Raw genomic sequence first — 65,584 nt, forward strand, 5'->3', positions numbered from 1 at the left:
CCTGGGTGCCTATCAGCAGATGAGTGGATTAAAAAACTGTGGCAAGCTGAAACCAGTTTGGCTCAGTGGATAGAGCGTCAGCCTGCAGACTGAAGGGTCTCTGGTTTGATTCCGGTCAAGGGCATATATATTAGTTGCCGGCACATCCCCAGTGGGGGAGGTGCTGGTCGATGTTTCTCTCTCATCGGTGTTTCTAGCTCTCTATCCCTCTTCCTTCCTCTCTGTGGAAAATCAATAAATTTTTTAAAAAAAAAACACAAAACGGTGGCACATATACACAATGGAATAGTATGCTGCTACCATTTGGAACAGCATGGATGGACCTGGAGAGCATTATGCTAAGTGAAATAAGCCAATCAGAGAAAGATAAATATCACATGATCTCACTCATTTGTGGGATATAATGAACAATATAAACTGATGAACAAAAACAGATCCAGAGACAGAGAAGCATCGATCAGACTGTCAAACCTCAGAGGGAAGTTAGGGGAGGGTGGGGGTAAGGGGAAGAAATCAACCAAAGGAATTCTATGCATGCATATGAGCATAACCAATGGACACAGACACCAGGGGAGTGAGGGCATGAGGGGGGGTGAGGGGAGGAGGGGAGGCTAAGGACACATATATAATACTTTAATCAATAAAGAAAAAATAACAGAATCTACTCTAGCCATTTGGGTGTTTTATAATTACTGATTTAAGAGACCTGTCTCTTACATGAATTGAAATAACACAATTTAAAGGGAAAAGAGAAAATAGGATTTGATTTACAGCATTTAGCATACAGTGGCAGGAATTTAGACAAGATGTAACAGAACCTAAAATCAGATGCTCCCTCCGTGTTCCCCATTCCTGAGAGTCCTGTGCCCCCGAATCCCATCCCTCTTTTCTCTCTCTAAATGGCTACTTTGATCTCGGGGAAGGTCAGCATATTAAACCAGATAGTGCTCTGTGTGATTCTGTGGGTGAGCTGCCTTGGGAGTGTTAAAAAAGAAGAGATAAAGCTGACTCTAGTCCTTTGTGTGGGAGCTCTAAGATAGGTTTGGGGTAAAGCCCTGAAACGTCTATTTCTTGAAAGCATCCGTTGGAGATTCTGAGGTACAGCCAGGCTTACCTCTGCTAAATAAACCATCGGAGTGGGCCACTTGATAAAGCTGAGGGCTTCCTGTCATTGGAGGCATTCCAGGGAAAGCCTGTCCATCACTGAGAGCAGCTTTGTGTGTTTGGTGGTGGCCTTGGGGACAGGGATGAGCTGGGTTCCTTCTGAGGTACTTTTTTCAAGTCCCGGTTCCTGAGCTTGTAGTATAATTCATACGAAAGTATAAAGAAAGGAGTCTGAGGTACTCTTTACCATGATCCTTTTAATGGAGGCCTTTCCTTCACCAAAAATATATCTGCTGCAGGGGATGCTAATTTCAGGCACTGTGACTAAGTGAAATGAAGGGTTCCAAACAATGTAGGCATGGAGATCTTCCAGTTGTTCCTTAAATCAAACTTGGCTGATCTTCAGAGTCATCTGGGAAGCACTTTAAAAAGACAGATTTTGGGGCACTACTCCAGAATTACTGAAGCTGATTCCTGGGGTAAGCATGGTACCCTGAAATGGGTGGTTTTTTAAAAAAACTGGATTTATTTTGCCACCTGGAAAAAACAACAACACACATACACACACAAAAAAAGACAATAACACTAGCTTCACAAGTTCTTGTGAAGGCAATAGGTATGAAAGTAAATTGTCAGTTATAAATTATTATGCAGGTGATCATTATTTTTTAAAATATATTTTTACTTATTTCAGAGAGGAAGGGAGAGGGAAAAGGAGAGAGAGAATCATTGATTGGCTGCCTCCTGCACACTGCACGCCCCCTACTGGCGATCGAACCTGCAATGTGCCCTAAACTGGTAATGGAACTGTGACCTCCTGGTTTATAGGTCACTGCTTAACCACTGTGCCATGCTAGCTGGTCAGTGATAATTACTATTAAAATTATTATTGTGAGTCGGGTCAGTGTGGCTCAGTGGCTGAGCATAGACCCATGAACCAATTCCCATTCAGGGCACCAGGCTCAATCCCCAGTAGGGGGTGTGCATGAGGCAGCTGAACAATGATGTTTCTCTCTCATAAATGTTTTTCTCTATTCCTCTCCTTTCCTCTCTCTCTGAAAAAAAAAATTAATAAAAATATATTTGTAAAAATTACTATTGAATAAGATGACAACAAGGATTCAAGAGGAAAGCCTGGGAGGAAAGAGAACTGAGATCTGTAAAAGAGAGAAATGGGACTATAAAAAACAAAACAACAAAAAAAACAAAATAGAGGGAAACAGAAGTGTAGGCAGAGAGCAGATAGAGTATTAGTACTTTCAGCACTTTCTGAACTTCTGCAGCCATTTGCACCATGATGGTCAGAATTGATTCAATGTAGGGAACAAGCAGGAATCAGAAGACAGTAGATTGGGGATGAGGTGAGGTAAAGGGCCTCCTGGAGTTTCCAAATTTAGGGACTTTGGTCTGACAAGACAGAGGGGAAGGTGGGGATGGGATTGTCATCTTATTCATAGTGTCCAGGGCATGGGTCTGGGCCACCTGGTATGTGGACATGGCTTGCCCCTCCTACTGGATGGTCTCCACATCACATTGCCCCCAGCAATCCAGCAATGTGCTCAGCACCTGCTTTGTCCAAGTCCTAGGTCAGTGGGCTGACTTCTCTGTGATTGGCGGAACTACGGCATACCCAGACAACTAGAGGGAAGAGAGCACAAGGATATAGACAGGAAGCCAAAGCCTCATTCATGACTACTGAACTGGAGGTAGGAGGCAGAGCAGGAATGTTGTTTATGCACACACACACACACACACACACACACACACACACCCCACACCACGGACTTAGCCTGCACTTGGTACTCTGAGCCTCTTAGTGAAAGAAGATCAGGAAGGAAGATAGGAAGGAGGAGGAAAAAAACAGACACCCAAGGTGGAAGGAAGTCCAGATGAGAAATGGTTTAGGAATCAGTGCAGAAGGCCAACATGAAGAAGGGTCTCACCTCCCATTTGTGGGCTCTCGGGCCACAAACACAAGTTGAAACCGTTTGTGCCTGATGTGGTCCCATGTTGTGGACACACCGTCCTGTCTGCCTCTGCATCCACACAAGCTCTTCTGTCCCACTGCCTCTGCTTCCAGCTGTCAGGGCCTTATCCAAACCACAGTGACGAGTAACCCAAGCACCCTGACTCCTTTACCAAGCCCTCTACCTGTACGCTTTCCTGGTCTCAAGATCATTTGGTAACCCCAGGGGAGCTTCTGAAGTCCCTCTTTGCAAGCACCTAGACTGCCCAGCCCTTGCTTAGCCCCTGAAGAGGAAGACCCAAAGTTCCTTACTCTTGCCCTTTGGTACATTGACCTCTTTCTGGGTGGCCTGGATCCTGGAAGTGCACAACCACACCCAGTCCCAGTCCCAGAGCAGCAAGAGTCCCTAGGCAAGAGTGTTCTAGGGCCCTAATTGGTTTGGCTCAGTGGATAGAGCGTTGGCCTTCGGACTCAAGGGTCCCAGTTTCGATTCTGGTCAAGGGCATGTACCTTGTTTGCAGGCACATTCCCAGTAGGGAGTGTGCAGGAGGCAGCTGATTGATGTTTCTCTCTCATTGATGTTCCTAGCTCTCTATCCTCCCTTTCTCTCTGTAAAAGATTATATATATATATATATATATATATATATATATATATATATATATATATGTGTGTGTGTGTGTGTGTGTGTGTGTGTGTGTGTGTATACATATATATATATGATTTTTTTTTTTAAAGAGTGCTCTAGGACCAGGAATGAATCAGGAGGCCAAAGGGTCAGCAGAGGTCAGAGGGCTGGGGCCATGGCTTGATCACATGTTCAATGCACAGAGCCATCCAGTCATCTGTGCCCCAATTCTTCTCCTCCCAGAAAGAAGAACACAGAAGCTTCAGAGCCCCAGGGGTGTGCACACTGAGCCAGATATTATAGGGGAGAGTGCCACATAAATAGAAATGCTGCAGAAAGAATTAAAAACCAAAGTACTGTCCTAAATATGGCAGCCAATGTTTATTTACAGTGAGCAATGCACTTTCCAGATACGATATCTCCCCTGATACATTAACACTAAGAGGACAATACTAACAACCTCCTTTTTCAGATGATGACATGGAAGCTCAGAAGTTGTCAGTGGAAGATCACACACACCCAGGTTCTGACTCCAAATCCTATGCTCAGCCAAAGCATGAAAATATGTGAGGATTTATCAGATGATTATCGAATGAGTGAAGTAACTAACAAATTGGTGCAAATCCATAACCTCTCCTGCACACAGTGCCGTAAGATTTGTAAAGATCATTCCCCAACTTTGTCTCATTCGACCCTCACTGCAGCCCTGTCATGGACTCTGGTTTACAGGTGGGAAACCTGAGACCTGGGTTAATCAGTGCTCCCAAGGCCACGCAGTAAGTTGGAAAGGTCAGACCAGCCAGGTAAGTCGTTGCTCTTTATTTACTTTTTAAAATATTTTTTTTATGATTACTACATGATTTTGGCATGTAGTTTATTTATTTATTTATTTATTATTTAAAAAAAACATTTTATTGATTTTTTACAGAGAGGGATAGAGAGTTAGAAACATCGATGAGAGAGAAACATCACCAGTTGCCTCCTGCACACCCCCTACTGGGGATGTGCCCGCAACCAAGGTACATGCAGACCGATGCTCTATCCACTGAGCCAAACCGGTTTTAGCAAGTTGTTGCTCTTTAAATCCCCCCCCCCCCCCGCAAAAAAAACCCAGGACTCTTAATAATCACTGTACCATTCCAGGTACACAGGAGACCCTCAATAAATATTTGCTTCATCAATGAAAGAATGAGAGACAGAAGGGATAAATACCCCACTGTGCATGGAGAAAAGACTTCAAAGCTGACGCAGTCTACAAGTAGGAGAGTCTTGAAACAATCGTCTCCATCACTCTGTCCCCTCCCGCACTCCTGGCGGATTCCATCCGAGGAGGGGGAAGGAGCAGCCCCGGGCGCTAGAGACCCTCGCCCAGTGCCTCTCCCATCGCCCCAGTGCGGGCTCCTAGCACCCAGCCTGGGATCTGAAGGGATGGGGCCTGGGGGGCCGCCAAGGGCAGGGTCGGGGGAGGAGCTCGGAGAACGGAGGGTAGGTGCGGGAGGGGCGGGGAGAGGGGGTGCGGGGAATGACGGCAGCAGGCACCCCGGCGGAGCGGGGCGGGGGCCGGGACGTCTGGCCAGGCTGCGGCGGAGCGCGCGGCCAGCGCTGCGGAAGGCGGCGGCTCGCTCGCTGGAACGGGCACATCCCGCTGCAGGCGCCGGCGGGGACGGCCGCGCCGCCTCCCGCACCCGCACCCGGGCCCGGTCAGCCCTGCACCGCCCCGCGCTCCCGGACCCACCGCGCCGCCCGCCCGGCGCTGGGGGCCCTGCAGCCCGCGCCCGCTCCGCCTCCGCGCTCCGCCCGCAGCCCGGCCCCGTGCCACCCGCCTCGACGGGCCCGGGCCGGGATGGGGTAGCGGCAGCGCCACCAACTCGGGCGATGGGTCGCCCACTAGGCACCCCCCTCCGAGACCTGACCGACCGCGAGCACCGGCGGAGGTGGGTGTGGGCAGGGCAGAGCCACGCTCTGGGGGCGCCTGGGCGATGCGGGGGCGAGGATAGGGTGGGGAAAGGGGGCGCTCTGGAGCCGCTGTGGGCCGTGGGGCGTCCGGGAGAGTTGTTGCCCACACGGGCATTCTGGACAGTCCTTGACTCCCCTCCCCACCCCCAACTCCTGCCACCTCCAGGAGCCCCGCTTGGATGTCTAGCGGATGCCTCAGTGCCTCCTAGCGGACTCGGCGGGGACCATGGCTGCGCTGATGCCCCTCTCCCCTTATCTGAGTCCCACGGTCCTCCTGCTGGTCAGCTGTGACCTGGGCTTTGTGCGAGCAGGTGAGCAGAGGAGGCGGAGGAGGGAGTTAACTAGAGCAAGTCTGCGGGCGGAACCTGTTAACCTGTTCCCATCCTGGACCCTCACAGACCGGCCTCCGTCTCCTGTGAATGTGACAGTCACTCACCTCAGAGCCAACTCGGCCACTGTGTCCTGGGACGTCCCAGAAGGCAACATCGTCATCGGCTACTCCATATCCCAGCAAGTATGCATCACCCTTCTGCTCCCCTAACTTGTGTCCTTGGATCTCTGAATATCCTGCCCCCCTACCCCCACCCCCAGCTCCCTGCCGGCAGCCGGAGAAGCTGGGAGCTGGTGTGCCCTGGCTCCAGCTGCCCTTTCCACCACACTCCCTCGGCTTTGGGTGTTCAGGAGTGCTGGGTGAGCCTGTGGCCTGCGAGTGAGGTGAGGCTGCCCTTCCCTCCCTCTCTCTCTCTCTCTCTCTCTCTCTCTCTCTCTCTCTCTCTCTCTCTCTCTCTCTCATTGTCTTTCTGAAGCGACAGAACGGCCCGGGACAGCGGGTGATCCGGGAGGTGAACACCACCACTCGGGCCTGCGCCCTCTGGGGCCTGGCTGAAGACAGCGACTACACGGTGCAGGTCAGGAGCATCGGCCTTCGAGGGGAGAGCCCCCCGGGGCCCCGGGTGCACTTCCGAACTCTCAAGGGTTCAGACCGGCTGCCTTCCAACAGCTCGAGCCCAGGTGAGAGTCTGTTGCCCCCCACTCCCTAAAGCTTTGCATTCTCCGGCTTTGTATCCAGACTTAGGCCTCTTGTTTGTTTCTCCAAAGCAAGCAACAGTCTAGCTTAGATGAAGAGAAGGATGATTTAATGGGTTGTGCTGCCAGGAAAGGAAGGAAGACAGGCTGGCAGGCGATTGGGCGTACACAGGCTGTTAATGAATCCTTTGGAGGAAGGGCTTTTAAGCTCCCTTTTTACCCAACCTCAGTTCACAGCGGCTGCAGCTTGCATGCGCAAGTGCCTGACCTGTAGCCTTCCTGCTTGTTGGACCTGTGACCCCTTGTCCATCAAGAGCTTCCCAGCGAGAGGCTACCAGGGGCAATGCTGGGATGGGCCTGCCCTGGCTCTAATCCTCAGTATCTCCATCCTTGACTGTCTGAGTAGACATACCTCTCTAGCTACCTCCACGCCCAGAGGCTGTGTCCTTCCTTCTCAGGTGACATCACAGTGGAAGGTCTGGATGGAGAGCGACCACTGCAGACAGGGGAAGTGGTCATCATTGTGGTGGTGCTGCTCATGTGGGCTGGTGAGTACCGTATTTTTCGGACCATAAGATGCTCCAGACCATAAGACGCACCAGTTTTTAGAGAAGGGAAATGAAGAAAAAAAGATTCTGAAACAAATAGTGTCCTAAAATATTTTATGTGCATTAAAACCCAACATCACAGTCATAAACACATGTAATCAACCCTGTAAAGTAAACAGCAGCATTTAGAACCATTTTAGAGCCGGGCAAGCACACAGACCACACAGAGCTGGGCAAGTAAAAAAACTTTTTTTTAAAAGTATATGAGTAGGCTATATTTGGACCATAAGACGCAGGGACTTTCCCCCCCCCCCACTTCTGGGGGCGAAAAAGTGCGTCTTATGGTCCGAAAAATACGGTAAGCAGCTGCTGGACAGGGGACCAATGATTGAGGGAATGGAGCTCAGTGAAGGTGGGAGGTGGCGAAGGTTGCTGGGAGAAAAGGGGGTGAGAGAAATGGAGTCGGAAGATGCTCAGTTGAGAGGGGTTAGCAGAAATTTGAAGAGAGGGAGAGCAGGCTATGGGGAGCCCAGAGAGGAAGACTAAGAGGGGTGGGGGTGCTTGTGCATGGGCACCAGGAACTCAAAGATTTTCTTCTCCGATTCTCCATCCGCTGTGGGCATCTCACTGCCCTTTGAGGGTGTGAGTGGGGAGGTTGGGATCAAGGCTCAGAGTGTATTGTTCTGTTTCAGCTGTAATCGGGCTGTTCTGCCGTCAGTACGATATCATCAAGGACAACGACTCCAATAACAACCCCAAGGAGAAGGGGAAGGGGCCAGAGCAGAGTCCTCAGGGAAGGCCAGTGGGGACAAGACAGGTGAGGTGGGGCCCGTGAGGGAGGGAAGGGCGATATTTTTGCCTCTGGGAGCAGTCAGGGAAAAGGGAGAAAGGCAAGGAGGGACAGGAAAAATCCCAGTGGGAATTTGGGATGGAGGTGGTATTTCCTTCCAGAAATGTAGAGACTCAAGTCATTTTCATTCACAGAAAAAGTCACCATCTATCAACACCATAGACGTATGAGTGAAGAACCAGAACCAGAAGAGAGACGTACTAACAACCTGGGCATGGGGCTGGGGTCAGGGAGAGCCTAAGATGGTGGTCAGCCCAGGACTGAAGGATCCCACAGTATCCCAGAAGATAATGACACTCCCAAAATCTCAGGCCTGGTACCCATCCTCTTTCCACTGTGAACAGGGCCAGAAGGTAGGTCTGTGAGGGTCTGTGCCCCTGGACTTGGGGAGAGGATATCAGGTGGGGTATGTCTTTCCATCCCCCAGGTCCAGGGGAGAATCACTTGTTCAACTCTATCCCATTAGGTCCCAAATGGAGCCCCCAAGTCCCTTATATCAGGACTCTCAGCATTCCCTGCTGCCCCCACATCTTGCCTCTGGGTCTCAGAGAGGGGTTTCTGTAGGTACTCCCCCTCTCCCAGCAAATAAATAATGACAGACACTGCACTGCACTACTCCAATGTCTTCCATGGAGCCTCAGGTGCTCCCCCTCTCACTTGGTAGCACCCCCAGCTGCTGGTGATCCCACTCCTTGGACATTTTTCCAATAAAGGTTCTTGGACAAAATGGAACTGACTGTATAGTATGCTGAAGACGTTTCCCCATCTTCTCTCCTCTGACTACAAGGGCCCTTCACACTACCACCAACTCTCATTTTAAAGTGTTTTCTTTGATTCTCCAGCCTGGGATGGGTGGAGAGAGGCCAGGAAGAGGTATAGGAAGCTAGAGCTCCTTTTGCTTTATTGGGCAAGGAAGGGGAGAAGGAAAGAAGAGGATATAAATTCTTCCTGTACCAGTGGAAACTAAAGTTATATCACACAAGAGGGCCAGTAGCCTTGTTATCTTCACATCAGCAGCTCAGCTCCTCACCATTTATTCCTGTGACTCCCCCATCAAACCTGAGCTAGTTTGCAGAAAAGGACTGAACAGTGTCTTGGGACAAACGGAAGAGCAGCTACACTGATGGATCCCTCCGTGCTCCATGCTCCTCCTGTGCATTCCTGTGCCTGTTCTTCCCTGTCCTTGCTTTCCCTTATGTCTCTGTCTCTGTTGACTGAGTCAAGTTCAATTAATAACTGTAAAGCACAAATGACGTCATGTTCATTCGCTGCCACCATATCCAGAGGAGGATTCTGGAAATAAAGTTGAAGGGATCAAACTCCCCTGTCAAAAGAATTCTAATTTGGGCTCTAGCACCCATTTGTTTCCTATGAAAACAGGGACTCTTTCCTAAGTTCCAATTGGTTGGCACCAGTGAAATCCAAGTTGACATTTGTAACCACTGTGGGGGAAAGGCTTAGAACCCAGAATCTGTCTGAGAAGCATATGCTACGAGAAGGCAGGTTACAGGTCTTCTCAACTCCAGATCTTTCCAGGGAAGGCTTATGAATAACTCTCCTTTTCTGAATCTTGATCTCTCCCTGGGATGTTACAAGAAAATAAACCAACAATTCTGAAAGAGACCCTGATCCAAATAAAGATCAAGAAGTCAATATATTTTCTACTAAACCAATCTCCAACCCCAGGGATGGAAAGACAACCTTAGCCTATGAGATGAGCCCATTTCTGGTTTGCTCTCCACCCTGAACCAGGAAAGCATCCTGATCTAATCAGAAGTCTTCACTCCACCACTACTCAGTTTGGAAGCAGGTCACCTCACCTCTCCCTGGCCACCGGTTCCAAAACATTCATCTCTCAGACTGGACACATCATTTCTTGGATGGGAGAGCCATGGGGTATAGTGGCATGGAGATAGGGAATCAGGAGTTGATAAGGAATAGAAAGGGTGCTCCAATGTGCCAGGTCTAGGTCGAATCCCAGTTCCATCCTTAACTGACTGTGCTGTAAAATAGGACTAATAATGCTATTCCCTCAAAAGGTGGCTTTGAGCTTAAATGAGATAATGCATGTACAACCCCTTTGCTCTGTAAGCCCGGCAAACACACACTGAGTATTCCCTGTTAGCTATCGTTATGAGCCTTGTGGTCCCGTGCAAGTCACATAATGCATTTGGATTCAATTCCGTCAACTGTAAAAGGTCTAGAAGAGCAACTGCCCTGCTTTCCTTCAGGGCTGCGAGGATTAAAAGAAAGCATTCAGCCCGGTTTACGTACATCAGAGAGCGAGAGAGGCTGCGATTACATAGACCTCGGTTTGCAGCAGGCTCGGGAGCTCGGCTGGAGCTTGAATGCAGGCAGCGACGGGATTGGTGACGGAGAGGATTCATCCAGTTCTCACCGGGTCCCGCCCTAAAGCTCACTGCGCCTGCGCACGTTCTGTCCGCTTCGCCCCGAACCTACGTGGTGACTTTGCGACGTGCGGTGCGCCCCGGGCGCGTTTGCGTCAGCGGCGTCGCTGAGGCTGCGTGACGGGTTGTCCAGGTAACCGCCGGAGTTGTCGCCGTCCGGTGGCATCTGAGAGAGAGAGACAGGTGTTCGTCATGCAGCTGAAGCACCTGAGAACCCTGCTGAGCCCTCAGGTGAGGAGTTGCGTGCTTCGTCCCTCCCCCGCCCGTCTTAACACCCCAGGAGAAGCGGGGGACTGACGTTTAATCGTGCCGAGTGCCTACTGTGTGCAGAAGACCGACGGCAGTTCGCGACTCGGCTGCGTCCATGCTGTCCATCCAGTCCAGTAGGCGAGATGGAGCGCTAGCCACTGCGGCTTGCATTGCGTGTCGCTGAGCATCCGTTTTGTACCAGGCCCCGTGCTGGGGCTCCGAGGGATCCAGAACTAGCTGCCATTGCATTCCTGCCTTCAAAAGGCTCCTGCGCCTGTAAACAATGAACATAAACCCACACGGAATTAAATAAGCGCTCTCAGTGCAAGCCCCCGCCTGAGAGGGAGTGCAGCAGTCCGCGCCGTGCGTTCTCATGGTGCGGGTAGATCTCTGATCCACAAGAGGCTGGGTACTGGGGGAGGAACCCTGAAGGCTGGGTTTAGGGGTTAGAAAACCAGAATTCAAGTCCTAGCGACACCACTTCTTTATTATTTATTTATTTACTTATTTATTTATCTATTTTAAAGTATATTTTATTGATTTTTTTACAGAGAGAAAGGGAGAGGAATAGAGAGTTAGGAACATCGATGAGAGAGAAACATCAATCAGCTGCCTTCTGCACACCCCCTATTGGGGATGTGCCCACAACCAAGGTACAAGTGCTTGACCGGAATCAAACCAGGGCCCCTTCAGTTCCCAGGCCAACGCTCTATCCACTGAGCCAAAAAACGGTTTGAGCTACCACCACTACTTTACTTTAAATAAATGTCTACCTCAGACTTTAGCCCTTATCACACAGTCTCTCTCAGCATTCCTTCTAATAGCAACCTTAGGAGATCTGGGAAGAGGTAAAGGAGGTAATAGACACAAAAGAGCATTGTAAACTGAAAAGCAGTGTAAAAAAAATGGATAGACAGGAGAGAAGGACGTTCAAAATTCAAAGAAGAAAATACAAAACTAATAAGAACAATATCTGTCGTAACTTAATGTTTAATAAGCATAAGTAAAGAAGTTGGGATTGTGGCTTATGAAGTCATACATACATGGATTTACATCTTGGTTCTGTCACTTACCAATTGTCTATGTAATGGTGAGCAAATTACTTAACCTCCTCGTGTCTCAGTTTCCCCTGTAAAAGACGCATGATAATGGCATCTACCTCAGTGTTCTGAGGTAAAACAAGATAATGAAAATCAAGCACTTATCAAAATGCCCAGTCTATGGTAAGCACTTGTTAAAGGTTAGCTATTATTGTTCTATCTCCTCATAACAACCCTGTCAAGTACATATTACAGAGAAAAGAGGATTAATTATTGAAACCAGGAAGGCTTAACAGAGGACTGACATTAGGAGAATAGAAGCAAATTAGAACAAAAGAAAGATGTGCCTAGCCCTGGCCAGGGTGGCTCAGTTGGTTGGAGTGTCATCCTACACACCAAGAGATGGCGGGTTCAATTCCCCGTCAGGGCACATACCCAGGTTATGGGTTCAATCTCTAATTGGGGGTACATGCAGGAGGCAGCCAATCAATGTTTCTCTCTCACATTGATGTTTCTCCTTTCAAATCAAATCAATAAAGTCAAATTAAAGAGAGAGAGACAGATGTGCCCTTTGCTCAGTAAACTGGCCCCTGAGTCAGTAATTTAAATTTTTCTTTACCTTAATGGAATAATTGGAAGTAAAATCTTCCTTCAATTTTACAAAGTAAAATGATGTCACACTGCAGGAGAGGGCTGAATGCCCAGGTTTGGAAAAAATGACAAAGGAAGATGATAGACAACAATTGTTGAGGAGCCCTCAGCCCTTCTAACATAATTTAATCAAGAGATGGAGGGCCCTGACCAGTTTGGCTCAGTGGATAGAGTGATGGCCTGCAGACTCAAGGGTTCCAGGTTCAATTCCAGTCAAGGGCATGTACCATGGCTATGTCCCTGTACCCCGTGGGAGAGTGCAGAAGGCAACCGATCAATGATTCTCTCCCATCACTGATGTTTCTCCTTTCCTCTCTGAAATCAGTAAAAACGTAATTTTTTAAAATAAAGTTTTTGAAAAAGAGTTGGAGGATGATACTAGTGGTGGTGTGGCTATTTTCTGACTGGTGTGAGGATTTTGATGGGGGGAAAAAACATCTGACTTTGGAGGTAACTGGACTAGAAATGAAAAGTAACTGTTTTAAGGCAGCACTGTATACAGCTCAAGTAATTAATCAATTGAAGCAGAAACTAAGTTTTTTATTTCAAGAAGGAAAATCCTTAGTGCAGCATTGTAGAGGACCAGGCTGGTGGCGGGAGGGACAGATCTGACAAGAATAACTCACTGGGAGATGAGCACTTCTAATATGGGCTTCGGTGAAGTAGATAGTTAAGGGAAAACAAAAAACAAGGTGGCATTGCGCATCCCAAGTCTCAACTCTGATTCTTTTACTCCCTATTCCAGAAGTTTTATTATCTCCCCCTTTCCTACCAAAAATTCTGGTTTTGAAGATCCTTCTTTAACTGGCCTCAGTCTGTTTCTCCTCAATTTTGCTATTTACAAGACAGTTTTGGCTCAATTAAATTACCATTACTTGACCATGCTTGCCTTTGCTCATGCCATTTCTCCTACCTAAGATAATTTGTCCACTCAGCTGCATCCATTCTTCAAAGCGTAGTGTTGATCGTATAAACAAATTATCTCAGGCTTCTACAAACTATTATAGTGATTTGTACATACCTCAGTTATGGGACTTTTCCCTTCTTGTCTTTTCACATCTTTTTAGATCCTGGGCCAGAGACCATGTTTTGGTCATTGGCTCCCTCTCAGCCTCTGGCCAGGTGCCTTTCTCAGTGAGATATTCAGAAAATATTAATTGAATAAATGGCTGAAGACCAAAACTTAGGTCAACTGAATTTATTTCAAAGGGGACAAGACCATTGCAAGGACATGGGTACAGTTGACTAAGCATATCACTTCTTATATGGGTTTCTAGAAGCACCTTGTTCCCACAGTCTAGGGTTTTATGGCCTTGGAGACCAGATGGGTCAAGTGCGTCTCTTTGCTTTAAGGAAAATTGATAAGCGCCACACTCGAAGTAATGGAATTAGAAATGCTTTTGGCATTCTAGATCAGCACTTAAATTTATTTTTGCCTCTGCAGGATGGAGCTGCAAAGGTGACCTGCATGGCTTGGTCCCAGAACAATGCCAAATTTGCTGTCTGCACAGTGGACCGAGTGGTATTGCTATATGATGAACACGGGGAGAGGAGAGATAAATTCTCCACCAAACCAGCTGACATGAAGGTGAAGCGTACTCATGTGTACCTTAACCTGTTGATGGGCCTTAGGAACCCACTTCCTGGCCATTGGCAGAGAAATGGGCCTGCCCTTTCATTTCTCAGTATAAATCCCTCAAGTTCATTCCAGTCACACATGCACCCCTCCCTCTCTTTTCCCTTTCACATATTCTCATTACTTTTTTCTTTTTAACTCTTAGTATGGCAGAAAGAGCTATATGGTGAAGGGCATGGCGTTTTCTCCTGATTCCACTAAAATTGCCGTAGGACAGACAGACAACATCATCTATGTGTACAAAATTGGAGAAGATTGGTAAGGATAGCGATTGGGAGAAGGGAGTGACTCAGAGAAGATGGGAAAGGCAGGAGGAACTGCCTCACTGGGGAGGGAGAATAGAGAGGATGAAGGCCGAACTGTGGCATGGAAGGCAGAGTCTGTTTTTGCTTCTCTGACTTTGCCGGCCCCCTGTGTCCTTTGGTCCCATCCCTGGAGGAATCAGTCTAAGTCAATGGTTGGCAAACTCATTAGTCAACAGAGCCAAATATCAGCAGTATAATGATTGAAATTTCTTTCGAGAGCCAGATTTTTAAAACTTAAACTATATAAGTAGGTACATTGTTATTAACTTAATTAGGGTACTTCTAAGCTGGCCTTTGCTAAATATTCAAGGGGCCAAAGAACCACATGTGGCTCGTGAGCCATAGTTTGCCAACCACTGGTCTAAGTCAACAAGGAGGCCCTGTAAGGTCCTGGGGAGCCCTGGATGATTGTTCCAGAGCTACTCACGCTCCCTCTTATGCCTCTTTTCAAGGCACCTGTGGAGTGGCAGGAACATATCTGCTCCCTCTTCCCTTCCCCTAGCATTATTTGTACCAATATATCTATGGAAATGGTTTTTAATATGCTTTTCTTCCTTCTATTTGGCAGGGGTGACAAGAAAGTCATCTGTAACAAGTTCATCCAGACGGTAAAGTTCTGACCAGTCCCTGGGAGATGAGGATGAACAAACATGTATCAGTATACCTGCTTACAAATACAACCAGGAGTTGCTTTTTTTTTTTTTTTTTTTTTTTTTTAACATCTATATCTGACTTTTCCTACTGCATGGATGGTGCTACCTGGCTGTTCATCCTCATCTGCTTTCCTCCTCAGAGCCCAGTTGTGTCTCCTCTTCTCCTTCCCATAGGCGATTGTGGTGGTGGCATTAGCCAAGGTGTCCAGGCAGTTCAGATTTATGCTATGGTAAATGTGCTAACCCTCATAGAAGTGATTATCCTTTCATCCTTTCTTTCTTACAGAGTGCTGTTACTTGTCTGCAGTGGCCAATGGAGTACATCATTGTCTTTGGATTGGCTGAAGGGAAGGTAAAGGAGAGAAGAGAACCACAGGAAAGGTTGGGGGTGGGGATAATTGTTATGAAGAAAGAAATATGGTTAATCTCCTTTAGGGTTGAGTTGTGTGCTGGGGGAAAATGCAAAGGGACCAGTTTTTTTCTTTTTCTTTCCTTAGGACGTGGGCGAAATTGAAAGTACCCTAACCAGACTTGTGTCCATTCTTCCAATTTCAGGTTCGTTTAGCAAACACTAAAACTAATAAGTCATCTACCATCTATGGGACAGATTCCTACGTGGTGTCACTTACAACAAAGTGAGTAAGGCGAGTGGTATCCCAAGGGTTTGGAAATGGTAGGAAAAAGCTGTGGCGAAGTCTGGACTGGGAGACCAGAGGATGAAAGATGGGGAAGATTGGGTGCAGGAACCACAGGCAGGGCAGTGTTTGACAAAGAAAGGGGGATTTCTTGATAAGACAGAGTATTCTAATCTTTTCCTGTATTTCTCTCCTTTTTTTTTCTTTTCCCCTTTTTCAGTTGCTCTGGGAAAGGAATTCTCTCTGGTCATGCCGATGGCACTATTGTTAGGTATTTCTTGGAAGACGTAGGGTCTGGAGAGTCACAGGTATGAATAAAGGATGCTCTGGGGAAGGGAAGGAAGTCCCAAGAGCCCTCCTAGAGGAGGCTGGACATTCAGGGATTTGGGTGGAGGTGCCAGGGAAGGAGGTTAGAGAAATAAGACCTCAGCGGGAGAGACAGTTGGATGTGGCCACAGGAGGATTTATGTTTAGGAGGCCAGAGCTTAATATTTATGGGAAAAGGTGAGTCAGGTGGAAGGGACTTGGAGACGAAAGGAAATAAAGACTCTGGGAGTAATGAAAAGTGAAAATTATTCTCATTATATAAAAAATATGTAATGTATATAAACTTATAGAAGAAAGACTTATTTACTTTCAAGAGGGAAAAGGTAAAAAGAATGTTTATGTTTTACTCTAGTTCTCTTTGGTTTGAATCATTTACATTAAGAATTACTTATGTAATAATTCAATGTTTCCATCCTAAAATAAATAATAAAAAAGGAGCCATAGCTCCCTGTGGTTGGTTAATGCGTAGGACATCTCCCTTTGGGGACCTTATTAGGTACACAGTAAACATCTCCAACATGTAAGTGTTTTGAGGGTTCTTCTTCACAAGGTCAATAGGTGTGTACATATGTGTCATATATATGTATGTGTGCATATAAGACAGAAAGACAATATGTGAAGTCTCAGGGTTAGGATGTGCTGGGAGAAAGATTTCTGCAGAGTAAGATGATCAGAGTGAGTGTGTCCGGTGCTCTGAATGAGATATTTCTGGTGGAGTCCCCAGAGTCAGAGTGTTGGAACTCTCTCCTTCTATCTTAGGGGAAGTTGATTAACCATCCGTGCCCACCCTATGCCTTGGCTTGGGCTACCAACAGCATCGTGGCTGCAGGCTGTGACCGGAGGATTGTGGCCTACGGAAAGGAAGGCCATGTGCTCCAAACGTTTGACTATAGCCGGGATCCTCAGGAGCGAGAGTTTACCACCGCTGCTACAAGTCCCGGGGGCCAGTCTGTTGTGCTGGGAAGCTATGACAGGTGGGTCCCCCTTCCAGCTGCACCTTCTGCCTACCTCCCCTGTGTATCTTTGCCGTAGTCCAGTTTTCCTCAACCAGAGTGGCAGACTGGATCACAGTCAAATGCATGTTGAAAGAGACTCTCAGGTTTTAATTTACACATTTCCTCTTCTGCTCCATCCAAAATGCACATGCTCTGTTGTGTCTCTCTGCTTCCCTTAGCATTCCACAGTGGAATGTATTTCCACTTGTCTTCCCATCACCTCTTTTTAGACCACTGGCTTAGTGTTTATCACATTGTATTATACTTTAGAGTTTGTATCTTTCTGGCTAAATTGAAGAGCCCTTATTCTTTTTTTCTTTCTTTCTTTCTTTTTTTCTTTAATCTCCAGTGACTAGGTTAACATCTAGCACATAATATATGCTCAAATTGTTTTATGAATGAATGATGCAACAGTAGATAAACAAGAAGAGTCTGGGTCCCATCACTTTCTTATAGTGCTTTTAACCCCAGCTTTGTCAGTCCTGTCTTTCTATACCCTTCAATTTTGTGACTCTTCCTGTTCCTTTTTTTCTTCCCTAACTATTATCATTTCTCCCGCACCCCATATTTCTCTACTGCTAACAGCTTATTTTTCTCACCAGCTATAATCTCCTTTTGTTTTCCCCCGTCCCATCACTCTTATTCCATTTTACTTTTATCTGATTTTCCCAACTTACTTCCTTTGAACCTTTTCTCCTACTAGCTTGTCTGTTCTTTTTCGTGTCTTCTCTGATTTAGCAAGACCAATTTCCTTCAGATACCAGCCACTTCCACTCCTTTTCTCATCCCCCATCTCTTCTAAAAGCCACATACTTTATTTCAGACTTCGGGTGCTCAACTGGAGCCCTCGGAGAAGCATCTGGGAAGAGGCAAAGCCCAAGGAGATTGCCAACTTATACACCGTCACTGCCTTGGCCTGGAAGCGGGATGGCTCACGACTCTGTGCAGTATGCTACTCAGTCAGCCCTTTCTGTACTGGCGATGTTCTCCAAACTGTGGAAAAGCCTGCCTTGTCCTAAAGCGCTCTCCTGACAGTAGAGAACCTCCTCTTCCCTTCTGACCCCAGCCCCAAAATCCGACGTCACAGACAGGAAAGAGAAATGCATACTTTATTGGAGGCCAAAAGAGCTGTATAGACAGAGCAGAATTCTCCCTTACCTCCCATCACTATGCCCTTGAGTTCGAGTTTGCCAACTCTTTTCTAGCTGGGACATCCCAAACCTACCCACTTCCCTAGGTTTTATTTTATTTTTTTTGTTTTAAAATGTACTTTATTGAATTTTTATAGAGAGGAAGAGAGAGGGAGAGTTAGAAACATTGATGAGAGAGAAATATCAATCAGCTGCCTCCTGCACACCTCCCACTGGGAATGTGCTTGCAACCAAGGTACATGCCCTTGACCGGAATTGAACCCGGGACCCTTGAATCCTCAGGCCAACGCTCTATCCACTGAGCCAAACCAGTTAGGGCTTCCCTAGGTTTTAGAACCTAAGTTGTGAAGGTGTCTCTAGATACCTTCCCATGCCTGGGTCCATGTGTGCTCTTTATGCTGTCACTTTCCTTCCTAGGGCACACTGTGTGGGGGAGTGGAACAGTTTGACTGCTGCCTCCGGAGGAGCATCTATAAGAACAAGTTTGAATTGACGTATGTGGGACCTAGCCAGGTAAGCTGCTGAAAGCCTGCCACTCCAAGATCTTGCCATGGCTCACTCATCCTTGGATTACTTCCCTGCCTTCTGGCCACAGCCACAGTATCAAATTTATCCTCCAGCAGAGTTTTTCTGGGAATAGAATATGTTGGGACAGCTCTCTGGCAACTTTACTGAAATAGTTCTTTCAGTTTATTATAAGAAAAGGTTTAAACATCAGGCTTACGGGGTATGGAGATTGCCACCTACACCTTCCTCGTTTAGCCGGGACCGGTTTAGCTCAATGGATAGAGCGTCGGCTTGGGGACTGAAGGGTCCCGGGTTCGATTCCAGTCAAGGGCATGTACCTTGGTTGCGGGCACATCCCCAGTAGGGGGTGTGCAAGAGGCAGCTGATCAATGACTCTCATCGATGTTTCTAACTCTCTATCTCTCTCCCTTCCTCTCTGTAAACAAAATCAATAAAAATATATTAAAAAAAAAACAAAAAACTTCACTACCTAGCTGATGTCAACTGGTGAAGTTGATAAGTAGGAGTATAAGGGTACATTCTGATGTTTTAGAGCACATGTGTCAAACACAAGGCCCGCGGGCCAAATCCGTCCCACCAGGCCTTGCAATGTGGCCCGCACCGCGCTGTCTTCACTGCACTCCGCTGCATTTCCATCACAATGACAGTTTATGACTGTTCAGTAAACCATTTGGCCCACGATTTAGGCTGGATTTTAGATTTTGGCCCCTTCTCAGATTGAGTTCGACACCCCTATTTTAGAGCCTCTGAGCTCACTGTGTATGATGTTGCAAGTTAATTTCTTAGTTCCCTAGCCTGCTTTTTTCTTTTCTCTACCTTAATCTTCCTTTTTTCTTTTAAATGTATTTTTATTGATTCAGAGAGGAAGGGAGAAGAAGAGAGAGAGAAATATCAATGATGAGAGAGAATCATTGGCTGTCTTTTGCACTCCCCCTGCTGGGGATTGAGCCTGCAACCAGGCATATGCCCCTGACTAGAATCCAACCTAGAACCCTTCAGTCCTCAGGCTGACACTTTATCCAATGAGCCAAACCAGCTAGGGCACTTCCTTTTTTCTTTCATTGATTCCTTCACTATTTTATTTTCTCCAGAAACATCCATTCTCTGTGTGTCAGCACTGTTAGTCATTGCAAATGCAAAATAATTATCTGTAACACCCTGTACCCTAATTGAAAAGATCATTCCAGCAACGGCACAGACATATTAAAAATAATATAGTAACAGTAGTAAAAGTTATCATAAAGATTTCTACAAAGAGCTGCGGGAACATAGGGAGAGTGATTGGTTTTGTCCAGTGGAACTTTCAGAATCATATGTATTATAAGCATCGAAAGAGGTAGCATATGAAAGCATTTCGTAAGTGGCAAAGCACCATGTAAATGTGCGTGTTCTTATTACCCAGGTGTCTAAGGCCAGATGAGGAAATAAGATATTAGCTTAGGGCAAAGGGTTCACCCTCAGGTTCTCAGCAGGTTCACCCTCCTTTTGGGTCTGGGGATCCTAGGGAGCTCAGACGTGTCCCCTACCCAGGTGATTGTGAAGAACCTATCATCTGGGACCCGAGTGGTACTCAAGTCACACTATGGCTATGAGGTGGAAGAAGTGAAAATCCTGGGGAAGGAACGCTACCTGGTGGCCCACACGTCAGATACACTGTTGCTGGGGGACCTGAACACGAATCGCCTTAGTGAGGTGGGAACCAAGATGCGGAGTGGGGGGAGGGCTGGGAAGGGACTTCTTTATTTATTTATTTATTTATTTATTTATAATTTTTAATTATTGTTGAAAGTACTATATATGCCCCCCCTTTAATCCCCCCCTCCCAGCCACCCCTGCCCTTCACCCCAGGCCCTCTGTGCCCCACTGTCTGTGTCCATGGGCCATACATATATGCATACACGGTCCTTGGTTGATTACCTCCCACCCACCCACCCTCCCCTGCCTTGGGAAGGGACTTGTTGAGTTGCTACTTCAGAGGAGCCAGGGTTCCCAGGGGGAAGATCTCCACAGGAAGCTCTGACATTCTGATATTGTGGATCTGGTTTCAGGGAATGAGGCCCAGGAGCTTTGGAGTTCTGGAATACGGATCACCACTATAAACTGTTTTTATGGCATCTCTCAGAAATATAGCGACCAGGGCTGAATCTGACAATGCACCTCTTTTGTGCAACATCACAACTTCCCCAGACTCCGTTTCTCTGCCTCCCACTCTTTCATTCTTTCAGCACCACCTTGGATAGTTACCCACACTGTTCCCTATGACTTCCTTTTACAGGTAGCTTGGCAGGGATCTGGTGGCAATGAGAAGTATTTCTTTGAAAATGAAAATGTGAGTAGAGCTTTTTCACCATCTCCATCTTCATAAGCCTCCTTCCGGCTCCTGTGTCAGAAGGATGGCAAGTGGCAATAGGTTGAGAAGACAGCAGATAAAGAAAGGCAGAGGGTGAAATGGGCAGAGGGACAGAACAGAGAGAAAAGTAGGAGTCCTTTTGAACTGACAATCACCTCCCTCTACATTTTTCTCTTTCTTCATGCAACCTTTCCATCATATAACAATTCCATTCACCCCCAGGTATGCATGATCTTCAATGCTGGGGAGCTAACCCTGGTGGAATATGGGAATAATGATACCCTGGGCTCTGTACGTACGGAATTCATGAACCCCCACCTCATCAGGTAACCCCACAAGGTTCTCTACAATTTGAAACTCTAAAGAATTCCTTTTTGACTTCTGACTCCTACGTCCTCATATTCACCTTAAAACTTCATCCCATATGGTGCTTGAGCTCTTGATAAACACCCCAACTTCCTTCTTTTGCCTTACCTCACCTTCATGTTTCAGTGTCCGTATTAATGAGAGGTGTCAGCAGGGAACGGAAGAGAATAAGAAGTTGGCTTACCTTATTGATATTAAGACTATTGCTATAGGTAAGTAAGACTCTCTCATAACTTTTAAAAAAGATGTTTATAGTGCACTTCCAATCACAGGGTTGTGTATGGTGGAGGATCCAGAAATCAGATGTAAATGTGTGACCCCACACTACAGTGGATATGTGAAATGTTCAACTCCATATGTCCCTACGTTGGTACATATATAGGCCTGCCCATATAATTACTCATGTTCTCTAGACATATACATTAGGTGTGAAAAATTGTGAACTGTAGAGAAGAACCATTAGCAAATTTATAAAGTTAGAGTTTCCGTTCTTCCACATCCTTTCCAATACTTGACATTGCCTTACTTCACAATTTGACTTATCCTGATGTATATGAAATAGTATCTAATTGTATATTTTTGTGGTTTACTTATTTATTGGCTTTTGCTTTCTTCTGTGAATTGCTAGATCATATCCCTGGCCTATTTAAATCAGGTCTTTTTTTTTTTTTTTAATATATTTTTATTGATTTTTTGCAGAGAGGAAGGGAGAGAGATAGAGAGCTAGAAACATCGATGAGAGAGAAACATCGACCAGTTGCCACTTGCACACCCCTTACCAGGGATGTGCCCGCAACCAAGGTACATGCCCTTGATCGGAATCGAACCTGGGACCCTTCAGTCCGCAGACCGACGCTCTACCACTGAGCCAAACTGGTTTCGGCTGGGTCTTCTTTTTTTTATTTGACTTGAAGGGGTTCTGTATGTGTGCATTTATAGCCTTCGGTGGTTATTCTCGTTTGCATATATTTTATATCAGCCTATGGCTTGCCTTTTCTATGCTTTCAGTGTCTTTTATGTTTAGACTTTAAAAAAAAATATATATATATATATATATTTTTTTTTTACTGATTTCAGAGAGGAGAGGAGATTTGGAAATATCAATGATGAGAGAGAATCACTAATCGCCTGCCTTCTGCATGCCCCCTACTGGGGATCGAGCCCACAACCCAGGCATGTGCCCTGACTGGGAATCGAACCAGCGACCTCTTGGTTCATGGATTGACACCCAATCACTGAGCAACATTGGCCAGGCTCACCTCACTCTTTAGGTCTCAGTTTCAGTGTATGTAAAATATAGAGTCCCCATAGCTCTAGCATTCTATGACTCTACTTATAATTAGGGTATTAAAATATGGCTTTAGCCGAGACCAGTTTGGCTCAGTGGATAGAGCGTCGGCCTGTGGACTGAGGGGTCCCAGGTTCGATTCCGGTCAAGGGCATGTACCTTGGTTGCGGGCACATCCCCCGTGGGGGGTGTGCAGGAGGCTGCTGATAGATGTTTCTCTCTCATCGATGTTTCTGCCTCTCTATCCCTCTCTCTTCCTCTCTGTAAAAAAATCAATAAAATATAAAAAAATTTTAAAAATAAAAAAAATTATTATTTTTGCTCCCTAATTAAAGGAAAATACATTTTTATTTTTTTTTATTTTTTTTAAAATATATTTTATTGATTTTGTACAGAGAGGAAGGGAGAGAGATAGAGAGTTAGAAACATCAATGAGAGAGAGTCATCGATCAGCTGCCTCTTGCACACCTCCTACTGGGGATATGCCCGCAACCAAGGTACATGCCCTTGACCGGAATTGAACCTGGGACCCTTCAGCCCCCAAGCCGACGCTCTATCCACTGAGCCAAACCAGTTAGGGCGGAAAATTCATTTTTAAATTGGAAGTTGGTCTTCCCAGTTGTGCACATTAACTGGCAATTGGTCTTTAGCTTCAGCATATATAACAAAGGCAGGCACATTTGCTTGTTAATAATGTATATCAATAAGAGTTGTGAATGTGCTTTGTTCTAGAGACTCCCTGAAAGCATCCTAGGAATCCCTGAATGATCTGTTCCTTTTTTTTTTTTTTTTTTTTATTCTCAGCTGAGGATATTTTTTCACTCATTTTTAGAGATGGGGGGAGGGGGTGGAAAGATAGAGAAACATTGATGTGAAAGAGACACACCAATTGGTTGCCTCCCATATGTTCCCCAACCAGGGCCATGGTCAAGCCTGCAACCGAGGTATGTCCTCTTGACTGGAACTGAACCCAGGACTCTTCAGTCCACAGGCCAGAGCTCTATCCACTGAGCAAAACTGGCTAGGGCAAGTCCTCTGTTCTTTTTTTTTTTTTTTTTTTTGCAAGTGGTCTGTTCTAAGTGTGATCATTTCTTATATTGTTTACAAGATTCAGACCAAACAAAATATTCATCCTCTGTCCTAACCAGCCTAGCTTTACTCAGAGCCTCCCCCGATTCTGTGTGTGCCTTCACTACTGTTTGCCCCTTAGTGCTCTTACATCACAGACACTCTCACATGCAGGTAACTCCATGGAGTCAATCTGGTTATCAAGGTCATTTTGCTCATCAGCCTTCTCTCGGGTGTGCTGTAACTGGGGCACATCCTGAAAGTGCTTAGTGCTATATTCCAGAGGATTTCGTGAGTAATAGAAGCCAGTTGCTCCATAGTTCTGGTCTACTATGGGACATCTCCAAAAGTGCCAGAGAGGAAACGCATTCTTTGAGTTAACTACAGAGTTAAACAAAACCTCAACAATTTTTTTTTAAACCCAGCATCTTAAGCATCTTAGCAAACTTATGTTGAATTGGCCATTGGCATTCCTCAGGACATATTCTAGATTGATGTAACATTCTTGAAACCCAACCTGTAACTATAAGGCCAGACTTTTTCAGAGTGCCTCATGCCCTGTGTATGATTGTGTGGAATGTCTTCTTAATCCTGTCTCCTTTACTCTCTAGTGGACCTAGTTGGTGGCTACAACATTGGCACTATCAGCCACGAGAGCCGTGTGGATTGGCTGGAACTTAATGAGACTGGGCACAAGCTTCTCTTCAGGGACCGGAAACTTCGCGTGAGCAGGGTTACTAAGGCCTTAGCCATTGACTGGTCCATGGTGGAGGTGGTATTGCTGCTCCCAGGGAGTGTGGGGAGCAGGATGCGATCCAATTTCTTGGTGCTATGCCATTACCATAGCACAGGGTCCAGAAGAATCCACATTCTTTGTATCTGATATCACAACCCGTACTCTCTTACCCTTAAGGAGGCTGTATCACGATGGCACCAGGATCAATAGAGGAGTTTGAGAGTTGGTTTCTCTCTTACTATTCACAAGTCTGTCCTTGTGAAACTTCCTTCCCCCAGCATTTCTCTTCCTTGTGCCTCACTGACCTTTCCCCAGACCTGCTGTTGTGTGCTCTTCAGCTACACAAGTCTGACAGCATTGCAGCTGGCCTGAGGACAGTCTCCCCCTAGCCCCTTGTTAATTATGGTATCACCAGAGTTCAACCTCAGAGGCAAAGAGACTATCTGGTGATTTTTTATTTTATGTAAAAAGCCACATCACAAATTCCAGATGATGTAATTTGTCTGCTGGCCTGCCTTTTTTTTTTTTTTTTTTTTTTTTTTTTTTTTTTACATTGATTTCAGAGAGGAAGGCACAGAGAGAGAAAAAAAACAATAGAACCATTGATTGGCTGCCTCCATACTGAGGATCGAGCCCACAACCATGTGCCCTAACCGTGACATCCTGGTTCACAAATCAACGTCCAACCACGGAGCCATGCAGGCTGAGCTGGTGGCCTTCATTTTGTAATCCAGGCTGGTAACTCTGGCCCAGTTATTCTAAGAATGAAGGTTTGACCTTCACCTAACTTAAACTTGTAGGTCATCTCTTTGCTCTACAGGTCATCTCTTATTTAGCCAGTCAGAATATGCCAACTCAACATAAACTTCAAGGGTTGCCAGTCAGTAAGCTTTGAAGTTCAGCATGTACCTGAACTCAGCACATTTCACCATTAGGGAAATGGTCAAGATCCCAAAACACCACCTATCCCCATGTAATTGTGCTCTCTGCTCCTTCCTTCTTCAGTTGCATCTATACGATATTGAAAGCTGCTCAAAGACAATGATCCTCAACTTCTGCTCCTACGTGCAGTGGGTCCCAGGAAGTGACGTGCTGGTAGCTCAGAACCGAAATAGCTTATGTGTGTGGTACAACATTGAGGCACCTGAGAGGGTCACCATGACCTCTATAAAGGTATGTTGACACTGGGGCACCTCAGGCATAATGTCAGGCCGATAATTAGAGCACTGAAGAGGCCTTGAAGGTTACTTGGTTTTCTCTGCCCATCACCCATATCTCCGTGTTGGAGGTGATAATAAAAAAAAAGCTTAGACTCTTTCCTCACAGTGGACTATGCCCTCGAACCATTCTTGTTCAGATTCTTGAGAGCTTGTTTGGAGGTTCTAGCAGGGGAGCACAGCTACTCGTATACCCTTGACCGAAGACCGGTCCTCTCCTCTTGGGGGAAAGTCGTCCTCTTCGATCGAGCGTGCAGCTTCGGGAGGGACGCACATGGATCGGTGAGGGAGGAGGGGGACACCCGCCTAGCCAGCCAGATCAGCCGAATCAACCCTGGCGATCAATGGGGTGACAGATGTCGCAGCCAGATCGCCCTCACATCCCTTGTTCAGATTCTTGACATTATATTAGACCCTTGGAGTATGATGGCCCTGGGAATTAACCCAGTCCTACCAAGGCATTCCCTCAGGCTGGAAGGTCCCCCCTGGAAGGGCAGCTCTCATGTCACGTCCTTGTTTGCTGATTCTCTGTGATAAGCCATTCAGACTTCCAGTTCCTTTTTTCTCAGACTGCAGATCAGACCTTCTCTTCTGTCTTACCACATTACACACACGCACCTATCTTCCAAAACCTGGGAGGAGCCTATGGCAACAGAAGAGAGGCCCCTGTGCCAGCCCAGGGTGGCTGTGTGTGTGTGGATAGAGTACTTAATATTTTTTGTTCTTTTTCTATATCTCTTTTTTTTTTCTCTCTCTCTCTCTCTCTTTTTTTTTTTTTTTTTTTTTTTTTTTGCCTCATTTTAGACTGATTAATGTTGGGCAGTTTTTTGGGTGTGTTTGTTTTGTCCTTTTTGAATACCATTTTTCACTCCCCCGACCTTTCCAACTTGGAGGTTTACATTGTATTTCTATAGTGATCACTCTGGAAAATTTACCATGTACTTAAATTAACAAAGTCTAAAGGTAATCAGCATCTAACCCCACCCCTGCAAAAAATACAAAGACATTAAAAGAACCTTTGTTAACTTCAATTACTTCCCCTTTGCCATTGTTGTTCCTTATTTTAGTTCTCTTTTATTATCCCCAAAGTTAGATATTATTTTATACAGACAATTTGTTTAGATTCATCACCATGGTGCCAGTTTCTTTGTTCTGTATAGGTGATCTGTCATTTCTCTCAAGTTGCTTTTAAAAATCTTTTTCTGCCCTGACTGGTTTGGCTCAGTGGATAGAGCCTTGGCCTGTGGGCTGAAAGGTCCCAGGTTTGATTCCAGTCAAGGGCATGTACTTTGGTTGCAGGCACATCCCCGGTAGGAGGTGTGCAAGAGGCAGCTGATCCATGTTTCTCTCTATCTCTCCTCTCTCCTTTCCTCTCTGTAAAAAATCAATGAAATATATATATTTAAAAATAAAAAATAAAAAATAAATAAAAATATTTTTCTTAGGTATTTTTAAGTTTCATTACAATGTGTATCAATATAAATTTCCTTTATTTATCCTGCTTATTATATATTGTGCTTCCTGTATTTGTGAGTACACATTTTTTCACCAGTTTTGGAAATTCCTCAGCCATTATCCTTCACACATTGCTGCTTGCATTCTCTAGTCTCTCCATCAGAATTCTATTAATAATTAGGCATTTTAGATTTCTTGTCCTGTCTCTTATACTTGTTTAACTTCTCTTTTGTATTTCCTTTCTCCTTCTTACTCCAGACTACAATTTGGATCATTTCTTTATTAGGTACAACTTTCAGGTCATTACTTCATTTCCATCATTGTCTAATCTGCTATTAAAAATCATACATTTTATTTTTTATTAAAATTTAAATTTTTCATAATGCTTTGTTTTTTTCCTCCCACTCTGATGACCATTTTTAATTTAATTTTATTTATTTATTTTAATATATTTTATTGATTTTGTACAGAGAGGAAGGGAGAGAGGTAGCAAGTTAGAAACATCAATGAGAGAGAGTCATCGATCAGCTGTCTCTTGCACACCCCTTACTGGGGATGTGCCCGCAACCAAGGTACATGCCCTTGATCGGAATCGAACCCGGGACCCTTTAGTCCCCAAACCGACGCTCTATCCACTGAGCCAAACCGGTTTCAGCTGATGACCATTTTTTAATAATCTCTTGTTCCTTGCTTAATTTTTTTTTTAAAGATATATTTTATTGATTTTTTACAGAGAGGAAGGGAAAGAGATAGAGAGCTGGAAACTTCAATGAGAGAGAAACATCCACCAGCTGCCTCTTGCACCCCCCCCCACCGGGGATGTACCCACAACCAATGTACTTGCCCCTGACCGGAATGAACCCGGGACCTTTCAGTCCTCAGGCTGAGGCTCTACCACTGAGCCAAACCGGTTTCGGCTCCTTGCTTAATTTTTTATTTCATCTTTTGGGTCTTTATATGTTTCAGACATAATCATTTTATATTCTATAACTTTTTTTCATAACTGATATTTTTACTATCTGAAATCCTTGCAAGTTCAAAACTGTTGTTCATAGTTATTTTTTATCCTTTAACTTGCATTTTGGTATTTTTAAAATTATGAGCTCATATCAGATTGAATATTTTGGAATCCCAAGGATCTAAAATGTTTTCCTCCCAGGGGATTTGTGTCTGCTTCTGCAGGAATCAGGCATATCAGTGACCTGTGCCACTTTTGTTCCCATTACTGAGGAGATGATCCTGAGGTTTAATGAGGAATTCTCAGATTTGGCCTCCCTGTTGTATTAGACGAGATACTGTGTTTGCCTTCAGAGCAAATGTACTCTCCATACTTGCTCACCTTTCATAGTGTCCTGCTCAGGTTTTAGCTTGCTGACCTTTTCTCTTCTTTTTTCTTTCCTTCTCTTCTCTTCTCTTCTCTTCTCTTCTCTTCTCTTCTCTTCTCTCGCTCTCTCCCTCTCCTCCACCACCTTCTCTCTTTCTGTCTCAAGGGGAAAGGATGGAAGAGGGAGTAGGAAGCATTCCTAGTGATTTCCCTTGTTCAACTCAGCAATGCATTAAAAAGTATGCCAGGTTTGGGTCAATGTAGATCAGTAGTTGGAGCATCAGCCTATGTACTGGAGGGTCATGGGTTCCATTCCCTGTCAAGGGCAAGTACCTGGGTTGCAGGTCCGATCCCCACCCCAAGTTGGGGTGTGTGGGGAAGGCAACCGATTGATGTGTCTCTATCACATCTATGTTTTCCTGTCTCCTTCCCCCCCCGCCCCCCTCCCCCTAACCCCCTCCCCCTGTCCTACACATACCCACCCCACCACCACTCCCTTCTGCTCTCTAAAAATCAATGGGGAAAAATATCCTCACTTCTTATGTGAGGGTTTAAAAAAATTAATAAAAACTATGCCAGGGTCAAGTTGTGTTTTAGGGGAAAATCCTTAAGAAGCAGAAGTGGATGTCACATTTTGTCACCTTACCTGCAGGCATTAGTGCCATCAAAGCTATGGGTGTACTTTAACCCAAGGATAATAGCACAGATAAGGAAATTTTATCTTCTGGAGAGAAACTAGCTGTTGGGAAAACAAGGGTCACTGTAATTCCCTCGCAGTGTGAGCATGAGGGTGGGTCTGTCCTTAAGGTGACTCAGTGGAGACACTAACTTGGAATTGGGGTGCGGTGGGGGATTGAATTTTTTACAGGGTGATGTTGTAGGCCTGGAGCGGGAAGGGGGAAAGACCGAGGTGATGGTGACCGAAGGTGTGACTACAGTTGCCTACACACTGGATGAGGGCCTCATTGAGTTTGGAACAGCCATTGATGATGGCAACTACACTCGGTGAGGAAGGAGCTGGGCCAGTAACCAGCAACCGGGGCGGGTTGTAAAACTGGCTCTATCTAAACAGGATATGCCTGGCCCTCCCTGCCCTGCCCCATCCATCACCAAAGTTCCTCCGTGTCTTCCTGACCCTGGACTCATTCCCTGTGCTTTGGCTCCTTCCCTCTCCAGGGCAACGGCCTTCTTGGAGACTCTGAAAATGACCCCAGAAACAGAGGCCATGTGGAAAACCTTGAGTAAACTGGCGCTGGAGGCGAGGCAGCTACACATTGCCGAGAGGTGAGGGGGGCTGTAGAGCTGAGGTGTCAGCAGCAGAAGGGCTGACCACGTGGGTGTTGGATGTGTGGGCTGCTCCTCCCCAGTGTTCACCACTGCTTCCTTCCCACACCAACAGATGTCAGAGAGCCCTTCCACAGTAGTTATCCCAAATATCCCCTTCCTAGACTGCAGAGTATGTCTTATTGTTATTGCTTCCCATTCTTGTAACTGGGTGCTGCTTCAAAGTTTTTAACAATTCCTGCATTGATGTGTATATCTGAGTATGGCATAGGAGTGGAGTTCATAGGACAAACTTGGGACTCCAGATTCTCAGAGTTCAAACCTTGGCTCCATTTACTAATTTGTATAAACTTAGAGATCATATAACCTTTCCAAGCCTTAGTATCTCGATTTCCTCTATGTAAATAGGGATAATAATAGAATCAACCTTAAAGGATGGTAAAGAAGAAGGGTAGTGATAGTGAAGTACAGGTGAGAGCATCTGTGCAAAGAGCACAGATTGTAGGTCAACTGAGGCTATTTTGGCTAAGACTCATCCTTGATCCACTTTCCCCCGTGTTTCCCACAGCTAGACTATCAGCAAGTTGGAGGGACTCTGATCCAGTCTTCAAAAACAGATCTGAGTCTCTTATTGCTGCCTCCACTCTAGAACTGCTCACCTCCATCTCTATCTGCAGTGTTGCAAAGCCTCTTAAATAGTCTCACTGAGACTGTCCTATACCCTTAGGTCCATTCATCTCATAGCAGCTGAATTAATTTTTTAAAACGTAAGTTAGATTATCATTTATTTGCTTAGCATCTTACTATTGTACTTATGGAAAATCTAAACTCTTTGCCATGTCCTAGGGCCCTACAATATTTGGCCTCTGCTTCCTTCTCATACCAGGTACCTACTTGCCCATTTGTCTCCGGCCGCACTGGGATCCTTTTGGCCCTTTGAGCTTGCCAAGCTCACTCCTTTACACTAGCTGTTCCCTCTGCCTGAAATAATTTCTCCCCATCTTACACGATTGCGTGTTTCTTATATTCAGGTCTCAGTTCAAATATCAGCACCTCAGACAGGCCTTCTCCAACTGCCCACACATTTTCTTTTCCTTTTCATTCTCTCAAATTAACTTTTTTTTTTTTACTAATTATTTCCCACCAAAAAGTAAGTTCCCTAAGAGCAATGCCCTTATCTGTCTTATTCCCTTTGTGTCTTCAGTTCTGGCAAGACAGTGCCTGGCATATAATAGATGCTTAGTATATACCTGCTGAGCCAGTGAATTAATGATGATCCTATAATACCGTGTTTCCCCGAAAATAAGACATCCTACGAAAATAAGACCTAGCGCATGGAAAGATAAGACATGCCCTGAAAATAAGACCTAATGCAACTTTGGGAGAAAAAATTAATCTAAGACACTGTCTTATTTTTCGGGGAAACCGGGTAATATTACTAATACTGTTATTGCTTCCATACCGTAGGTGCTTTTCTGCCTTGGGCCACGTAGCAAAAGCTCGATTCCTGCATGAGACCAACGAGATTGCAGATAAAATGTCTCAGGAATATGCAAGTATTGTCCTCCATTTCATCCAATCTCTCCAACTGAGATTTCTTAGTCCTCAGCTCCAGGAATATTAGTTTTTCCATCTTTAACTAATTTCCTCTACCTGGCCCACCCCACCCCACCTGCACCCTCAAGTTGGATCATTTTGGAATTTCTAGCCAAAATCTTAAGCCTCTAGGCTCCTGAAGTTTTTCAGCTTTCCAAGTGTTTTAGCTTCCCCACCTCTCTGGCCTTCCCGCCTAAGCCTGCACAGACAGAATGGCTCTGCAGTGCTGACAGACTAACCAGAACCTCCCTTTTCCCGCAGGGTGGAGAAGGAACAGACTTTTACCAGGTCCGAGCACGCCTAGCCATGCTGGAGAAGAACTACAAACTGGCTGAAATGATCTTCTTGGAACAGGCAATGGGGGAAGAGGGACCGGATGGAGAAGGGGATCAAGGGGGGGAAACTGAGGCAGACTCAGAGGAGGAAAGAACACTGGTTAGCTGGGCTTCCAAAGGTCTGGGGAGAACTTATGGAAATGTTTATACCATTAGTTTCACTCCTCAATTTCCTTCTCTGTGTTAGTTCTTATGTTACTCTCTTTCTTCCCCTGCATGCCAGAGCCTGTCTTTATAATTATTGTGCATGGAGGAAGATCTGGATTTTATGGGGGCTGAAGCTTATACAGTTTGAGGAGCCCTGTTTAAGAAAAACTGCCTTGGATTCCTGGTCTGGGGGCTCCATTGGTTGGAGTGTCATCCCATATACCAAAGGTCATGGGTTTGATCCCCGGGTAGGACACGTACAGAAGGCAACCAATAGATGTTTCTCTCTCTCTCTTTCTCTCTCTCTCATCAATGAACATATACTCAGGTGAGGATAAATTAAAAAATTAAAATAAAAACTGACTTGGAAGGAGCCTGTCAAGTAGGGTTCTCTGAAGCTTAACCTTCTTTTGTTTCACAATCTATCTCTGCTTGTGGGTAAGTCAAGGCCACATGGGCTGGCATCTTAGCAGGCTGAGGAGAGCTTGCTGATTGCTGATGCTCATATTTTCCTGGTGTTCCTCTTTCCTCCGCTGGGGTCCCCCAGAACGCTGTTGAGGAGGCCATGAACATGTACCAGGAGCTGCACCGCTGGGACGAGTGTATCGCTGTGGCTGAGGCCAAGGTATACTCAAGGTTCTGTCTTCTCCACAAAGGTTCAGAACTCGGTTCCACCAATATCAGAAACCTTCTCTTGTCAAGGAGGCTATAGGAACTGGAACGGGGCTGGGGCTGGGAGCTGACATGGTGAGGAGCTAGGACACTGGTGTCCAAGAGGATTTCCGCTGTTACCATGGAATTGGAGAAGCGTGGGAAGCAGAAAGGTGGGAAGGAGGGATGTGACGCCAAGTTCTCCGTTGCGTGTCCAGGGACACCCTGCCCTAGAGAAGCTGCGCCGGGGTTACTACCAGTGGCTGATGGACACCCAGCAAGAAGAGCGAGCGGGGGAGCTGCAGGAGAGCCAGGGGGATGGGCTGGCAGCCATCAGCCTCTACCTCAAAGCCGGGCTCCCCGCCAGAGCTGCTCGGCTGGTGCTGACCCGAGAGGAACTGCTGGCCAACACCGAGCTGGTAGAACACATCACCGCAGCCCTCATCAAGGGGGAACTGTATGAAAGGGTATGGCTGACTTCCTGTTCCTGCCCCTTATCTCCAGGGCTTACTGCCCCTTTCCTGCCCAGAGGCATCATAGAGTGCGTAGCCCACCTGACTGGTGGCTGATTCTCTTCTTTTGGGGGCTGATGCTGGATTCTTTGTGTTACGGGTATTGTGTAGTAATATGGTATGTTAATAGGCAGGTGATCTTTTTGAGAAGATTCGAAACCCACAGCGGGCCCTGGAGTGCTACTGCAAAGGCAACGCCTTCATGAAAGGTACCAGCCATTCACAACCCAACCTTCACAAGCCATAGATTCTTACCCAGGCAGCCCCCATTCCTATTTTGGCCCGTCTGTCCAGGTTGACTGGTTCCTCTTCTCTTCTATTCCTCCACTTCTCTCCGATTTTCTGCACTTCATTTCCCTGTCTTCCTTTTCCTGAGTCCCATCCTTTGAAGTCTGAACCGAGTACCTCTCCATCTCTGGCAGCGGTGGAGCTGGCTCGATTGGCATTCCCAGTGCAAGTGGTGAAACTAGAGGAGGCATGGGGGGACCACCTGGTGCAGCAGAAGCAGCTTGACGCAGCCATTAATCACTATATTGAAGCCAGGTATGATGGTCTGGGGTGCAGAGGGGATGGGATGTGAGGTGAGAGGTGCTGGGGCAAGTAAGGACACCAGGGCCTAGAAGAAAAGATCTCAAAACGTAGAGCAGAGTGTGCACGAGGTGTCTTTTACCCGCATCCATCTTTCTCTCTCTTCTGACACATTTCTGCCTTTGCCACTGTGCCAGGTGCTCCATTAAAGCAATTGAGGCTGCCCTGGGTGCCCGCCAGTGGAAGAAGGCGATTTATATATTAGATATGCAGGACCGGAGCACTGCATCCAAATACTATCCTCGCGTGGCCCAGCACTATGCGTCTCTGCAGGAGTATGAGGTGAGGAAGAGCCCTTTCTGCAGCCTGAGGCAATGCAGTACCTGACGACAGGAGAGAACCCAGCACAGGAAACGGGGCCACCTTACCAAGTCCTTTCTGGGAACCAACCTCGCCACCTAAATGGAGACAAATGGTTTCCTGTCCTTATTTCATTCCAACATGACGCAGACCTTCCTTCTGTGCCAGCTTGAGTGATTCTTCATGAATAATTCCAACTTAGTTGAAATTTAAAAATCCTTTGTTTTACAGAAAGGCAAGGCCCTTTAAACTCCCATTGTTTTGGGTTGGTCTTTTCTTCCAAGCAGTGTAGGTGTGAGACACCCATAGTTTTCTTTTCTTCTCTGTTATGAAATGACTAGAGGACTGGTGCACAAAATTCGTCCCCTCAGCCTGGCCTGCACCCTCTCCAATCCGGGACCCCTCGGGGGATCTCTGACTGCCGGTTTAGGCCCAATCTCTAGGATTGGGCCTAAACCAGCAGTCAGCCATCCCTCTCACAATCCAGGACTGCTGGCTCCTAACCCCTCTCCTGCCAGCCGGCCTGATCACCCCTACCCACTCTGCCTGCCAGCCTAATGTCCCTAACCGCCTCTGCCTGCCCACCTCTGCCTTGGCCCCTGCCTCCATGGCTTTATTCGGAAGGATGTCCAGAAGATGTCTAATCTAATTAGCATATTACCTTCTTTTTTTTAAAATATATTTTATTGATTTTGTACAGAGAGGGAGAGAGATAGAGAGTTAGAAACATCGATGAGAGAGAGTCATCGATCAGCTGCCTCTTGCACACCCCCCACTGGGGATGTGCCTGCAACCAAGGTACATGCCCTTGACCAGAATCGAATCCGGGACCCTTCAGTCTCCAAGCCGATGCTCTATCCATTGAGCCAAACTGGTCTCGGCAATATTACCCTTTTATTAGTATAGATAACAGTACCCCAGGCTCTATTCCAGCCTGGCTGAGGTTTATTCTTTCCTCCTACCAGCAGCTTTAACTCATTGCTCTGACCTTTTTATTCTGTCTCTCTCACCCACAGATTGCTGAGGAACTCTACATTAAGGGAGACCGGACAAAAGATGCAATAGACATGTACACCCAGGCTGGCCGCTGGGAGCAGGCACACAAGGTAGAGAAGTGGGTGGAGTTCATGACAAGAGAATCCTTCTTTTGTGGTGGTGGTGCCACTCTCCTTAGTGTCTGATCTCCCATTCCCATGGTTCCCAGAGAGCTGAGAAAGTACCGAAATGTAGTTTGGGTACCTTTGATCCCTAGCCACAGGGAAAGGCAAGGATGAAGAGACCCATGTTCCCAAACCTATAATTCTGAAGATCAGATGGGCTGGGGAATCTGGAATACCACTCCTGACACCCTATGACATTGGCAGCTGTGTTCTCACTTCTGCTCCCAGAAGCCGGTGGGTACTGTAGGAGCATGGTAATGGAAACATATGCCCCCAGCACCCCAGCACAGGGAATCTCTAATCCTCATGTCTTAGCAGAATATAGTTCTTACTTGGCTTCTTATGGCCTTGGAATTCCCTTAGCTGACTAAGGAGAGTGCAGTAACACACTCCTGTGGGTGATGAGAAAGTGCAGAGTCCTGAGAAAACAAGGTCCCTCAAGCCCTCTGCTTCTCCTGGGAACTGGCACCTGAGGCTGTTCTGCCTTTGTGTGCACAGCTGGCGATGAAGTGCATGAGGCCAGAAGACGTGTCGGTGCTGTACATCACCCAGGCACAGGAGATGGAGAAGCAGGGCAAGTACCGCGAGGCTGAAAGGTGAGCCGAGGCCCCCCAAGTGTGGAAGGAGATGAGGCTTCAGGGCTGAAGGGAGGGCTGGGGTCTGAGGGTGGGTGCCCTCTGTTCAGATGGCAGTGACAAGACCTCTTAGGAATGACTCCAGCAACAGGAATGTGGGTCTAGGAGGCCCACGTGTATCTCCCATCCCCAGGCTGTACGTGACAGTGGAAGAGCCTGATCTTGCCATAACCATGTTCAAAAAGCACAAGTTGTATGATGATATGATCCGCCTGGTAGGAAAGCACCACCCAGATCTCCTCGGTGACACACACCTACATCTGGGCAAGGTGAGCCCTTCCTCTGTCCCTGCTCACCCCGTCCTCGAACAAGCTCCGGCTGCCCTTCTCCATCCTGACCCACCTTTCCGCAGGAGCTGGAGACCGAAGGCCGACTACAGGAGGCTGAGTTTCACTACCTCGAGGCCCAGGAATGGAAGGCAACAGTGAACATGTACCGGTCCAACGGGCTTTGGGAGGAAGCTTACCGGGTAAGGAGTCCAGGCCACATCATCTTTCCTATATCCACACCTATATACCCACTTTCTCATGCAGTCTTAAGGGTTTATGAAATCTGTCCTTGGACCATAAGCAGGTTAAGAGCCCTTGAAACTTAGCCTTCTTCCTTGTTGTCCTAGCGCAGGTACCTGATCCTTGTCAGAGCTGAGGTCAGGCCGGAGATGAGAAGGGAGCAGCCACGTAGCCCTGTTCTGGAGGATTACGAGGGGCTTTGCTTTGCAGGTGGCCAAGACTCACGGAGGAGCCAATGCCCACAAACAGGTGGCTTATCTCTGGGCAAAGAGCCTGGGAGGAGAGGCCGCAGTGAGACTGCTCAATAAGCTGGGACTTCTGGAAGCTGCTATTGACCATGCTGCCGACAACTGGTGAGGCACTGAGCCTTCTCTCCACTGGCCCCTTCGGGACAGAGCCTCTGAATAGCACAGAGAGAGAAGGATGTAGATCTCGAGCACTCCTAAAAGCGGAGGCAGAGTGAAGAAATGTGGTAGAGAGATCCTTAGAAGGACTTGACAGAGAGGCAAGGATGAGTTAGTAAGTCTTCCCCTATTGCCTGGGTCTCAGAACGGTGTTAAATCTTTTGCTGTCCGAAGGATAAAAATGGAGCGAGACCAGCTTTTAACGCTAAAATGTACTGAGCCAGTAACTTACTTCTGAGTAACAGAAGTGTGATTCCGTTAAATGCAAAATGAGCTTTTCTTAAGTAATACTATGAACACCTGTAGTAACCCTGCATCGAGCCAGTGTGGAGGGTGGGTAGTCTCGCTCATCTCTGAGACTGTTTCTCTGCAATGTGGGCGTGGCCCCGGAGGAGGCAGGAGCAGCAGGAGCCCTTCCTGCCCTGTCGGTGTAGTGCTGAGGCTCACTCCTTTCCCTCCCTCCTGCTCATCCCACTTTACACAGCCCTGGCTTTCCCAAATGTGCCCTAACCCCCAGGGCAGTGATGTGATGTCACAGGGCTGCCTGCCTTTCTTTACATCAATGCTTCTCTATCACTTCATACCGGTTTCTTTCTCAGTCTTTCCCTTCCCCTCAATTCTTGCCCCTTCTGTTTTCTCTTGCCCTCCCTTTCCCTTTTCCTCTTATAAACAGAAGTATTGAGCCCTAACCAGTTTGGCTCAGTGGATAGAGCATCAGCCTGTGGACTGACAGGTCCCAGGTTCGATTCTGGTCAAGGGCATGTACCTTGGTTGTGGGCACATCCCCAATAGGAGGTGTGCAGGAGACAGCTGATAGATGTTTCTCTCTCATCAATGTTTCTAACTCTCTATCCCTCTCCCTTCCTCTCTGTAAAAAGTCAATTAAAAAAACTATTTTATTTTATTTAAAAGAAGCATTGAGTAGGCAACCTTATCTGCACCTTCTCTTTCAGCTCCTTTGAATTTGCTTTTGAACTCTCTCGGCTGGCCCTCAAGCACAAGACCCCTGAGATTCATCTCAAGTATGCTATGTACCTGGAGGATGAGGTATGGCTGTGACCCTTCTCCATTGCTTTTGGCCCTGACCACAGAACCCTCCTTTCTATCCCCCATCCCACTGCTGCCAGATGTTCACGTCTCCGGTCTCAGAGCCGCCTGTGGTGCCCACCTCCTCATGTGTGGCTGCCTTTCTCTCCCTCTAGGGTAAATTTGAAGAGGCTGAAGCTGAATTCATCAGGGCTGGTAAACCCAAGGAAGCAGTCCTCATGTGAGTTACCCAGAAACTCCTAAATCCTGTCCTGCCAAGCCCAGCCCCAGGACCTTTCATTGTCATCTTCACCTTCATCCAGACCTCTTACCAATAGATCTTATACCCACTCAGTGGCAAGGCTGTTTGCTTCAGTCCTATACTTAGCCTCTCCTATGTTCTCATCCGGGAGCAGGTTTGTCCATAACCAGGACTGGGAGGCAGCTCAGCGTGTGGCCGAAGCCCACGACCCTGACAGTGTCGCGGATGTGCTGGTGGGGCAGGCCCGGGGGGCCTTGGAGGAGAAGGACTTTCAGAAAGCGGAAGGACTGCTGCTTCGGGCCCAGAGGCCAGGCCTGGCCCTCAATTACTATAAGGTGGGACAAACGCCGAATTCAGGGCCATGAGGGGTGGGGGAGAGCATATGTAAGCCTAGAGAGCGTTACACTGACCTTTAGTACTGAGTAAGAAGGTCAGGTTGTACTGGGGAGAGGAAGGAGAGAAAGAGGAAGACAGGTCCCAAGACCCAGGGTCAGGGGGTCATATTTCACGTAGCAGTGGGAGGCTGTCACCCCTGCCTCTGCCCTCCTGATACCTGGGAATCTGAGCAGGAGGCTGGATTGTGGAGTGATGCCCTGCGGATCTGCAAGGACTACATGCCCGGCCAGCTGGAGGCCCTGCAGGAGGAGTATGAACGGGAAGCTACCAAGAAGGGGGCCAGGTATGAAGCCGAGGGGCCAGGAAATGTGGGTAGGGCTAGTAGTGGGGATGAGTATAAAGCGACACAGGAGAGACTGCCCTCCCGTTCCTGGTCACAAGCACTGTCCTCTCCACAGGGGCATGGAGGGGCTGGTGGAGCAAGCTCGGCAGTGGGAGCAGGCTGGGGAGCATAGCCTTGCAGTCGACTGTTACCTCAAAGTGCGGGACACAGGAAGCAGCGGCCTGGTGGAGAAGTGCTGGATGAAGGTGAGGCTGCCACACCCTCCCCGGCCTCCATTCATACCCAGCACTCCTCAAACACGGTCTTTTCCCTCCTACCTCCACCTTTTTGTTTTCAATCAGCTAGCAGGTGTCTACTGAGTGCCTGCCAGATGTTAGATCCAGAACTTGCAAAGGCTATAAATGGGATAAAAGAACCCTGACAGTCATAAATGGAGGGAAGTTAGACTAACATGTGGCTCAATTAATTAATATTGTATCTGAGTGTAGTGATTACCTTAGTGACCACTCAAGTGTGTGATTAAAAGTGAAGTTCAGGGATGCCCTGGCCGGTTTGGCTCAGTGGATAGAGCGTTGGCCTGTGGACTTCAAGTTCCCAGGTTCAATTCCAGTCAGGGGCATGTACCTTGGTTGCAGGCACATAACCAGCGGGGAGTGTGCAGGAGGCAGCTGATCGATGTTTCTAACTCTCTATCCCTCTCCCTTCCTCTCTGTAAAAAATAAAATGTATTTAAAAAAAACAAAAACAAAAAAACAAAGTGAAGTTCAAGGAAGCTTTGTGAGGAAGAGTGAGGCCTGTGGCCAGAGCTGGAAGGGCAAAGTCCAGACCCTGGAGCTGGAGCCCAACGGAGCTGTGAAGAAAGCAGGGGCTTCTCCACCCAGCAGCTCCAAAAAATCTTAGCAGATTAAGCCAAGCCAACATGCTTCATCAATCCTAAGACATAATCGCATTTTAGTATCTTTGAAATTGGGATACATGTACAGTTTAAGTGATGTGCCTTAGGTTCGAGGACATGGGGTTCTAGGAGTTATGAAGGGGAGGCTGATCAGCCCCACAATAAAATGCTGGTGGATGATGCCCTTGTAGAGTTTCCCTCAGCTTTTGAGACCTTGCAATTGAATAGCCCCTAGAAGTTGTAGGGGAAGGAAGAAGGATGATGACTGATTATGAGCATTTAGCAGATTTTAATCAGCAAGTATTTATTAAATATCTGCTGTGTTAATCCAGGGCATTGTTTACTATGGCCTGTGCATGACTATACTTTCTTCAGATCTGTCAGAGGATGGCTTCCTGGATGGGGGCACTTTATTTATTTTTTAAATATATTTTATTGATTTTGTACAGAGAGGAAGGGAGAGAGATAGAGAGTTAGAAACATTGATGAGAGAGAGTCATCGATCAGCTGCCTCTTGCACACCCCCAACTGGGGATGTGCCCGCAACCAAGGTACATGCCCTTGACGGGAATCGAACCCGGTACCTTTCAGTCCCCAAGCCGACGCCCGGTTTTGGCATGGATGGGGGCACTTTAAACTTTGACAGGTTTGGCAGGTAAAGAAAGAAAGGCAAGAATAAATTAGGAGAGCCCAGCCAGCATGGCTCAATGGTTGACTGTTGATGTACAATATGAACCAGGAGGTCACAGTTCGATTCCCTGTCAGGGCAGCACATGCCTGGGTTGTGGGCTCTGTGTGGGGTGTGTAGAAGGCAGCCGATGATTCTTTCTCATTATTGATATTTCTATCTCTCTCTCTCCCTTCCTCTCTGAAGCCAATAAAAATATATTAAAGTCCTAGCCTGTTTGGCTCAGTGGATAGAGTGTCAGCCTGTGGACTGAAGGGTCCTGGGTTCGATTCTGGCCAAGGGCCATATATGTATATATTTAAAAGAATAAGTGGGGGGAAAGCCAGGAGGATTCGCATAGTCTATAGCTAAATTACAGCGTGTGGAGATTAGAATCTAGTGAGGCTGTCAGCATCACAGTGGAAACAGAGTAAGCACACAGAATACTTGGTCTGTAGACTTACTGAGTTTTAGGGTTGGAGATGTCTCTAAGATCATTTAGACCAGCACTGTCCAACAGAAATAAAATGAAGTCACAAAGGTAAGTTACACAGGTAATTTAAAAATTTCTGGTAGGCCGAAACCGGTTTGGCTCAATGAATAGAGCGTCGGCTTGGGGACTGAAGGATCCCAGGTTCGATTCCGGTCAGGGGCATGTACCTTGGTTGCGGGCATATCCCCAGTAGGGGGTGTGCAAGAGACAGCTGATCGATGACTCTCTCTCATTGATGTTTCTAACTCTGTATCTCTCCCTTCTTCTCTGTACAAAAGCAATAATATATATATATATATATATATATTTTTTTTTTAAATAAATAAATAAAATTTTCTGGTAGCCACGTTCAAATAAATTTTAAAAAACACAGTGAAAATAATTACAACATTTTATCTAACCCAATATATCTAAACTATTATTTCAACATGTAATCGACATAACAACTTATTAAGATGTTATACATTCCTTTTTCCATACTAAATCCTTGAAATCTAATGTGCTTTTAAGCTTACCGCACATCTCAGTTGGGCCCAGCCACAGGTGACTAGTGGCTGCTGTTCCGGACAATACAAGTCTGGACAAACCATCACTTTCATGATGTGGAAACAGGCTCAAAAAAACCCAACACAAATATTTACAAAATGTCCTGGGCTCCTATTTTAGGGTTTCCTATACCAAGATTCTATTTGTGACAAAGAACTTGAGAAACCAGTTTGTCAAAGGTGGCAGGACCAAATGCAGTGACCTTAGACAGCGAAGAGTCTGAAAAGAGGACAAGTAGAAAGGTGCTGATGGTCACTTAAAGGCTCTGATGGACCACCAAGACAGGCTTTCCCCAGGAGGGTGGGAGGTGAGCTCATGGAAGGTTTAAGAGAAAGTTGACAACTGGAGGTAAAAAAAAAAAAAAAAATCAGGCTGAGGACCCCTAGCAGTCTTTGTCTCTCCTACTATCTATTTCCATCTTCTGCTCCACCACTCAGGCAGCCGAACTCTCCATCAAGTTTCTGCCTCCCCAACGCAGTCTGGAAGTAGTTCGGGCTATCGGACCCCAGCTGATTGGAATTGGAAAGCACAATGCAGTAAGTAGGTTCCTGGGACTGAAAAGACCGATTTCAGAGAGATGGGTAGAATGGTGACATCTACACCCAGGAAAGTGCAGGAGGTGGGCCTCTGGGCAGTGGTGGTGTGCAGTTCTGGGGAAACAGAGGGAAAAGTTCACAGGGGGAAAACGGAGGTGAGGAGGAGGAGGATGGTCTCCAGTCTCTGATTTCCCACCATGAAGGCTGCAGAGCTCTATCTGAACCTGGACCTAGTCAAGGAAGCCATCGATGCTTTCATTGAGGGTGAGGAGTGGAACAAGGCCAAGCGAGTGGCCAAGGAGTTAGATCCCCGGTGAGTTCCTATCCCCCTTCTCTCTGGGAAATCTTACTTCCTTTTGTAAAAAGTGGGAGACAGTTCTCATGGGAAGGGTGTGACCATGAGACCACACCAGGACCATGAAGTATTTTATCTCTGTCCATCTTCACAGGTATGAAGACTACGTGGACCAACATTATAAAGATTTCCTTAAGAACCAGGGCAAAGTGGACTCGGTGAGACCTGTGGAGTTAGCAGGAGACAGAACACACAGAGACTCAAGAGATTCTCTCCCTCTTCTCCCCTTCATGTCATCTCCTCTCTTTCCATTGATCCACAGCTGGTGGGTGTAGATGTGGTGGCTGCTTTGGACCTGTATGTGGAGCAGGGCCAGTGGGACAAGTGCATTGAAACAGCTACCAAGCAGGTACTGCTCTCTTATTCCCATTCCTAGCTCTTCTGTACAAGTTTCCTGGACTCCACACCTGCCCCAGAGCTCTCTGCTACTCCTGTAAACCCAAAAGATGACTAATCAGCACCAAAGAGCTTAGTCATACATTGGGGTCAGAGGCCAAGCTGGCCCTTTGCCTCCTAAACAAATCCACAACCTAGTCACCACCTCACCCTCACTGCCTGGTCTTATTGATCCCAACCTCCCCCTTGCTTTTTCTCCACCCCTGGAACAGAACTACAAGATTCTGCACAAGTACGTGGCTTTGTATGCAACTCACCTGATCCGAGAGGGTGACTATGCCCAGGCACTGGCCCTGTACGTGCAACACGGAGCCCCTGCTAACCCACAGGTACCAGCTTGCTCCTTGAGATGAATGTATCCTTCAGGCAACTGTTTCCTTCTCCTTGAGAACCACCCTGCCCTCTGGAACTGTCTTTGTTACGGATTCTTTGATCAGCAGCATGCCCAGAAACCCCACCCAGTCTCTTCCAAAATGTACAGCCCTTCTGGAGGATTTACCCACTGAAGAAGCACCAGCTTTCTAAGCTTTTAGCCAACACACAGGGAACAGGAAGGGCCTAGGAGCTTGGGAGGGAGGAAAGTAATGGTAACAAGCTGGAGGGGAGGGGGGGCGGGAAGGGGTGAGAAGAGGGAGGGAAAGGTGCAGGTCCTTGGTTGTAAGGGTTTAGGGTGGAGATCTTAGGGGAGGTCCCAGGGGAAGATCTCAGATGCAGCAGCTTTTCAGGTGTGTCTAGTTCTCCACTGATCTTCAGCGCCTGGGGATGGGGGTTCATTATCCAATGCAGCTGGACCTGAGGTCCCTGCACACAAGGCTAGGGCCGATTTCCCCCGTGAATGAATGAACAGGGCTCTCCTGAGCATTAACAGCTCTCAAGTATTAGCCCATTGACACTGACTGCATTCACATTCACATATTTACCATCACAGATCACCGGTTAGTAGGAAATAGTTATTTTTTTACTCTTATTCATTCTCTTCCCTAAAATATAATCAACACTTTCTCCATCATTGTTTCCTAGCTCCTCCACACACATTTACAGCCTTTTTTCCTCTCTTTGACCCCACTTCCACTGATTTCCTTCTCACTCAGCTCTTTTTGCCCTTCAGAACTTCAACATCTACAAAAGGATCTTCACGGACATGGTGAACTCACCTGGGACCAACGGTGCCGAGGCCTACCACAACTGGGCTGACCTTCGGGATGTCCTCTTCAACCTGGTGAGGAAGCCAGGTCCACAATAGTGGACTGCCTGTCCCTGTCCTCGTCTCGTCTTTCAGGCACATAAATCCTTACCCTCTGATGTACTGCACCTGCCTTCGTCCAGGTGGCCATCACGTGACTACTCTATGGCCCTGGTACTCCTCTGATCCCTGACCCAGGCTTTATTCTCCATCTGCTCCAGTGTGAAAACCTGCTGAAGTCCAGTGAGGCAAACTCTCCAGCACATGAGGAGTTTGAGACGATGCTGCTGATTGCTCATTACTATGCCACTCGCTCTGCGGCCCAGAGTGTCAAACAGCTGGTGAGATGGAGGGGGAAGCACTCAGTCTTATAGATGCTTCTTCAAATGTATGAAGTTGGATGAATTCAAGTTCTGGATTCTCAAGCCTAGCCCACTTCTCTCCTAGCTTTTCTTCTGTTCAAGCAACTCTTTAACCCTTGCTGAGATGGTTTTCTCCTTGCCTCCTCTGAACTTCTCAGGGCTCCGTGCCCACACAGCGCAGCTTCGTTATGCTTAAACATTCAAATCCCTTGATTTCTGTACTCAACTCTTATACACACACCTTTGCCCTATTAACAAATTGTATCATTATTTCATGTACTTAGACAATTCTAAAAATTTAGACTCTGTGCCCAGTTCTGCGAAGATGAAAATACTAAAACTCAGAATGGCTTGAGATGCAGAGCAGCTTAACAATGATGTTGGTTTTCTGGTTCGATGGCTGCCTCAGTCATAGGCTCATTGGTCTGATAGCTCAGTCACTGAAGTGCCAGGGTCATAGAGCTTTGACTTTAATCCACAGGAAACTGTGGCTGCCAAGCTTTCTGTTTCGCTTTTACGTCACACCCAGCTACTACCTGCAGACAAAGCCTTTTATGAAGCAGGCATCGCAGCCAAGGTAAGCTGGGACGAGGAAGGGTGGGGTTAGGGAGAAAAGGAGATCCAAAATTGGTAGACTACCCTGGGTGCTCGGGGAGAGCTAAGCTGAGTGCGGGGCTGGTGTTATGAAAGAGCGCAGTTTCCTGTGTCTTCCTGGATTCTTCCCCCTGCACCCTGCAGCAGCAGCATCCAAGCCCAGCTACTCACTTCCACTTGCAACTTTTCTCTGTTGCAGGCAGTTGGCTGGGAGAACATGGCCTTCATCTTCCTCAACCGCTTTTTGGATCTGACCGATGTGAGTAGGGAGGCTGTGCCCAGAGGTTTAGAGATTTTGCCTGTCACAGACTGGGGCTATCTCATGGCTGCTCACTCTGCCACAGGCAATCGAGGAAGGGACTCTGGATGCCCTTGACCACTCCGACTTTCAGGATACGGACATTCCCTTTGAGGTGCCACTCCCAGCCAAGCAGCACATACCGGTGAGGACACAGGATTGGAGAATGGGAGGCTCGCCAGTGTGAGTGCATTGAGAAGGGGGACACACTTTAGGATGATCCTCCCAACCCTCTGTACCAGCCATCAGTCCACCACAACTTTGGAATGATCTCAGTCCTCACTATTCCTAGTAGAAGCAGAGGAAAAAGCTAAGGGTGTGACTGACCCTCAATTCAAGGAGGACCATTTATGGATGAAAGGATGACAGCTCCCCAACTCCCCCACTAACCATCCTCCCGCGTGCCCTGCCCTGTATAAAGCTGTGCTCCCTGTGTCCTTCCCAGGAGACTCAGAGAGAAGAGGTTCGAGACTGGGTGCTCACAGTCTCAATGGACCAGCGGCTGGAGCAGGTTCTACCTCGGGATGAGCGAGGTGCCTACGAGGCTTCCTTGGTGGCGGCTAGCACTGGAGTTCGGGCACTGCCCTGCCTCATTACAGGTACAGAACCCTATAGCACCCCATGTTCTATGGTTGGTAGAAAGGAGGGGAAAACAGCAGGACCAAGAAACTATTTTACTGCCCCAGCTGGTTTGTCTCAATGGATAGAGCACCAGCCTACAGACTGAAGGGTCCCAAGTTCGATTCCAATCAAGGGCACATGCCCAGGTTGTGGGCTCAGTCCCCAGTAGGAGGTGTACAGGAGGAAGCCAATCAATGATTCTCTCATCATTGATGTTTCTTATATTTCCCTTCCTCTCTGGAACCAATAAACATATTTAAAAAAACAAAAACTATTTACTGATTTTGTAAAGGATGCAGAAGAACATCCCTACCCCTAAATTACTGTTTTCCCCCTTAATCCCCTCAAACCCCAATTCATGTTTTTTTCCTTCCCCTACAGGATACCCTATTCTGAGAAACAAAATTGAATTTAAGCGGCCAGGGAAGGCAGCTAACAAGGACAACTGGAATAAGTTCCTTATGGCTATCAAGGTTAGAGCGGGGAGACTTGAATGATGGGGCAGGGAGAACAGCACTGAAGAAAACAAACTAGCATGGTGGGATTGTCAAGAAGGCAGGTGCAGGCCCTGAACCCTGCCTACTGCCCATACTGATGGAGCTAATTTTCTTTATAGCACAAATGTTTTTCTCAGCACTGATGAGTTCCTCTGATGTTCTATTTGCTTACAGACCTCGCATAGCCCAGTGTGCCAGGATGTGCTGAAATTCATCAGTCAGTGGTGTGGAGGGCTACCCAGCACCAGCTTTTCCTTTCAGTAACTGGTAGAGCTCAGGGAAGAATATTAAATTCTTTGCTTCATTAAACTTTTGTAACTAACAGAGACCACTGTATTCTTTGATTAAGGTCCCCCAGTGTCCTTTCCCCCCAAATCAGAATCAGGTAGAAGAGTTATTTTATTATTTATATCATTCTATGGGTCAGTGGAAAGCCCTGTGGACTGAGCCTCTGGATCTGCACCTGCTTAATAGAAGAGAGAGCCTAGGTCAGAGGGCAAGCAGGATAACAAGGGACCAGACCCAGTTCTAAAAGTAACCCCTGCCCCTACCCTTTCCCAGGCTACCATCTTCATGGCCCATTACCTGTCCTAAGCCCAACTTTTCTGGAATGCCTGCATTTCTTGATTTTGATCCAGTAGCTGCTCATTATCCTGCCCCTTACATTTAGGATGATCAAGCTCTGTCAGTTGCTCCAGCTGCAGAAGAGGGTACAGTTAGCACTCTGGCCCTGAATTATAGTTCAGCATCTACTCAACACAGCCAATCTGTGCTGAATGAACCCTTCCTGTTCATTTTCCTTACCTGCTCCTGCAGCCCTTCCTTCCTGCAAGGCCCAACCCCACGGAGGGCGAGTGCTGCCACACAGCAGTAACCAGACAAAGCAGCCTCCGCTGCAGACATGAGCAAAGAAGGAATCCAGAGAGCCAAGGCTGTATCCTACAAGGTGAAGAAGGATGGGGGGGACTAAGAGGGAGCAGGGCAGGAGTGGCAAGTTGGGGTGATTGGAGGGGCAGACCAAGGCTTTGGGGATTGTAAAAAAAAAACTGAGCACACTCACATAGATTCTTGTGGGGTCAAAGGGGCAGTCAGCGTGTCCAGGCCCCTGGTCCAGCGGTAGTAAAGGATTCAGCAGTCCTGGATGGCAGTCGGCAATGAGCCGGCGGCCACCATTGGCCACAGTGAGTGACACAGCAAGGAGGAGGCCCAGAGAGCAGGCGGTGGACAAGAGCAGGTTCACCAGAGCTACTGCCAGCATGGCCCAGTGCTGGCAGGGTCAGAGAATCAGGTGAGCAGCCTGGAGTGGCCCACGTTCCCACTGGGTCTCTTCCTTCCCACTTAAAGATGAAGCTAAGTCAGCCCCCATTGCCCATCTCAAGGCCCTCATCATTAAAACTCCATAAACCACCCTCACCAGTCGTGGTTGAAGGAGATTTCTGGACGCCACGAGGGCCACAAGTCCCAGGGAAACACTCTGGAAGACACAAAGCCGAGTGAGGTCCGGAATGCTCTCCGCGCCGCCCGCCCACAACCCGGCCCGCCCGCCGCGCTCACCAGCAGCCCCGAGACCACGGAGATGACATTGGCAGCGGTGTATTCGGGGGTGACCGCCCCGCGGGGATTGGCCACGTGCCGCAGGACGGTGCCGTGCAGCACGGCCCCCAGCAGCAGGTTCACGTGGCCCACCAGGATCAGCGCGAGGCCCACGCGCATAAGCCGCCGCGGGCCCCGGACTGCGTCTGCGGAGCAGGGGGGGAGGGGCCGGCCTGAGCCCGGGGAGGAACTGGAAAGCCCCGCGCGACCACCCAAGGGGCCGTGGGACTGGTTTGAGGGTGGGTGCAGGAAAACGACAGCAAAGGGGCCCGGGTTACCGAATCTGCAGAGGCGGCAGCCCCTCATCGCGTCCTTCCGCGCCCGCCCTTTCCGCGCCCGCCGCCGGGCAGCTCTACCTGATCGCGGCCCCGCCCTCGCTCGCAGGCAGTTCCGTCCGGGCCCTACCTGGAGGCCCCACCTACGCGCCCGGGCGGGGCCCCGCGCCCCGCTCTGCCTATCAGGAAGGCACACAGGACGCTTTTAGCAAAAAGTAGACTTTTATTACAGCAGCAACTGAGGCGAATTGAATGGCCCCCCGGGCCACCACTGCAGCACCACCCTTATCTCCCGCCCCCTCCGCCCCAGCGGGATTGTAGAATTCAGCTCCCCGGCCATGGGCCTCCTTTCCACACAGGCTGGGCAGGAGCCGGCAGATCAGCTACGAACCCCCACCTAGAAGGCTGCTGCTGGGGAGGCCCAGGCCCACGTCTGTGCAAAACAAGTAAACAAAGTGCAGAGGGAGGAAGAGAAGGGGAAGGGGAGGGTGATGCTCAGAACCAGGGAGCCCCAAAGCCCTCCTAAGTAACAAAGGAGAGGGAGCCTCACAGGGTAATACTGACTGAGGGGAGGGGCGGAAGGCTGCAGCGGTCAGTGACAGCCACAACTCAGATGAGGGGCCTGGCCGGAGGAAACTCTAAGAGGAGACTGTGACAGCAGCTGAGTTGAGGGTGCTGTTCCTGGCAAAATTGAACTTGTTCAGGGTCTCCTCTAGCAGAGAAGTCAGCCGGCTCTGGTCAGCCTGAGGGAGAAAGCTCAGTGAGCTCTGCTGCGAGAGGAACGGAGGCAGCCCCGCAGCTGAAGGCAGAAACCTCACCTCGCTAATGAAGCCCAGCTGCACCAGCTCAGCCGCCAGCTCAGGGATGTTCTCATCTGACAGAGAAACAGGAAAGCGTGAGTACACGGTGCGAGTGAGAGGCTCCGAGCCCTTCCAAGAGCCCCAGTCAGTCTACTCTGGCTGGGAAAGAACGATACAAGCAAAACTATCAGATCCACCCTTAAATTTTAGTGGCTAATATATTTATTTATGTGAGCCAGTGTGCTACTGCCCTGCCACCTTCCCCTTCCCTGAATGTGCCCCTCACAGCTAAGGCTCATAGACTCCCATCCTCTGAAAGGAGACACTCACTTGGCATCAGGTCACAGCTCAGGTGCCGGTTCAGTTTGTCCTCCAGCTTCAGCAAAAGCGTTAGCTGGGGAAGAGGACAGTCAGAAACAGGCTCCTCTTTTCCACCCTCTGGCCACCCAACCCTATGCAGCCCTGGCCCTGAGCCTTACATGGTGTTTGACTCCCTCCTCCACCGACTCAATGTTGCATTGCATCAGCACCACCTGGGGAGAAGGGACCAGGGAGTGACATGGTTGCCAGGGAGCAGAAACACATTCTTTTCTTCAAAGGACAGAGCCTCATTTGAGATATCCTCTTCCCCCTTCCACCATAACCATACCACCGTCCATACCCCCATAGCCCACCTTGCGGGTCTCCACCTCAGCTGGTTCAGGTGTTGGAGTCTTGACAGAGGGGGGCACCACTGGTGAGGTCACCTCCTCCTGCTGTGGCTGCTGGGGCCGAGGCAGCCCAAAGGCTGTCAGGGGGTAGATCCCATTCCTAAAGGGAGATCAGACAAGCCATGTGGGCTCTATGCATGCCTTAGGACGCCCACCCCTGCTTCCTCAAGAAAGCTGCCTCACTCCCCTCTCACCTGACATCTTCGAGGAACTTATCCAATTCCAGAGCTGGTGACTGAGAGTACCTGGAGGAGAAAGACAGATTATGGAAGGAAGGAAACAAGCAAAACAGTAGATTCAACCATTCCCAGAGAATGGACAGTTGACAGAATCCTAAGGATGGTAGTGACCAATCTGTCCCTTTCAGACTCTCTCAGTTACTCACAAAGTCTGAACTGGTTCTCTTCCTGGTCCTGCAGGGATTTCAGCCAGTACAGCACTGGTATCCATGTTTTTGGTGATCTCCTCCAGTGCATTCTCTGGAATCATGTCTGGAGGGCACGACGGAATGAGAAGTTATCCAGGAATAGTAAGTCTAATGTCATAGAAAGTACAGAAGTCCTGGAGGGCGGGGTTAAGAATCCCTTAGCCCTGGCTGGTGTACTCAGTGGTTTTAGTGTTGACGCAGCAACAAAAGGTTGCAGGTTTGATTTCTGGTCATGGGCACATACCTGGGTGCGTGAGGCAACCAGTCAACGTGTCTCTCTTAAATCCATGTCTGTCTGTCTGTCTGTCTGTCTGTCTCTCTCTCTCTCTCTCCCTTTTTCCCCCCTCCCTCACTACCTTCCACTCTCTCTGAAAAGCAATGGAAAAAATATCCTTTGGTGAGGATTAACAACAAAAAAAGAATCCTTTTCAAAGTAGAAGAGAAAAAAATAGCATGCCAGTGATAGTTATAAGACTCCAGATAAAAAGAAAACTAAGAGGGCCAACAGGACTCACGTTGGTGTCCCACAATGCAGTGGGCAGCAAGGAGTTTCAGTGAGGGCACTTCAAACAGTGCTGGGTGGAACAGTAGTTCTCTGGCTGTTGGTCTGCGAGCAGGCTCAGACTGCAGGCACTTTTGAATGAATTCCTGGAAAAGGGAACAAGGAAGTAAAGCAGGCATTTGGCAAGCACCCCGCTGTATTCTTTCACTCTCTCATACTTAGCACAGGGCTTTGTATATACTAGGTGCTCTACACTAGTTGAGGAAACCAATTGCTAAATGTTATTGGAAAGGGCTTTGAGAACTATAAGGTATTATATAAAAGGTATCATTCACTGCCCTTCTGGTTTTAATAATTATTTTTCTGCTCTCCAACCATAAGCTTTCTCTTTTCTTTGCTGTTCGAACTTATTTTCCTTATTTTCTACCTCTCTGCTTTATTGGCCCAACTCATTGCCTACTTATCTTCTCCAACCCTCGCCAAATTTATCTTTTCCCAAACATATTCATTGTGGTCAATAATATTCAACATCCTTTTATTTCCTGAGCCTAGAACCACAATTTCCTTTGTCCACTACACTTATTAAATGCACTGGATTTCCCTTTGCCTTTTCTAAATCACCCCTTTCCATCTCCATAGGTCCCAGGATAATTAACTTTTCCTCCTTTCAACCTTGAAGGCCCATAATGTCATATTCCTAATCTTTCCCTTGAACACACCACCCCTAACACTGAACTGGAAACTTATTCCACAATAGACTGGGTTTTGGAATGTCCAAAATTCCACAAGATTTTCTTTTCTTTTTTATATAATTTTATTGATTTCAGAGAGAGAGAGAGGGAGAGATAGAAACATCAATGATGAGAATCATTGGTTGGCTGCCTCTTGCACATCCCCCACTGGGGATCGAGCACACAACCTGGGCATGTGCCCTTGACTAGAATCGAACCTGGGACCCTTCAATCCCCAAGGGGACACTCTATCCACTGAGCCAAACCCTGCTAGAGCTCAAGACTTTCTATTAATCTTCTTTCATTTCTCTCCCTTTCACACTTAATGTAATGAGTTACAAACTATCCTTGTTTGGACACTCCTGTCCTGAATCCCCTTACTGTAGTTTATCTACTGACTCATAACCCTTAGCTCATTATTTAAGGTCACTTTCTCTAACTAAAACTACAGTTGACCCTTGAACAACATGAGTTTGAACTGCATGGGTTCACTTACAATTAGATTTGTTTCAATAAATACCTGTACTGTTTTCAATCCATGGTTGGAGGGGGCAAACAGTATGCATTGACATATGCCATTTATACAGGGTACTTGGGCATCCCCAGAGTTTGGTATCTACAGGTGGTCCTGGAATCAATCCCATGTGGTTACCAAGGCATAACTTAAGTTTTAGGGGAGTCAAAAGTTATATGCAGATTTTTGACCGCACAGGGGGTGGGTACTCATACCCTGTGTTGTTCAAAGTCAACCGTGTGTGAGTCCCCAAATGACTGATCAAATTAAAACTGACTGATTTATTTAAAAATATCAAGACAGATGTCTTAGAACCAAGGCATTAGGGGTGAGTTAATTATAATTGACCAAATATAGCAGACTAAGTTTTTTGTTTTTTTAATATTTTTTTATTAAGGTATTATATTCGTTGCTTTTAAGCAGACTAAGTTTTAAGTTAATACTTTTGTATGGCCCATGAATGATGTTATAAATATCCAAATGGCTGTTGTCAGAAAAAAGGTTCTCTAGCCCTGTCAGAGAGTATACCAATTACCTGAGATAACCATAAAATTAATTTACCTCCATACTGAATTAATGATTACCTTTAACCCCATTATCACCCCTCATAAACCCTGAACTGTGTGTATATACAAAACACACAGTAGTCACCACACAGGGAAATGTTGACTGTTTTTGCATGTCCTTTTTGGTTATGTCCTCTTGCTCTTAGAAGAAAGCACATTCCTAGTAGGTAGAATAGAAGGAAAATTGAAGACATTTCAAACGTCTGTTAAGGAGGAAGTGACCCTGAAGACTCTTACCCTCTGTAATGGGTCTTCTAGAAGCTGGATGGCGCTGCTGATGGCTTCCTGTGGCACATATGAGGAGTCTCCGTTGCCCTGAATCTCCAGCACTGCCATCTGCACCAACGGGGGATAAAAAGGCAAGTGGAGAACTAAGAACCTCAGTGTTCCAAGTCACCTCTCAAGACCAGTACTCTGCTTGTCCTCCCCCATGGCCCCTTCCATCTTCTATTGACCCCTTTCCATCACCACCCTTCCCTGATGTGCTTTCCTCACCTCTAGTGCACACATGCCAAAGGAGTAGATGTCCACTGCCGTTGTCACATTAGTAACCTCTAAGGAAAACAGAGAAGGCTTTGGTGAATATGGATGGGAGCAGGGCATGGCAGAAATGCCTTTAAAAAAATTTTGTCTTCCAGTAGAGAAGGACTAGCAGTTTCAGTGATGTTACTTCTGTGGAAAACAGGATGGGGAGAGGGCAGAAAACTGGAATGCCTCACCTCCGTATTCTGGTGCAAAGAAGTGTAGATTCTTCTGCTCTTCCCGACAAGTCTTCACATGATTGTTGATAGTGTCAGGAGCCACTGGGAGTAGGGGAGATACCCACAATCTGACCACCATGAACAAAGCAGTTGCACTCCAGAGAGGCCCCCAAACGCCAAATTCTCTCCTGAAGTCTCCAACCCTCAAAAGGCACAAACCCTTTCCCATCAACTACAGACTACACCCGAGCACCACCTACCTCCCCTTTCTCAGGTCTACCACTTCTCATCGAATCCCTAATTCAGTTGCAACAAAGGTTCCACACTAAACCAACAGGTACATGGGGCTTGGGCTAGCCAAGGAACAATACAGGCTAAGGAAAAACTTTCACTTGTGACCTGTTCACCTTTCCCATAGCCCACATACATCTAATCCCTAATCACAGGAAAATGTCTGATGTAGTTCTTTCACTCCCTCTGCAAACAGCATAAAATAACAGGCAGCCCTTCCTAATCTAGGACCATTTGAGATCTCAGAAACTTAAAAGGTAAGAAGGTTACAACCTCCTTCTTACCCACCTCTGCTGACTAAAACTCAGAAATAGCTCAAAATTGAACCAATATTCTTGAGTCACTTTCACTTTTAATCCATGAAAAATTTTAGAACCCTTGCTCTATCCCCTTATCCTTCAGCATTGCCTGCCATACAGCTGATGGAGGAACCTGGGTCAGGCCCAATCTGGACTCACTCAAATCAGAAACAATGACTACATGTCACATAGTTTGGGAACACACTATGATTTAGGGAACCAGCCTGATGATGAGGGGAATAAGAATCTAGGATGTAAATGGCCAGCCAGGCAACAAGGAAACAAGCAGGTTATGGAAGGGCAAGCAGGTGAACGGCTGGTGGGGCAGAAGCGAAACAGGCATAATTAGGCTGGGGAGGTAGGACAATAGGGGTTGCTCCCACGACTGCATGCATTGGGCAGCCGCAAAGGGGAGCAGAAGGAGCACAAACAGAGCCCCATGTGGGGCAGAGGGAGCTCTCACCATTAGCAAAAATCCTATGAAACACTGTTGGGAACAGAGCAGCCCGTAAGCGGGAGGGAGGAAAACAGAGAAAAGTTGTGAGCGATGGAGCAGCCAAGCCCCAGACAAATGGCCACGCAAATCCCACACAAACACGGCACACAGAGATGTTAGACACTGCACACAGATACACAGCAAATGAAAGCACTCACAGCAGGCACAGTCTGGAACTTGCCTTTGGTAGGGTCCAGCCCCAGAGGATCAAGTTAGACCTTACACCCATCTCTTCCTGCCCTTTCCCAACTTCCTATCAAGATCTCTGTGATTCTCTGTATTTACGTTTCCCTCCAAAAAGCTGTACAACTAGGATTAGGCCCTTCACCCTTTCTACTGACAGGCCTCTCCCTATGAATTACCCCTAGAAAGGTTCTTTCTCTTATCACCAACCCACACCTCAGAACTTTGTTCCGTTCTCCCCATTCCTTTCGTCTTACCCCCATGTTTCCCAAAATCCCGAGGCTCCCCTGCCCAGAACCTCTCCCTCCCCTCACCAGAGCCAATCTTGATGAGTCCGTTGTGCTGGATGAAGATGGTGTCACAGGTCAGGTTCCCATGGATGATGGGGGGGTCACAGGAGTGCAGGTAGCTGTGGGGGCACTGGGCTGTTAGAGGGGCCACTGGGAAATTAAGGGCAGGGGGAACCCAGGGGTTAAAAAGAGCAAGGCCCTGGTGATCTCCTGCTGGTCACCACAAAGATAATCCCCATACTCTGAATCTCCATTATGCCTGATGAGTTAAATAGCTGGATAGGCACTGGGAGAAAGAGTTGGGAGACAGTATTGTGTTTAGGGTATTAGGAAGGACCCATTAAAAGACTCATTGGGGCCTAGACTTGATAGGATACGACTAAAAGTGGGGTGAGGCAGCAAAAACAGCAGAATAGTTCTCTGAAATCTCTTTGGAGGAACTAAATCAGGAGACACGGGAAAGGCACTAACCAGACCCTACATACCTTAGAGCAGAGAGGATTTGTGTGCACCAGCGCTTCCAAGCCTGGAACAGAGTGAGCAAGGGGCAGCAGTAATCCCTCTCTCAACCCTCTTCACAGTTCCCTCCGTCCCTTCCTGATCAGCTTTATAGTTAATGTAATATTTTTGAAACCCCCAAACCAGCTTAAAACTTTGTTCTCCCTCCATACCTTTTCATTCATAGTCTTGTGGTTCTTTTTGGTCTTCTTCAAAAATTGCTTAAGACTACCAGATGACATGTATTCTGTGATAAAAATGACCTAGAGAGGCAAAGCACACAAATGAGGCTTTATAGCAGAAATTATCTCCTGCCATATACACATTAACATATATAAATTTGGAAGCTTGTGTTTTTGGTTTTTTTTAAGTTTCTCTTTTGTTTTAATACCACTTCCTTAAATTTTATTTTTCAGGACTTCATCTCTTTTTTTGAAATATTTTTTTGTTGATTTTTAGAGCAAGAGAGAAACATAAATTGGTTGACACCCCACAGGAATCCCAAACCTCAATCTGGGCATGTACTCTGACCGGGAATCAAACCAGTGACCTTCCAGTGTACGGATGATGCTCAATCAACTAAGCCACACTTGCAAGGTCCACTTCCTAAATTTAGTAGGAATGAAAACTACTGAGCTATGTATGGGAAAGAAAAAATAAAAGCTCACTCATTTCTGCCCCATCTATAGCCACACAAAAGGCATAGGTGGTAGTCAAAGCCCTACTCTCATCACTATACCAGTTGATTCCAGTTCTATTTCAAAACTATCTTGTTTTAATGTATGTAAAGTAAAAATAAACGTAGCTAGTTTCTTGCAGTAAGCTCAGGAAAAAGTTCTTACCCTGGCCTTGTTCTCTTTAATGTCAGCCCAATACTTGTGAAACTTAACAATGTTGAGATGTTCCAACTGAATCAGATTATCAAACACAGCTCGGACCTTTTCCTGGAGCAGGGGAGACAGTGGGATTATTGGGTTAGAAGTCATTGTAATCCTGAAAAACCATTCCTTATCCCTCCCCAAAATGATTTAACTCCAACATACTCTGCTTGGTCAGTTTCCCAACACCAATCATCTTTAATACCAGCATTCTAACACCCCAGAGACAGTCTGTATCATTTCACCATTACCTACCTCCTGCAGCTTGTAGTTCTTGCGCTCAGAGAATTGTACCTCATTCCACACAACCTCTACGCCCTCCTCTGTATCCATGGCCAGGTATGCACTGTCAATACCTGGTACATTCCGCTGATTCACCTAAGAATTCAAATGAAAGGTTATTATAGTTACCTCGTGAGCCCCCAATTTTAATACTCCATATGATCATCTTCACCTAGGCTCTGACCTGCAGAAGTTTGGTCTGTACCTTTGAGAATTTGCCCCTCTACTTCTTACCTCTTAGAACTCACTCTCCTAAAAGTGACCCTTCCATCACCTTACCTCTTCTCGCCTCTTCTGCCAACGCCCACAGGGTGACTCTTCCAAGATCTCAGACTCATCTTCGCTTTCTTCTTCTTCTTCCTCTGGGGAAGCAGCTGAGGTCGTGGTGGAAGTCACGGGAGGTGACACTGACGTCAGGCCAGGAGCTGAGGATGAAGATTCTACCTTTGGGTCTGAGCCACTGCTGAGTACTGCCTGGGACTCCCCCTCCGACATGCTGGAACAAACACTCAGGCCTGCATTGGTTGGGGCAAGGATGGATGAAGAAGGCAGAAAGAGTCAGCATAGATCTATAAAGATTTTAGGAACAAATCCTAAAAAACATCATCTGGGATTAAAAAGAAAAACATACCTCCTTTGTTTCCTTAAAATCCAAACACAGTCCTGTCTGAACACTAAAGCCTTAACTACTCTCCTAATCTAGAGAAGAGAAGCTAGTTTGGTTGAAGATGACCCATCCAAGAGTGGCAACACAAGATTTATGGCAATACTAGTATAAAGCACCCTTAGTAAAGTCCAAATGAACAGCAAAACCAGGGGCCCAATTTTTTTCTCAACAAATATTTGCTCAATAGCCTTCCCTTTGAATCCTCATCTGCCCTATGTGCACTATGCTCAAGAACTAAGCTACATGGACACCATTCAGAACAGATTACTCCAAACCCCCAAATGTCCCACTTATCCAACCCAAAGGCTGGGCCTGTAGCACTTTCAGCCAGTTTATCTTATGAACCCTCAGCTGTCTTATTCCACTAAAACTAATCTTGGCATTCACTATCCATCCCTCCTACATACACAGGAGCCTGCCAGTCTATGGGGAGGCCACCCTTGGGCTAGGTGACAGGGAGTGGTTAGTGACTTCATCCCTGATGACCTCATCTTCCCTGTGATGTGAGTGTGGCAAATGGGTATTGAATAGCAACATTTTTTCTCATTCACTCATTCAACAGATATGTATTAAGCACTTATTATGGGCCAAGCACTGGGCTAGGTGTTTGAGATACAATGACTAAAGAAAACAATGTTTATACTCATGGAGTCACAAATTTAAAGCAGATCTCAGACTTGAAGCTTCCAGCTTTCATTTCATTCACATGTCTCAAAGGCACCATCCCCTGGGGCACTGGATCTGACATATGTACCCCTTTCAGGTACAAATAACTCAAGATACTGTACAACATTCACCTTCCATGGCTCAAAGGCACCATACCATTCCCTGGGGCACCGGATCCACCTTCCTGTACTCCTTGCAATTACAAGTAGTTATAGGAGCAAATACTAAAGTACTATACAGCATAACATTTTTTCAGGGGCATAGCTACTGGAAGGAAAAGATTGCTCAAAAGCTAAAAATCACTAATTGTCCAGATAGTCATAGAACAACCATAGTCTGTTATTCCATTTCTCTAACAAAAGGCGTAAAGAATTGGAACCTGTGTGTGCTGGTCTCAAGGGAGTGCTCTCCAGTACGAAAATGTTATCCTGGAAAGTAGAGTTGGTCCTCACAGTTAGTTCAGAATAGAGATCTCTGATCAACACCAATCTTTTGAAAAAACCTTATTTCTTTTTAGAACTTGAGAATGCTCCCTTCTGTCCATCTCTTCCCCCAACCTATACTGTTTAAAAAAACAAAAACAAAAAAATATGTTTATTGATTTCAGAGAAGAAGGGAGAGGAAGAGAAAGACAGAAACATCAATGAAGAAAATCATTGATTGGCTGCCTCCTGCACACCCCCTACTGGGGGATCAACCCTGCAACCTAGCCATGTGCCCTGACTGGAATTGAACCCAGGGCTCTTCAGTCCACAGTCCGATGGGCTAACCTACACTACTTTTAACTCAAGTCAGGGGATTTTTATTAGATGACACCCTACTAAATACCAGGGAGCAACAAAGCATACATAGAAAATCTGGCAAGATATTATTTCACTACGGTATTTTTTCTAGGTTCTTGACTATCAAACATTTTTATTCAACCAGCCAGAGAAGCTATAATGTGAATGTGTTAGTAAACCACCAGAATATGAGTTAACTTTGGTTACTTTCTAGAGTAGCTATTAAGATAGAATATATCCGGAATCCGAACAGCTAAGTGAAATTTCCAGCTTGACTACAATAGGAAATACCAGTGGAATTCTAAATACTGGAAGCCTGTAGCCAATAGACTCTAAAGAAACCTCTGGACCCAGAACACAGACTATTAATCCACAGCAGGGCACCACAAGAAAAGCCAAGGTTTCATCAATCATAGGATGCCCTTTGCATGTGCTTGTATTCTCCCTCCCTAATCTTTCCCCAGTAGGCAAAATAAAGGCAATGCCAAGACCCCCCATCACTCCCTCTCCTGAAGAAGAAATCTTTGCGACGCTGGGAGTTTTGCCCAGGGTCGTTCAAAGGTTTGAATAAACCACGTAAGGAAAAGGCCATTTACGCCCCTAAATGAATCTTCTCGCGGCCTCCAGCCACCCCGAGATGCACAGTGTGCTAATTTCTGAGCAATGTGGGCAGATCATCCCGCAAAGTTTTTCTCCGAGATTTCCATTCCTTGGACGGCAGCCCTCTGCATTGCAACTCCTCAGCCAAAAGCTCGGAGGCCGCAAGCCTCTGGCTGCGCTCACCCGGATCGGGCCTAGAGGGCCTCTGAGACAGACCTCAGGGCTCTGCGGCCAGAGGCACAGCAGCTCGGGAGGAATTTCACACTCCAACAGGTCCCCCGCCAGGTGCCGGCGGGGGAACGCGGCCCGCAGGCAGGCCGGCAGGCCCGCAGGCCGGGAGCGAGCGCGCCACCTCAGCGCCGAGGCCCGCGGCGCCGCCACAGGCGCAGGCCACGCCCCCGCGCCGGCAGCGCGCGGACCCGGAGCAGGCGCGCCCCGTGGCTGCGCTTCCGCAGGCCGCCCGCCCGCCCGCGCCCCCGCCCCCGCCCCCGCGGCCAGCCCCGCCTCTCGCAGCCGGAGTTGGACAAGAACGCCGGACCTCGCGCCCAGCGCCGGCAGGGTTCCGGGCGGCCGCCGCCGCCTCCACCCGGGGGAGGTGACGAGGGCCCGGCTATGACTGTGGAGCCCAGGCCGGGCCCTCGGCTCCCGCGGGCCGGGCCTGGGCCGCCGAGTAAGCAGGGCCGCCTCCGGACACCCGCCTGCCGGGGTCCCCCCGCCCCAGGCCGCGGAGACCGACACTTCCATCATCTCGCAAGACCCCATCCACCCGCCCCAGCCCCCCTGGGCGCTCACCTGCCGACTCGGCTTCCCGCAGCCTGCGCTTCAGCTCCCGCTCAGGTTCCGGGGCCGCAAAGCCGAAAGCCTCCCTCACAGCTGCGCTCCGCGGCGCAACCGAACTGCGGGCCCCGCCCTCCCGGCGACCCGACCAACAGATGGGCGGTGCCGCATTGCCGCCGCGCTTCCATTGGGCGACGGCGCGGGAGAGGGCGGTGCCTCGGAGAGATGGTCGCCGGCCCGGATCGCTTTCCACCCGCTCTCCTCCCCCTGAGCTTGTCCGGCCGAGACCTCTCCGAGGCTTCGGTCTTTTCGGTCTCAACTGGGGCTCATCTCTGTCCACTCGATCCATTCCAGGTGCCCCGGGAGGTTCCGCTGGACGAAGGGAAGGCCTTCTCCCTCTCTTTGAAGGCGCCATGACAGTTGCTGTCCGACTAAAAGACAAAAGGAGCCAAAGAAGTAGCTTCAGTTCTGGAGGAGCGCCCACCCACTTTCATTCTTTGGGGAGACTTCGCAGAGCTCCAGTTATTCAGAAAGCTTTAAAAATTTACTGAACACATTAACGCTGAACACAGTTGATGTTTTGTGATTGCATAGCACTGATATTTGCCAAAACTTTGTCAAAGCTTTTCACAGATGTTTATCTCATTTGCCCCTCATAAGAAATTGAAATTATCATTCAATGATAGTGGACAACTGCAAAAAACTGAACCAGAGGCATTAAGCTATTTACCGAAAATTGGTAAGCGTCAAATCCAAAACAGTAAGACTCATCTAATAAGACTTCCTTGAAAAGAAGTTTCGGGGGGAAAGACTCTGGGAGACCCCGTAGATGTGCTAAAACCAAACCCAAAGCCTGAAGGATAGCAGTTCACTCTGCCCTTAGACACCTATTATGGAGGGAGGAGGATAAACCCATCATCAGAACTTGGGAATGTCGTAATCACCAAATTTCATTATCCTTAAAGGGAATTTCTAGGTCTACTTAGAGGAAAAAAGGAAGCTGGCAAAAGCCTCTCCTTTTCTCATCTCTTCACTTCAAAATACTGATTTTAAAAACCAACCTTTCATCCTTACCATCAAAAGAGAAGGTTCTAACACTTAGACATCTGCTGTAAGTTATGGACCTTGTTTTGGATTTACCCACCAAAGTTGACATACAATTTCAGGTAGTTGACATTATAAATACTTGTCCTAATCTCAAAGAAAAGATGTTTCTCCTCTCCTGATTAACCTCTTCTGTGAGCTCCAAAGCAATTGGAACACTTGGCCTGTGGGTATACTCTAATTAAATATCAGTTGATTTTTTTTTTAAGGGAGGACTAGGAGCTTCCCTTTTCTGTAATGTATTTTTATTGATTTCAGAGAGGAAAAGAGAGGGACAGAGAGAAACATCAATAATGAGAGAGATTCACTGATTGGCTGCTTTCCGCATGCCCCACAATGGGAATCAGGGGGCATGTGCTCTGACTGGGAATAGAACGGTGACCTCCTGGTTCATAGGTCAATGCTCAATCACTGAGCTTCGTCAGCTGGGCTGATAGTATTCTTATAGTTTCCCATTGCATTCTCTCTGGGCCATAGCATTTACAACCTTCCATTTTCAATTAGCTCCTTTCAGACATGCAGAAGACCCTTAGAGTTTAGCAGATACACACCTGTGGGGGAAGAAGAAGGGAAAGGTGTAGGTGGTGCCAGAACAAAATTTTTCAATTATACTGTAGTCCATCTTATATTTTTGTTATTGTTGTTAATCCTCACCAGAGGATTTTTAAAATATATTTTCTTGATTTCTGACAGGAAGGGAGCGGGAGAGAAATATCAATGATGAGAATCATTGATAAGCTGTTGCCTGCATGCTCCTTACTGAGGATCTAGCACCCTGAGCATGTGCCCTTGCCTGGGATTGAATCCAGGACCCTTCCATCCGCAGGCTGACACTCTAACCCTTGAGCCAAACCAGCTAGGGCCATTTTCTTTTCTTTATTGTTGAAAGTATTACAACTATCGCCCCGTTCCCCTCCCATTGATCCCCTCCTCCCACCAGAGGATATTTTCTCCATTGCTTTTCAGAGAGAGTGAAAGGGAGGGTGGGAGGGGGAGGAGAGCGAGCGATAGAAACATCATGTGAGAGACTCTGACTGGTTGCCTCCCCCAAATGAACGCACTGCGGGGGAAGGTAGAGAAACCGAAACCCAGTTAGTGCCCTTGGCCAGAAATCAAACCTGAGACCCTTCTGTGCACTGCCGACATTTAAATTACTGAACCATGCCGGCCAGGGCACCAGCTTATTTTTCTTTTACGATTTGTATCTTTGGTGTTGTATCTAAAACCGCCTGCCCTAGCCAGTTTGGATCAGTGCATAGAGTATTGGCTTGTGGACTAAAGGATTCGATTCCGGTCAAAGGCACATACCTGGGTAGCAGACTTGTGGACTAAAGGATTCGATTCCTCGTCAGGGTGTGTGTAGGAGGCAACCAATCGATGTGTTTCTCAAACACCGATATTTCCTTTCTGTCTTACCCTCTCTCTTCCACTCTCTAAAAAAACAAACAAACAAAAAAATCAATGGAAAATATCCTTACGTGAGAAGTAAAAAAATAAAAAAATAAAAATATAAAATAGCATCACGGTAACCAAGGTCATGAAGGCTTTCTCCTATGTTAAGTTCTAGGTTTTACAGTATTACACTTTACATTTAGGTCTATGATTCACTTTGAGTTAATTTTGTGAGGTGTGTAAGGTTTGTGCTTAGATTTAATTGGTTTTCTTTTTTTTTTAAATTGTTATTTTTGAGAGAGAGAGAGAGAGGGGAAGGAGGAGGGATTGCGAGATAGAAACATCAGAGAGAAACAGCAGCGACCAATCAGCTGTCTCCTGCTCACCTCCCACTGGGGATGGAGCCCACAACCTGGGCATGTGCCCTGACCAGGAATCAACTCATGACCTTTTGGCTCATGGGTCCATGGCTCAACTACTGAGCCCCACAAGTTAGGCTAGATTCATTTTTCACATGTGGGTGTCCAGTTGTTCCAGCACTATTGTTTTCATGTTTATTGCCCAGTTGCATTTCCTCTTCAGTTTGCCTTTCAAATTCTGGATCGATTATTTTTTTTCTTATTGGCTTCTAAGAGTTCTTTGTATATTAGGAGGAAATTCCCATTGTCACCCCAATCTCCTACAATGTGAATCCCATTCTATATCACTGCTAAAGCTTTACTCATGTATTTAAACTCCTACTCCTGCTCCTTTCACATGCCTCACCCTACAGGACCTCTCTATTAGGATTTGGGGCTGAGCAGCATGTTCTGAAAATTCTTTTACCTTTTATAATACTGATTTATTTCATTTCTTTCTCAACTTGTCCCAATTTCTTTTTAATATATTTTATTGATTTTTTTACATAGAGGAAGGGATAGAGATGGAGAGCTAGAAACGTCGATGAGAGAGAAACATCAACCAGCTGCCTCTTGCACACCCCCTACTGGGGATGTGCCCGCAACCAATGTACATGCCCTTGACCGGAATCGAACATGGGACCTTTTAGTCCCCAGACCGACGCTCCACCACTGAGCCAAACCGGTTTTGGCCCCAATTTCTTTTTATTTATTTTTATTTTGTTGTTAATTCTCACCTGAAGATACTTTTTTCATTGATTTTTAGAGAGCGTGAAAAGGAAGGAGAGAGAGAAAAACATTGATATAACACCTCAATTTGTTGGCTCCCACAGCCACCCAGCAGGGGATCAAACCCCAGGCATCTACCCTTGGCTAGGAGAACCTTTAATGTGAGGTCCAGTTCTAACCAGTGAGCCACACCAGCCAGGGCTCTCCTCTACCTTTAATTTCTATTCTTTTCTCCTATTAATATGCCCAGAGTTGTATTCTTTCTTTTTATACCATCCTTTAGAAAATATATCCATTGATGAGTTTCCAATATATCACCTGAATTATATTCATCTCTAGCACTTCATGCCCAAACGCCAAAATAATAGTGGATGCTCCATTATCACTTCAAACTTAATTTTCCTAAAGATTTCAATTGCAAGTCAGGAATCCCCCAAAAGAGCCAATTTATTGGGAATAAAAGATAGATGGATGGGTGAGAGAGTGGAAGACTTCTTATATACCCATTTTTGCCTTTTGAATAATTAAATGATTGTAAAGAAAGGCAATGCCTTAAAACTACCCATGTTTATTTGTCTAATTCTAAGCTTCCCAATTGACCTGCTGACCTCATTTTCCAAGTAAATTATAGCTTTGCATTGTCACATCTATAAATGTATAACTTTACTAAAAATCACTGAATTCACAGTAAGTGAATCTTATAGTGTTAAAATTATTCCTCAATAAAACTGTCCAGAATCTTTCAAGATTTGGGTTTTCATAGATCAAGGCAATTGGCAAATCTGTTGGGTTTTTGCTCTAAGCTTTTCTTCTTCAATATGAGACTCACTAATCATGCCTCCAATCTGATCATCCTTCCAGGGAAGTAATGTGGTTCCTTTCTTTGAAAAAGAGCCTCTTTTCAAAATTAAGGCATAATCAAAGGTAATGCTCCTTTGCCTCAAGCTTGGCATTTACACTTCTGTAGAGCCTCAAACTAAGAGAATCCTAGATTTCTTGGTAATGGTGAATTATCTGAGGTACACGTACTTAAAAGGTACACATTCCCAGGATCTTCCTTGGATTAACTGGGGGTGGGGATAAGGTGGGGGAGGGAGGGGAGGTCTTGAGTATCTGTATATCTAAGAATCTCAAGGTGACGCTGATGCAAATAGCCTGGTTTATAACCATCCCCCCAACTCATGCCTTATCCCTGTCTAGGAATGATTCCTTGTGATATTGCCTCATAAGTTAGGTCTCTCTGAGCTTCATTATGAAATGGGAACATTATTTAGCTCTATACCTCTGTCATGTCATAAGAAATTGAGTCAACTTCTAAGATAAACATAATAAATAGGGCCATAGGGGAATAAAATAACAAACAGTCCACCTAAATTAAGAATTCACCTGAGATTATCTGATTTCCACAATTGCATTTAATTATGTTAAAATCAAATGTGTTCTGTATTTTGCTCTGTGTTTTACTGGGAGGGAAGAACAGTCCAGATGACTGAACTGTCCCTTTCTCTGACTCACCAGTCCAGGAAGAAAGTCTTGGACCATAAATCCTGTGATTTTCCACTGCAGGTTATGTCACTTTTTAACAGTAAGAGTTGAAGATTTCCAACATAGGTGTTATTTTTCTGTCCTTTAACCTCACCTCTGGCTTTTCAGTTTGAAACTTAATCTTTGTTTTTACAAAGTTTCTTACTTCCAGAAGAGAGTAAATGAGAAAACTAAAGAGAGAATCAGGTAAAAACACTTTTATTTTTTGGAGCAACCTTGGGAAGAGAGTGACAAAACAAGGAACTCCTTGCCTGGTTTGTTTGGGACTAAGAGAAACAAAATAGTGAAATTAAAAAGTAACGCATCGCTTCTCGGCCTTTTGGCTAAGATCAAGTGTAAAAAGTTAGTAACAACTCTAAACTGGGTATAATTGGAGACACAAGAATATAGCATAGCCCTAACTGATTTGGTTCAGTGGATAGAGCGTCAGCCTGAAGACTGAGGGTCCCAGGTTCGATTCCGGTCAAGGGCATGAACCTTGGCTGCGGTCACATCCCCAATAGGGGTTGTGCAGGAGGCAATTGATTGATGTTTCTCTCTCATCGATGTTTCTAACTCTCTATCCCTCTCCCTTCCTCGCTGTAAAAAATCAATAAAATATATTAAGGAAAAAAAAAGAATATATAGTATATAGCTAGGAGAGAGGGACAATAGATTGAGAGCCCCAACATAGGAGAGTTGTGAAAGAAAATAAAGAGAATGATGATAAAACAGTTTGAAAACAGATGAGTTTTTAAAGTATTGATGAATGACATTAGTCCTCAAATATTAAACGTAAGCTTTTAGTACTGAAATAAGCAAATGCTAAAGCACATCATAGTGATATTTACATAACATCAAGGATAAAGAGAAAATTGTAAAAGATATCAGAGATGGGAGAAAAAACAGATTACCTAT

At 46.8% G+C, this 65,584-nt stretch overlaps 4 protein-coding genes across 8 annotated transcripts; 2 read left to right on the plus strand and 2 right to left on the minus strand.

Moving 5' to 3' along the window:
- Window positions 1-5,228: 5,228 nt before the first annotated feature.
- On the plus strand, window positions 5,229-8,810 carry FNDC4 (fibronectin type III domain containing 4). Of its 3 annotated transcripts, none has more exons than XM_036434920.2 (7): window positions 5,231-5,632; window positions 5,821-5,965; window positions 6,053-6,168; window positions 6,467-6,665; window positions 7,139-7,228; window positions 7,921-8,045; window positions 8,213-8,810. In XM_036434920.2, exons 2-7 carry the CDS (start codon window positions 5,845-5,847, stop codon window positions 8,246-8,248), a joined length of 687 nt encoding a protein of 228 aa, XP_036290813.1. In that variant the 5' UTR covers window positions 5,231-5,632; window positions 5,821-5,844; the 3' UTR covers window positions 8,249-8,810. The 3 variants fall into 3 exon arrangements, with proteins under 3 accessions (XP_036290816.1, XP_036290813.1, XP_036290812.1); XM_036434919.2 differs by having other exon boundaries at window positions 5,232-5,632; window positions 6,461-6,665; XM_036434923.2 differs by lacking the exon at window positions 7,139-7,228 and having other exon boundaries at window positions 5,229-5,632; window positions 6,461-6,665.
- A 1,748-nt stretch (window positions 8,811-10,558) lies between these two features.
- Window positions 10,559-46,313, plus strand: IFT172 (intraflagellar transport 172). Its single transcript, XM_036434914.1, has 48 exons — window positions 10,559-10,717; window positions 13,871-14,014; window positions 14,208-14,320; window positions 14,936-14,975; window positions 15,307-15,372; window positions 15,576-15,655; window positions 15,876-15,963; window positions 16,742-16,956; window positions 17,801-17,924; window positions 18,546-18,641; window positions 20,187-20,348; window positions 20,932-20,985; window positions 21,229-21,332; window positions 21,499-21,584; window positions 24,340-24,452; window positions 25,470-25,637; window positions 29,329-29,465; window positions 29,637-29,744; window positions 31,212-31,296; window positions 31,602-31,694; window positions 32,370-32,447; window positions 32,692-32,940; window positions 33,116-33,194; window positions 33,408-33,528; window positions 33,711-33,855; window positions 34,890-34,979; window positions 35,532-35,629; window positions 35,802-35,937; window positions 36,021-36,137; window positions 36,388-36,530; window positions 37,535-37,628; window positions 37,784-37,848; window positions 38,024-38,204; window positions 38,439-38,548; window positions 38,664-38,793; window positions 41,587-41,685; window positions 41,889-41,998; window positions 42,135-42,198; window positions 42,303-42,389; window positions 42,649-42,765; window positions 43,545-43,655; window positions 43,841-43,960; window positions 44,463-44,558; window positions 44,775-44,834; window positions 44,920-45,018; window positions 45,319-45,472; window positions 45,876-45,967; window positions 46,166-46,313. The coding sequence occupies exons 1-48, from the start codon at window positions 10,679-10,681 to the stop codon at window positions 46,253-46,255; spliced, it is 5,250 nt and encodes a 1,749-aa protein (XP_036290807.1). The 5' UTR covers window positions 10,559-10,678; the 3' UTR covers window positions 46,256-46,313.
- A 59-nt stretch (window positions 46,314-46,372) lies between these two features.
- Window positions 46,373-47,987, minus strand: KRTCAP3 (keratinocyte associated protein 3). 2 transcript variants are annotated; one of them, XM_036434918.2, is made up of 7 exons: window positions 47,863-47,987; window positions 47,546-47,730; window positions 47,406-47,465; window positions 47,052-47,258; window positions 46,796-46,930; window positions 46,577-46,689; window positions 46,373-46,457 (listed from the first exon to the last, which is right to left on the minus strand). In XM_036434918.2, exons 1-6 carry the CDS (start codon window positions 47,888-47,890, stop codon window positions 46,582-46,584), a joined length of 723 nt encoding a protein of 240 aa, XP_036290811.1. In that variant the 5' UTR covers window positions 47,891-47,987; the 3' UTR covers window positions 46,373-46,457; window positions 46,577-46,581. The 2 variants fall into 2 exon arrangements, with proteins under 2 accessions (XP_036290811.1, XP_036290810.1); XM_036434917.2 differs by having other exon boundaries at window positions 46,373-46,454; window positions 47,863-47,986.
- A 75-nt stretch (window positions 47,988-48,062) lies between these two features.
- NRBP1 (nuclear receptor binding protein 1) lies at window positions 48,063-59,686 on the minus strand. Of its 2 annotated transcripts, XM_036434915.2 has the most exons (19): window positions 59,535-59,686; window positions 56,307-56,542; window positions 56,001-56,123; window positions 55,710-55,811; window positions 55,041-55,130; window positions 54,855-54,895; window positions 54,394-54,488; window positions 53,864-53,887; window positions 52,829-52,912; window positions 52,605-52,663; window positions 52,347-52,445; window positions 50,312-50,444; window positions 49,755-49,860; window positions 49,564-49,614; window positions 49,334-49,469; window positions 49,139-49,192; window positions 48,990-49,053; window positions 48,678-48,733; window positions 48,063-48,602 (listed from the first exon to the last, which is right to left on the minus strand). In XM_036434915.2, the coding sequence occupies exons 2-19, from the start codon at window positions 56,520-56,522 to the stop codon at window positions 48,498-48,500; spliced, it is 1,638 nt and encodes a 545-aa protein (XP_036290808.1). In that variant the 5' UTR covers window positions 56,523-56,542; window positions 59,535-59,686; the 3' UTR covers window positions 48,063-48,497. The 2 variants fall into 2 exon arrangements, with proteins under 2 accessions (XP_036290808.1, XP_036290809.1); XM_036434916.2 differs by lacking the exon at window positions 53,864-53,887.
- Between the last annotated feature and the right edge of the window lie 5,898 nt (window positions 59,687-65,584).

The sequence above is a fragment of the Pipistrellus kuhlii genome, unplaced genomic scaffold (assembly GCF_014108245.1).
Source record: "Pipistrellus kuhlii isolate mPipKuh1 unplaced genomic scaffold, mPipKuh1.p scaffold_m20_p_13, whole genome shotgun sequence".
Lineage (NCBI taxonomy): Eukaryota > Metazoa > Chordata > Mammalia > Chiroptera > Vespertilionidae > Pipistrellus > Pipistrellus kuhlii.

Coding starts and splice junctions, on each gene's coding strand:
- IFT172 (XM_036434914.1), top strand. CDS start 10,679: ATGCAGCTGAAGCACCTGAGAACCCTGCTGAGCCCTCAG. Junction 31,695..32,369: donor AAATGATCTTCTTGGAACAG/GCAATGGGGGAA, acceptor GGGGTCCCCCAG/AACGCTGTTGAGGAGGCCAT. Junction 44,559..44,774: donor AAGCAGGCATCGCAGCCAAG/GTAAGCTGGGAC, acceptor TCTCTGTTGCAG/GCAGTTGGCTGGGAGAACAT.
- FNDC4 (XM_036434919.2), top strand. CDS start 5,845: ATGCCTCAGTGCCTCCTAGCGGACTCGGCGGGGACCATGGCTGCGCTG. Junction 7,229..7,920: donor GGTGCTGCTCATGTGGGCTG/GTGAGTACCGTA, acceptor GTTCTGTTTCAG/CTGTAATCGGGCTGTTCTGC. Junction 8,046..8,212: donor GGCCAGTGGGGACAAGACAG/GTGAGGTGGGGC, acceptor TTTCATTCACAG/AAAAAGTCACCATCTATCAA.
- KRTCAP3 (XM_036434918.2), bottom strand. CDS start 47,890: ATGAGGGGCTGCCGCCTCTGCAGATTCG. Junction 47,259..47,405: donor ATCTCCTTCAACCACGACTG/GTGAGGGTGGTT, acceptor TGACCCTGCCAG/CACTGGGCCATGCTGGCAGT. Junction 46,931..47,051: donor TTGACCCCACAAGAATCTAT/GTGAGTGTGCTC, acceptor TTCACCTTGTAG/GATACAGCCTTGGCTCTCTG.
- NRBP1 (XM_036434915.2), bottom strand. CDS start 56,522: ATGTCGGAGGGGGAGTCCCAGGCAGTACTCAGCAGTGGCTCAGACCCA. Junction 55,131..55,709: donor TTAAAGAGAACAAGGCCAGG/GTAAGAACTTTT, acceptor TTGCCTCTCTAG/GTCATTTTTATCACAGAATA. Junction 49,470..49,563: donor AAGTTCCTCGAAGATGTCAG/GTGAGAGGGGAG, acceptor ATCTCCCTTTAG/GAATGGGATCTACCCCCTGA.